This window comes from Taudactylus pleione, unplaced genomic scaffold (genome assembly GCF_031769625.1).
Source record: "Taudactylus pleione unplaced genomic scaffold, aTauple2 ptg000366l, whole genome shotgun sequence".
In the NCBI taxonomy this organism is placed as follows: Eukaryota; Metazoa; Chordata; class Amphibia; order Anura; family Myobatrachidae; genus Taudactylus; species Taudactylus pleione.
Window position 1 is genome coordinate 10,583,192 of NW_028284767.1, and position 72,089 is coordinate 10,655,280.

At 44.1% G+C, this 72,089-nt stretch overlaps 2 protein-coding genes across 2 annotated transcripts in view; one reads left to right on the top strand and one right to left on the bottom strand.

The window, feature by feature from the left end:
• Positions 1 to 926: 926 nt before the first annotated feature.
• Positions 927 to 57,185, bottom strand: C2CD2L (C2CD2 like). Its single transcript, XM_088444584.1, has 14 exons — positions 56,708 to 57,185; positions 50,968 to 51,063; positions 50,458 to 50,577; positions 43,045 to 43,152; positions 42,820 to 42,927; positions 42,604 to 42,703; positions 37,903 to 38,023; positions 37,642 to 37,706; positions 37,430 to 37,557; positions 37,075 to 37,246; positions 17,173 to 17,271; positions 5,702 to 5,835; positions 5,320 to 5,590; positions 927 to 2,292 (listed from the first exon to the last, which is right to left on the bottom strand). Exons 1-14 carry the CDS (start codon positions 56,954 to 56,956, stop codon positions 2,084 to 2,086), a joined length of 1,980 nt encoding a protein of 659 aa, XP_088300710.1. The 5' UTR covers positions 56,957 to 57,185; the 3' UTR covers positions 927 to 2,083.
• A 5,228-nt stretch (positions 57,186 to 62,413) lies between these two features.
• DPAGT1 (dolichyl-phosphate N-acetylglucosaminephosphotransferase 1) overlaps positions 62,414 to 72,089 on the top strand; it is a 13,497-nt gene continuing 3,821 nt past the window's right edge. Inside the window, exons 1-8 of the mRNA XM_088444493.1 lie at positions 62,414 to 62,606; positions 65,886 to 66,006; positions 66,250 to 66,463; positions 68,159 to 68,305; positions 68,589 to 68,673; positions 70,530 to 70,718; positions 71,603 to 71,690; positions 71,820 to 71,975. Coding sequence (XP_088300619.1) covers positions 62,461 to 62,606; positions 65,886 to 66,006; positions 66,250 to 66,463; positions 68,159 to 68,305; positions 68,589 to 68,673; positions 70,530 to 70,718; positions 71,603 to 71,690; positions 71,820 to 71,975 — 1,146 coding nt within the window. The 5' untranslated portion in view covers positions 62,414 to 62,460. The remainder of the gene's footprint in view (positions 62,607 to 65,885; positions 66,007 to 66,249; positions 66,464 to 68,158; positions 68,306 to 68,588; positions 68,674 to 70,529; positions 70,719 to 71,602; positions 71,691 to 71,819; positions 71,976 to 72,089) is intronic.

The following is a 72,089-nucleotide window of genomic DNA, read 5'->3' on the forward strand; positions in this document are numbered from 1 at the left end:
GTGTCTATTACCCCTTTTACACCAGAGCTAAAACCCGGGTTATTGCACGTTTAACCCGGGTAGCTCTTTGGTGTAAAACAGGCTAGCGTTGGATTCCCGGGTCAAGTGACCTGGCAATCCAACCCAGGTAACTTGCAGGGTTTTACACGGGAACAACCTGTGAAACCCTGCAGTGTAAACGGGTACCCCAGGTCATTCGACCTGGGTCCCATTTACAACATGGAGGACTTCTGGGTTTCTCGGCGCTTGGAGATGTCATCTTCAAGCGCCAGGAGAAGTGTTCCATTGCATCCGTGTGCAGTGTGAACGGCGCCTATCAAAATTACTCCCAGTAAAGATTATTCGCAGTAGAAAAGGTCTGTCCTGGGTCTGACCCATTTTGGAACGGTGTTCAAAATCACGGGTCAGACCCAGGATTTAGGTGTAAAAGCAGTATAAGAGTGAGGAGGCAGGGTGAGAGCAGTGATGTCCACATACAGAGGCCAAATCAGCAAAAACAAAACATCCCTCAGGCTTAATGACCTCTGTCATGAAGTAGGTGGTGTGGCGGGTTATTCCAGCTGCCCCTGAGGAGGTGACATTCAGCAATTTGAGGGAACCAAAATTAAATATCCCCCCCAACCTGAAAATGTTGTGGTGCCCCTGATCACACACGGCCCTGATCACACACGGACATGCATGCACAGAACCCAAAACATCCTAATCTCACGCATTTACAGAAGGTCTCCATATTTGTTTACTCTGCATTAGTGGGTACAATGGCACAGCCTAAGCAATGGCATGTCCAAAAAGAATTTAACATTTTCAGCTTCAATACTTCCACTTTAGGATCAGTATGAATTTTACCTGAACTTTATTAACTTTGAAAACTGATTGGAGCTGAACTGGAGAGAAACAAAAAAAAACAAGATTCAATAGTCGTCCATTTATTTTAATAATTTAAGACATTAACCATCATATAATCTGACCATTTGTTTACCCACTTTATTAAAAATTATTTCACAATTTAAATAAAAATTTCACTCGCAGAAAAGAATTAAGAGTTTGTTAAAGTTCTTGGAAAAGATCACATATATATCAGAAACCAGCTCTAACATTTGTTCAGCAGATAACAGAAGTATCATACTCAGTAAGTAATGTCAATAAGAAGGACCGATGGTTCCATAAATAACAATTTACATATTTACAAGGTTGGGACGCAATACAAACTTACACTTACTAAAAACTACCTTAGAATCATAGCAGCAGCTTAAAACAACTTTCTTTTACATGGCAAAATGGTATCACCTGTTCTTCAATAATGGCACACCCTTGTTGTCAGTGTATTGCCTAAAAGCAAATACCAGAAATAAGGGAGGTTTGCATATTCTTTCCCTATTAAATATAAATATTTCACCTTAAGCGCCGTACACGTAGCCTACCCTTAGGCGCCGCTGAGTGCCCTGGCCAGCAGAGCAAAGGCATCTAGTTACACAGGTGAGGTTTGTTTGATGCTCTTAATAGTTTACCTTGGGGGGAAAAAAAAACAAAAAACACTTGCCACAAGTCCATGTGCTGCCATAGAGTATTTTTTCTTTCCCATGAAGACATAGCATTCAATATAATTAACAATATTCTCTGGCATAAAAGAGCATTTTGAAGAATCTTGAACTGTGAATATTACAGATCCAGTTCAGGATATTTATGAAAATGCGTCCAATAGATTATGAGCATAAAGATAAGTGTAAATAGGGGGCCGGTATTAAATAATAAGAGGGCAGTTTACAGTTAACACAAAACTGACTGCAGCTCTATTGAAGGTTTTCATTTCATTCCAGTACATGGTCATTCAGGATAAGGTTTCTGGCTAAGAAGCATTACTTTCTCCCCATTACCCCTACGCTTTCACTTTCTGCCAACACACTGTACCCCACTCCAGCACTCACACTTCATTAGAGCACATGCTGTAGTACATGCTTGCCTTTTATAAAGCTACACTGTTATGGGTTGGCAAATGCCCTTGGTCAAGTATAGGCTAAGCAGGGGCATGCAGTATCAGGACAGAGGTAGATAAGTGGTTGCTTGAAATCCACTTTTAGCCGGATTATTTGTCCCCTGCCTTAGCACCCCCATTAACACTAGGCTTGGACCTGCTCTTTAGAGAAAAGCGTTTCAGCAGACGCCGTGAAAAACTGCCGCTTTTCTTCCTCGCAGAAGTGGAAGAATTTGTCAGGTCATCATGGGACTGACTGAGGCCTGCAGATCGATGATGCCAGCGGAAGAGAAGTTTCGTGCCGCTACGGAGGAATCCAACTGCAAAGAAGTAAAAATAAAAAGTTAGGTATGAAGGAAATCATACGGAGAATAAAATCCCTTTTCTGAAGGCTAGATCCATTTTTTTTTTTTTACATACATCTATACAGGATGTACCACACAAGATCTGAATTCTGGAACCCCTCCCGAATATTGTCTAATCAGTTGTATGAAAACATGTTGTAGCAACAGTGTGGGATACTTAGGAGGATGTGCACCTCAAATCACATATAGGGCCGTATTCAATTTGAGGCGTTAAGTCCGGATCCGCGGTAGTTTACCGCCGATGACGTCATTATCGCCTGTTTTGGTTTTACCCCGTATTCAATTTGAAAGACTTTCCGCCTGGAAATGCAATGTAATAGGCGGTAAAGTATCGCCTATGAATGTGAGATGGTAAAGAGTGCAGAATTGGGGTTTTGGGGTGCAACGTTGCGGGAACCCCCGTGCAGCCTTCAGACAGTCCCCCAAAGGTAAACTGTGTCATAAATTTTTGAAAAAACACTTAAGGGCACACCAAAAATTTACTTTGAATTTGGGGTAAAAAAAAAAAAAAATTCGGGGGACAAAGTTAAAAACTAGCGAACTTGACTCTGGGAGGGGGGGTCCCCAAGTATGCCCCAGGTGTTTTTTTTCATTGCAGGTGCTTGCGGAAGGTAGGTTTTTCACGATTTTTTTAAGTCACTTTAGGAACTTTAAAATATACTGAACCCCATTTTCAAGTACCCCAAATTTGATGGGCATAGTTGTTTTGCCCTAAAAAAACTTCTAAATGCTCTTCTGCATCACCTTATTCAAAGCCACATTTATGCATCTGCCGTGGCTATGAGAAACCCCGACGTCCTTCAGGAGTTAAAAATGGGGGTACCCATAGTGATCCCCTAAGTCTACACATCTTTAGGGGGATCCCTTCAATATTTCCCGTAAATTCCCGGTTTGTTTAACCTGTAAAAAAAACAGGGTAAAAATGACATAAGGACACCCCCCCCCCCCCCCCCCAAAAAGCCTTGCCAGCCAGTGGTGGTTTCTAAAAATATGGGGAACAAAATGTGTAGGGTCCCACTGTATTTTAGAAGCCAACCCAAGGCTGCAGGGACCAGTTCTGTTTTTAAATACAGGTGGGAAAAAAACGTGGGGATCCCCCTATATTTAAGACCAGCACAGAGACCCAATCACCGGGGCTCCAGGTCCAAAGCATTAGCACCCCAAATCGGTCAGCGCAAGCATGTGATCTCGGGGTAGTTGGGGACACCCCAAAGAAGGGTCCCCCCCCCCCCCTCCCGAGCACCACAGGCTTACGCTGAAGCCCAGGGTTCTTCCCCATACCCCTGGTTCGGTGGGTATGGGGGGGCCAAATAATGTAAAACTATTGTGTTTTACAGTGGAACTACAAGTGCCAGCATGCCTGACATTTTGCACTTGTGGAACAACAAGTGCCAGCAGACATGCGGCACCTGTAACTTCACTGTAAAATAAATAGTTAAAAAAAGACAAAAACACACACACCGTGACAGTATAACTTTATTACACATAGCTACACATTCATACATACTTACCTATACCAGATGTGTCTGTCCCCGTGTCCAGTAGAATATCCTTAATGAATGGCTCTGCAAAAAAAAAAATCATACTCACCTATATCCTGGCGCTGGTCTCCGCAGTAATCCAGGAACTTGGCAAAACAAAAAAACGATTTTACACAAACCACACAACCGCTATCAGTATGTGTGTTGCCACACATACTGATAGCTCCCGAATGCCATCTGACGGGACTGAACGGGGCTTTGCAGTCCCGTGAGCCAATCAGCGACCGCACTAACTGTAGAGCGCCCACTGATTGGCTCCTGCTACTGACAGTTCCCACGTGGGCAAGTCACACCACGTGGAAACTGTCAGTAGCCGGAGCCAATCAGCGGCCGCTCTACAGTCAGCGCGGCCGCTGATTGGCTCACGGGAGGTGCCAGCTCCGTGCATGTCCCGTCAGCTGGCATTCGGGAGCATTCGGGTGATCCATCTACTATTGGGAGTGTAAATGAGAAAACCACCAGCAGACTATACGTAGTGTGTAATGAATACTCCCCTTATTAACTAAAGTGCTGAAGCAGACCACACTGGTCTTGCTGGGTATGACAAATATGAGAGCGTGTGCACAGATGAGTAAACAATGGGAAAAGACTCCAGAGTCACAGTGTAATCTCAAGTCAGCTATGAAAATACCATGTTGTTGATTCAAAACCTTTATAATACATGTTTGTAGGATGGGGCCAAGCTACACAAAAAAAACACCCCCCTTCTTGTAGAATCTAGCTACGCCATGGTCAATGTCTGAAAAAATAGATCTTTCAAAAAAATAGAGTACTTCTATCAAATATGATTGAACCTAAGATAATGAAGGGGCCTCTGATCAGGTACACTTCCTAAGAAGGACCCTCTTAGCCATGGTTAGAGCAATGGTGAGAAAAGGAAATAAGTCATGGCCAGGTTGTCCCTGAAGAAGAGGGACCCATAAATTGAAATTGCAAAAAAGCAGGGGAATTATATGAAATGACAGCCATAAACCATTAACTGCATTAATAAACAATAAGATCTTATGCCTGCCCCCCCCCCCCGAGTTTGCCCAAGCGGTTTGCATTTTAAAATTCAAGTTCCTGTGTCACAAAGTGTTTCCGCTGTATGGGGAAGATATGTGCCCGATTAATGAACTTTAAAGTATTCACTTTTCACCACCCTGTAAGAAACACATATAAAGTGTTGGGGTAATATTTAAGCATAAACTCAGAGGGATGTTGACCAGAAATGAAGGCATCCCAAGCCCTGTATGTAGAAGACCAGGGTTAAGGGGTGTTAATATCAACCAGTTCTGAGCAGAGGTGTTTAACAGAAAGTGGATCCTTTAATTAGTTGCAACAAGGTTGCAGATTTCTGCAAACCAGTAATCTAAAATGCTGCATTTCAACCACTAATCAGTGTAAATAGCATTGCAGGCAAATCTTTATCAGCTGGAGAAAATTTATTTAGGCCAATTACCTTTGTGGTCTTTAAGGCTTCGAGTCTCCAATGCCCCAGTGGAGCCCATATCAGAGTCCAGTTCATCTAGAGATGGTCGATCGGAAATGTCTGATCTTGTGGTATCATCAGCATCTTGGCTAAGAGCAGTTGTAACATCAGTAGGGAAATAAGAAGAAGAAGAAGCGTCCAGTATTGACTCCTGAAAACAGGTGGATGTACCCTGCAATGTGGCATCCATAGAGGCTGCATATCCAAGTGAAAGTGCCATCTCATCCTCTCCAACTGGTACCTGTGGAGAAAGTTGGAACAGGTGTACATTTTCAAAAATCACATTCTCCAATATTAATAACGACCACAACAGAAAACCTCATCTCAACCTAGAGTGGAAGGGCAGACATACCTTTGATACTCCTGAAATGATCAGAGTGCTACGTTTGGTGGGAGTCCTCTTGGCAGACTTGTTGCTGGGCTCAGTTAACTGTCTAATAGCAGTCTCTGCCACTGGGTCCAGCTTTATTGAGGTTGGAGAGCCCCCTATTAATAAAGAAAAAGTTAAAGCAGTTTCTTAGAAAAACATTTTCCTCCTGATATCAATCTTTATAATAGAATGAACAAGGCTATAGTTAGAGGTGTATCCGGATGGTAGATAGACAGTCAAAAGGTTGATAGTTTTATGATTTTTAGGGTTAGGATTAGGGTTAGGCTGCGGAAGGAGACAGTTAGGGTTAGGGGGTTTGGTATAAAAGAACTACATGAAAAAGATAGACCTAGATCAGTGATTCCCAACCTCGGTCCTCAAGGCACACCAACAGTCCAGGTTTTAGTGATATCAATGAATCAGCACAGATGGTTAAATCAAAATAACTGAGGTACTAATTAAGACACCTGTGCTCAACTATGGCTATTCTTGAAACCTGGACTGTTAGTGTACCTTGAGGACCGTGGTTGGGAACCCCTGGTCTAGAAAGACCCCACATGGTAGACAGTCATTAGGTCGACAGGGACAAAAGGTTGGACACACAAAAAGGTCTACATGTGGTGTCTATCTAGACATTGTCAACCTTTTTAATGTAGATCTATTGACTGGAACCCACAGTTAGGCACTGTGGGGCAGTGGCGGGGGGGGGGGGGGTTAGGGTAAGGCACCAGGGGGAGGATTAGGGTTAGACTTAAAACAACAACAATAAAAATAATGTGACCTTCTCTGTGACGACCATTTGCATGTACACCTACTGACCATGTTGACCTAATGTCTGTCTACCTTGTGGTGTATACCTATTGACTGTATCTAGATGCTGTCTCTCTCTCCTTCCATACCCAGCTAGAGGTAATAAATAGGGAGAGAGAAGTTTACCATTAACTCACAAATCACTGCATTTGCTTTCTGTATAGCACTTCAAAAAAGAGCTCATCGAGAAAAGGAGAGTTATGGTAAAACTTACCTTGGTTAACTCTTTCTTCAAAGTCCATAGGGTCCACAGGGAGACATTGGGGTGTAAGTGGGACCTGGAGGACCGGACACCAACAGCAAAGCTTTCCAATCCCAAGATGCTCCTGTCCTTTCCCCTATACCCCGTCCACAGCCTGAGGGCACTTCATTTTTGTTATCAAGCCCAAGGCAGGAGCAGGATAGGAGAGGATGACTGGTACACTGAGGAATCGCATTCTCACACAGAAAAGGAATCAAGTGACCAGGAGAAGAAGCCCATGGAAGCTAGGAGCATCAGGGCGGGTGCCGTGTGGACCCTATGGACTTCGAAGAGTTAACCAAGGTAATTTTTGCCATAACTCTCCTTTTCTTCTTCAGGATCTATAGGGCTCCACAGGGAGACATTGGTAATGTCCCAAAGCAGTTGTTCAAGAGCGGGAACATTCCTGAGCTGATAGGAGAACCCTACGACCGAAGGAAGCACCCTGAGAGGCAAGTGTATCAAAGACATAAAACCTAAGAAAGGTGTGGACAGAAGGCCAGGTGGCAGCCTTGCATACAGTGCATCCGGAAAGTATTCACAGCGTTTCACTTTTTCCACATTTTGTTATGTTACAGCATTATTCCAAAATGGAATAAATTAATTTTTGTCCACAAAATTCTACACACAATATCCCATAACGACAACATGTAAAAAGTTTTTTTGAGATACTGAAGTCGGCACAGGAAGGCCAGTCTGCGTGTAAGCCTGTGAGATAGTCATGCAAATCCATCTGGCCAGAGTCTGGGCCTGATTCAGACCCGCTCGCAAGCGGGTCGATGGTGGCCCAGTGCGTATGCGCACGATAGAGCCGGCTCCTTCGTGCGCATGCGCGAGACCCAGATAGCGGCAGGCAAATCGTCGCTCCGGGTCTCGTATCAAAGGGGGCGTGCTGTCGATGTTGAGTGACAGCACGCCCCCTTTGGTGGGCGGGCCAGGGGCGTGGCTGCCCAGACGGAGGCTTTCCCATGGGAATGCCTACCGTCTGGGGCCGAAAGCACTCTAGGGCTTGCGGCAACGAGACCCTACCACAAGGGTCTAAAGCCCGATGGTCGCGACGGTCTTGACCATCGCAACCATCTTCCAGGCCGCTCGCTATAACTGTGGGTGGCCACCCACAGCTATGCGAGCGGCCAGGAGGCCGCTCTAAAAAAACAGAAGGCCGGCCCTGATTCAGAGCGAGCGCTCTGTCAGAGCGTCCGGCTCTGAATCAGGCCCTCTGTTTGTTAGCTGTCCATCCCTTCTTGAGGAATCCACATAGGACAAAGAGGGAGTCCGATTTCCTGATGGAAGTAGTGCGGTCCACATAGATCTTCGGAGCACGACCACATCCGAGGCCTCACCTGCCGAGAGGTCTGGTGAATGAAATGCTGGAACCACAATTTCTTCATTCAGCTCGGAAAAGAGAAACCACTTTGGGAAGGAAACCTGGGAGTGTACGAAGAACAGCCCTGTACTGAGGAAATATTAAAAAGGGGCAGCGACATGAAAGCGCCCCTAAATCAGATACCCTACGGGCAGATGCTATAGCCAGAAGAAAGTCTTCGCAGTGAGCCACTTGACATCCACTGATTCCAGGGATTCGAATGGGGAGGTTCCTGAAGTGGAGCACCACTGACAAATCCCATGGAGCTACAGGAGGGACAAGAGGAGGCTGTATATATGAACACCTTGCATGAAGGTGTGAACATCCGGTATAGCAGCAATTCTACGCTGAAACCAGATAGACAAAGCAGAGACCTGCACTTTCAGAGATGCTAGGCGGAGGCCTAGATCCAGACCAGCCTGAAGGAAAAAAAATTGAGAAACCTTAAAGACTTGCGGGTCATAGTTTCTTGGAGCACACCACTGGAAATATGTATGCCATATTCTGTGGTAAATCCTGGCTGAGGCCGGTTTACATGCTCTGAGCATGGTCTGGATCACAGAGCTGGAGAAACACTTAGCCGTTAGGAGGGATGTCTCAAGAGCCACACCGTTAAAGACAGACAGGCTAGGTCCAGATGTAGACATGGATCCTGAGACAACAGGTCTACTCATAGAGGAAGTTGAAGAGGAACATTTAAGGAGAGCCTTTGTAAATCAGAGTACCAATGACGTCTAGGGCCAAGCCGAAGCTATGAACAGAACTGTGCCCCCCTCCTGTCTGAGCGTCAAAGCACGCGAATAAGTAGGGATATTGGAGGGAAGAGATATGCCAAATGGAAGTTCCATTTCACTGACAATGCGTCTATGAAGGCCGCGTCGGGGTCCTGTGTTCTGGCTCCATAAATTGGAAGTTTGTTGTTGTGTCTTGAGACCATGAGATCCACTTCCAGAAGACCCCATTTGTCCACTAGAAGCTGAAAGACTTCTGGATGTAGAGACCATTCTCCTGCATGCACGCCGTGACAGCTGAGGAAATCCGGATCGCAATTGAGAATCCCTGCGGTGAACACTACGAAGATGGCTGGGAGACTGCGTTCGGCCCATGTCAGAATGCGGGACACTTCTGTCATTGCTGACTGACTTAGAGTGCCCCCATGGTGACTGAGGTAAGCCACAGCCGTGGCGCTGTCGGACTGTACTTGTTCTGGCCTGTTTTTCAGAATATTCTGAGCCAGAGTGAGAGCTCTGTAGATTGCTCAAAGTTCCAGGATATTAATTGGTAACACTGCCTCGACTGGGGACCATCTGGCCGGTTACTGCACCCCACCCTCTGAGGCTTGCGTCCATGGTAAGGAGAGCCCAGTCCGGGATCCGAAAGGGACGACCCTTGTTCAAATGGGAAGTCTGTAGCCACCAGGCTAGGGACAGGCGAACCTCTGGGGGGAGGCTCATCATCTGGAATTTGAGCAGATGGGGTAGCCCCTTCCACCTGGAGAGGATCAGGTGCTGTAGGGGCCTGGAGGGTAACTGGGCGAACTCCAACATGTCAAACGTGGACTCTATTTATTCCAAGGCCTGCATTGCAGAGTGAATTGACACTCGGTGATTGTGGAGCAGTCTGCGTGGTCTGCTGGATTGCTGAAACTTGTCCGGAGGGCTCCCAAATGTACCATCCTTTGAGAGGGTGTAAAGCGGTGTTCCCGCATAAATGAGAATGATATCTATGATAGTCCGTACATGCAGGCCAACTTGCACAATATTGTCAACTTTGCCTGTGCAGAGATGTGGCAGGATGACTTCACTGAGAGATATCTTTGAAAGATATCTTAGATATGTAGAAATCGTTGGTGGTACAGATCGTACCATGTGCTTTAGGGAAGAGTTTTTCCAGTTGATCAGCCAACCGTGCATTTGAAGAAAGGCAATAGTTACCTGTAGATGCCGGTGAAGAGTCTCTGGGGAGCTGGCCAACAGCAAGCGTTTGTCCAAGTATGGGAGCAGTCTGATCCCTTGACGACAAAGAGAGGCCGCCATAACTGCCATGATCTTGGTAAAGACCCGGAGGCCGTTGTAAGGCCGAACAGCAGAGCCTGAAATTGGTAATGTTGCTGTAGTATAGCAAACTGTAGATATTGAGAAGGCGCTATTGGAAAACAGGTAGTTAAGCGTCCTGAATGTCTAGTGATACCATAAAATCCCCAGGCTCCAAAGCTAGGATAATGGAACGGAGGGTTTCCATAGGAAACCTGGGCACCCTGATAAACTTGTTCAGAGATTTGAGGTTGAGAACAAGCCAATGAGACCCATTGAGCTTCTGAACTAAGAAAATGGAAAAATAATAGTCCTTGCCTCGTTGTGAGGAGGGGACCCGAATAACTACTCTTGAATTCAGTAAAGCCTGAATGGATTTTTGGAGCTGCAGGGCCTTGGTTGGGTCTGATGGAGCTCCTGTGTAAAAGAACGGATGTGGAGGTTGCCTCAGGAATGAGAGAGCGTATCCATGGGAAACCATTTCTCTCATCCACACATTTGACGTGGTTTGATGCCAAACCTGGGCGAATTGAAGTCGGCCTCCCACCCTGGGAGCCCCCCAGGGAGAGGCCCGCTCAGTCAGGTTGTATGCTTGTCCTCAGGCTTGGCAGGTGGACGTCTAGTAGCCCAGGCCAATTTGGCCCTAGACTTGGAGGCCTTGGTTGAGGTCTGCTGTTGTGGAAAAGACTGACCCTTGGCTTTTCCTTGAGGGCGAAAGGACAGAAAGGATGATGTCCAAGGCCTTGTATTATATGCAGATGGCAGGAATGCCGTCTTGTTAGATGCCAAAGTAGTCACAATTTTATCCAGTTCTGGGCCAAATAGGATGTCTCCTGTATAAGGCAGAGACTCTAGAGCCAGTTTGGATTCTGAATCTGCTTTCCAGGTATGTAGCCAAAGAATACGGCGGGCCACTACCGAAGTGGCAGATATCCTGGAGGCCAGGAGAGCTGTATCCATAGCTGCTTCACCTAAGTAGGAGGCTGCATCTCTAATGCGAGATATGTAGGACAGCTGTTCCCTCGAAGCATCAAGGGAAAAAGTCTCTTCTAGGGCCTCTGCCAAACTCTCAATGGCTTTGCCACCCAGGCCGTATCTCTAGCAGGACGAGTAATGGCTCCTGTAAGAGTATTTTGATATATGGCAAGTTTCTATACGTCTTTCTGTAGTCTATTTCAAGGAGGTTGCAGTATGAATGGGAAAGGTGGCATTTTTAACCAGATGTGTTACAGGAGAATCCACTGCTGGGGAAACTTCCCATTTAGTACAATCAGTAGCTGGAAGAGGGTAAAAGGAACTGAATAGTTTTGGAATTTGAAACCTTTTACCAGGCATATTCCAAGCTTCACTCATGTGATCAGATAGCTGGTCAGAGTGAAGAAACAACCTTTGGTCGCTTAAAAAGTGCGTGTTTTTTTTTTAATGTTTTTTTTAGGAGCGGGTTCATCTTCTATTTGTAAAATAGTTTTAACAGCTCTCACAAAGAGCAGGTATATTTAGTTTAGTTTAGAGGGTGGCTCCTCTTCTCCTGAGATGGAGTCAGAGTGAGAGAGATCTGCGTCTTTTGCCTTCCCAGATGATATCTCAGAATCAGATAACTGTGGATTGGGAAGATATCATACTATGTTTAGTAGATAAAGCCTTTTCCTTTTGCAGCATTTGCTGAAAAACCGTAGAGGTATTAGCCAAACTCTGCACAGAGGTAGACAGTACGTCTAGCCATGGCAGAGGCAAAGGATTTGCAGGGAGTACCTGCTGTAGCCATCCCATAGGGGTAGCTACCACAGGGACTGTTATTTGGTCCGCAAGTTTTGCCAGCATTTGTGAAAAGGCAGCCCAGAGTGAATCCTGAGGGAGAGACACCGTGGCAGATGGGCCTGGGACTGTGTAACAAGGAATACAGAGACCATCCTGAATGAGGTCCTCTGTGGCTAAGCACGCAGAACAGAACATACAAGACAGGAGAGTAGGAGAAGCAGCATCAGGATGCTTGTTATTCTTTCCTCTGCCAGCCATAGCCACAAGAATAACAAAATACACAGTATGATACAGTGTAGTGAACAGCCTGGATAATATGGCACAGTGTAGCGTGCAACCGCATTATAAAGTATGTGACAGCACTCACAAGTATCTGGGAAATGTGAAGTACAATGAACCCCTTATACCTTAGTATGTCAGGGTATAGTAGAAAAAAGGGAAAGGTATAAGCTGTACAGTATAGAGAGATTACCGCTAGCACAAGTCACATAGAAACGCAGAAAAACATTACATTACATGTTTACAATGGGTAACTAAAATCAATTACACAGACCACAGTGGCCGGTAGGTATACAGGGAGACTAGACCGAGCGTTTCCGGAGACCTGCTTGCAGAAAATGTCTGCCGCACATCTCTGGGGGGGATATTACGGCGGAGGGTGAGGGAGAAGCAGCCCAGGGACACCAAGACAGCAGTGGAATGGCGCCCTGAACTGGGGGAGGGGCTGCAGGGAGAGCTCCTTCTCCCCTTGCTGACATTAACCACTAGGCCCCCTGGCCTCCTTACATATGCCCTGCGCCAGTATGTTATATGCCCCAGTGGTCTAGTGCAGTCGTGGCTGCCAGTGTATCCACAATTTTGTCCAAATCCAGGCCGAACAGGACCTTATCATTATAAGGTAAACACTCCAAGCCCTTCTTGGAGTCCACATCTGCCCTCTGCCCTCCGAGAACAAAGCCACAGGGAGCGGCAAGCCGCAATAGCCGCCGTGGAGATCCTGGCATTCAATGAGCTGACATCCAAGGCCGCATCATTTATATAAGTAGCCGAATTTCGCAGGTTGCCCACAGGATTCAACTGTTCCCTTGTCTCATCTGAAGATAAGGACCCCTCCAGGGTGTTTGCCCAACATTCCATAGCCCGAGCAACCCAGCAGATAGCCATAGCTGGTCTGCACGCGGCACCTGATACGGAATGAATGGACTTCAGGCAAACCTCCACCTTCCTATCAGTAGTATCGTTCAGGGACGATGTGGAAGGCATAGGGAGAGACGCGCTTTTAACCAAGCGTGTAACGTGGGAATCCATCGCTGGTGAAGTTTCCCATTTAGAGAAAAAGTTCTCAGCAAATGGATAAGCATGAGCCAGGCGCTTCTGCGGCTGGTAACGCTTCCCAGGATTTTTCCATGTCACCTCCAGATGGTCCACCAGCTGGTCGGACAAAGGAAAACAGCTGCGGCTGCCTTTACAGGCTTAAAAAGAGCATGTCTGGACTTAGGTGCTGTAGGATAGTCCTCCTCTATGACCAATGCCGCATGGACAGCTTGCATCAGATCCGGGATATATATCTTAGACTTGGACTCCCTCTCACGTAAGGAAGGGTCGGAGTCCGAGTCATCCGGGATCTCCCCATCCTCAGAAGACACCTCGTCATCATCACACAGAGTAGATTGGGACAACGACAAAAATCTTTTAGCTGATCTGCCCTGAAGGGCCTCCTCCTGTCGCACTTCTGCGACATTTTACAATGCAGTGGGAACTGTATTAACCCACTGGGGATATAGCACCTGTAAGGGTGCAGCTGCCTGAAGCAGGCTCTGAGAGGGCATAAGCTGCTGTGGTGCGAACCCCAGAGAGGAAAACACAGGAGGAGTAGCTAAATGTCCCGCAATGGCCATAAGTGCTTGTGCAAAGCACGCCCACGAAGGCTCCTGCGGAGTGACAGGGACCGTAGAGGGACCTGGAGGAGCATAGCACCTCAAACATAATCCCTCCAGTACCATGTCTCCCACCCTAAAGTCGCTGTACATTGTTTTTACAGGACAGCTGGGCGGAGTCACATAAGGCATATCACTCCAACTGCCAGACATAGTGAAGAGGATAGAAATATAATGTATGTGACCCCCTGCACAGAATTAACAGACTGAGGGTGTACCCTGACAACACCTGTGTTAGGGCACAGAGATAGAGAACAGGTACAGGAAAAGTAAAATGGCTGTCATTAAGAAAATGAAACTCAGACAGACAGCGCTAGCATACAGTCACATACAATGCAGAATAATAAAAAATACCTGCACTAAAACACACTTTACTGGTCAACTACGCAGACTAGCGTCTGGTAGGACAAAAGTGCTACATACACGGACCACCGTCCAGGAGTAGAGGTATGTAGGGGGACCCGTACTCAGCACCACCTGTCTGCTTTCTGCGACACTCAGCCAGGAAGATGGCCACTGGAGACCACTGAGGAGCGGAGCTGGAGGAGGGAAGCTGACACAGCCCAGCCAGACTGCGGTGGAAAGGCGCGCCGTGCAGCGGGGAGGAGCCGGCTGTTATGAAGGCTGCCTCCCCTGGCCAGCATTTAATCCCTAGGACACTGGAGCGTTCCGCAGAACTCCAGCCCAAAGTCCCAAGTGGCTTAATGGGGACGCACGACTCAGTGCCTGGCCCCACTTGCTGTCATCCCCAGGGAATACCCCGCCCTGAGGGAAAAGACTGCGACTCGGCACGGACCACCACGGGAACACGCCACTTACCTGCGTTCCCATAGTGACCGGCCGCAGTCAAGGGATCCTGCGTGGTCCCTGCTAACCAAGACCTCAGAGGCCCACAGAGATCCCCGGATCAGTACCGGCGCCGGCGGGATAACGGAGCGACAGCGCGGACGTCCCCTGAACTGTCCTTACTGTCGCTATGCAGAAGCAAGCTTCTTTTAAATAAAAAAATCTTCGGGGGCTGTGTCAACAGCCCTCCTGCGCGTCAGTGACCAGACTCCAGCCGGGCACTCAACGAAACAGAGGTGCCTCTGGCCCGGGGGCGGGTTATAGAGGGAGACCCAAGTGCATCCTGGGAAGAAAAAATTACTGCGTAAAGTGCCCGACTCACTCAGCATCACCTATAACCAAGGTCACCTTGTGGACCCCCTATGGACCCTGAAGTACAAATTCTTCTATTTCTGTCAACAGTTTACACTTATATCATCCCATATTATTCTGCTAGCTGTTACAATATGAAGCCATCTATAGTTTCTTGTGATATCTATGACATAATAAATAGAATTTATACCATTGCTCCCATCAGTGCAGACAGTAAGCATGTGGGTACAATATTCATGTGGCATCCGTGCGGACAGATAAAAATAGGCTTTGTATTTGAAACTAATTAGTCACCTTCAGTGCTTGTATACCCTTCTCCCTTAACAAAGCAAGCAGTTCCATTTAAATTTGCAGTTTGGCCACCGGTTTAGCTCAGAGACTATAAGATGTATTAAGTATATCTGACCCTGTTGATTGTGCAATTAATCAGCATACTATCTTGGAGGAGTGGTGAAGTACAACAAACACACACACACACTCTATACACACACATACACTACTGCTGGTGAAAAGTACATATGCAGTACTGTGCTATTAGCGTAACCCAGTCCAGGTGTCACTGAAAAAGTTATCCAATACCTATATCAAAAATTACTTGCCCCCTAAACTTAATAAGTGGTTGAAGCATTTGGTGGTAGTTGCTGCTAAAGGTGGCACAGACAACCAAAGATTAGTCTTTCACATCGCTGTAGAGGAATTTTGGCCCAGTCTTCTTTGCAGAATTGCTTTAATAAATCCACATTGGAGGGTTTTCGTTCAAGAACTGCCCATTTAAGGTCTTGCTACAGCATCCCTACTCAATTCAAGTCAGGACTTTGACTAGGCCACACCAAAACCTTAATATTGTTTCTTTTAAACCAGAGATGGACTCGCTCTTGTGCTTTGCATCGTTTTCTTGCTGCATAACCAAATTACACTTAAACTCAGATCACGGACTGATGACCGGACATTCTCCCTCAGAATTTTCTGGTAGTGAGCAGGAGTCATTCTGTCAATTATGGCAAGTTGCCCAGGCCCTAAAGCAGCAAAGCATTCCCACAACATCACACTGCCACCACCATGTTTGTCTGTTGGTATGATGTTCTTATCGTGGAATGATTTGTTAGGTTTATGCCAGATGTAACGGGACCCATGTTTTTTTTTTTTTAAAGATTTCCATTTTTGACTCATCAGGTGACAGATCATTAGCCCAAAAGGCTTCGGGGCTATCAATGTGCTTTTTGGCAAATCTGAGACAAGCCTTTATGTTCCTCTTAGTTAGCAATGGTTTTTGCCTAGAAACACTCCCATTGGATACTATTTTGTCCAGTCTCTTTCTTAGTGGAATCATGAACTCAAACATTGACAGAGGCGAGCAAGGCTTTCACTTTCTTATAGGTCCATCTAGGTTCTTTTGTGACTTCCTGAATGTATTGTTGATGTGTTTTGGGGGAATTTTGGTTGGTCAGCCACTCTTGGGAATATTCACCACTGTTCTAAGTTTTCTCCATTTGAAGTTAAAATGCCTTATAAATGATTTTGTAACTCTTTAAAAGGAGTCAAGGCTAATATTTCAATAACTTGGTCTACTGGAATTTCTTTTGATCGTGGCATACTGTGCTGCTTGTTGAGATCTTTTAGCCAACTTCACATTGCTGGAAAGGTTCTATTCAAGTGATGTTTAGATTCAACAGGGCTATCAGGAATCAAGCCTGATTGAGTCTAGTCTAAAATGTTCAATGAACCAAATTGAACTGATAATTGGTACACCTTAGGGGGCAATCACTATTTGACACAGAGCCATTTGGTGTTGAATCACTTTTTTCCCTTCAATAAATGAAATGATCATTTAAAAACTGTATTTTGTGTTCACGCAGTGAAGGGAAAGAAGATCAATTCTGAAAGACTTAATTGAGATCATCTATGGATGGGAAATGTGCAGTGTACTCGACTGGACAGGAGTCACACAGTCATCCAATGTGGCCCTCATTTCATTTCAGAGGAGAATAAGTAGGACAGCTGTTGTCCTCATGTCCAGAAAATGGCTTCTCTCTGTTCTGAAAGTCATGCCCAGCAGCTCCAATCAAGAAATAGTTGATGTTCCAAAGAGCCAAGCATAAACCTTATTGTACAGTTAAAAAAGAAACAAAAAACTAAAATTCAAATTTTACCACTGCCACTTGGAGAAGAGCCAGGAGAGCAGCTTCGGGGTAAGATGACTGGCTTGTTCTCCGTAACTTCTACTTTTGAGGGCGAACTCGCAGGAGAATCTAAAACAAAAAAAGTCACACAGGAAGGACTTGGACTTTATTATACACATTCAATGTTTTTTTTTAAATTAATACAACCACATTGCTATCTAAACTATACATCTAAAAAACAGATAAAACTAGCTAAATATGAACAAAGCCATCTAAGATTAACAAAATGGTAAAAAAAAAAAAAACTTACCCTTGTTAACTGTCTTTCTTCGAAGCCCATAGGGTCCACAGGGAGACAATGGGGTGTAGGTGGTACTTTTTCTATCCCAGGATGCTCAGGTCCTTCTCCCTATACCCCACCCACAGCCTGAAGGCTGAACTCAGTATTGTTAACAAGCCCAAGGCAGGAGCAGGAGCAGGATAGGAGAGAAGGAAGACAGATACACTGAATAATAACACTAACACAGAGAAGGAAACAAATGACCAAGAGAAGAAACCTATAGAAGCCAGGTGCGTCAGGGCGGGTGCCCTGTGGACCCTATGGACTTCGAAGAAAGAGTTACCAAGGGAGTTTTACCTTAATTCTCCTTTTCTTCTTCTTCAAGGTCCATAGGGCTCAACAGGGAGACAATAGGGATGTCCCAAATCAGTTGTTCAAGGGCAGGTACGCTGCCCTTGAACAATTAGGCAAACTGAAGAATTCGGCCTCCCACCCTGGTGGCCCCCAGGGAGAGGCCAACCCCATCAGGATGAAGGCTTGTCCTCAGATTTCGTAGGTGGACATCTAGTAGCCCAGGTCTGTTTGGTCCTAGGTTTGGAGGCCTTAGTGGATGCCGACCGCAGTAGAAAGGACTGACCTGTAGCTTTTCCTTGGGAACGAAAGGCTTCTGAGGCTTCGTAGTAGATGCAGAGGACAAGAACGAAGTCTCGGGAGCTGCCAAAGTAGTCACAATCTTGTCCAATTCTTGGCCAAACAGGACCTCCCCAGAATTCCAAAGCCTTTTTAGAGTCCGAATCTGCCTTCCATGAGCAAAGCCAAACAATACGGCGGGCTACCACGAAAAGTAGCAGATACCTTGGAAGCTAGGAGACCAATATCCAAAGCCGCCTCTCCTAAATAGGAGGCTGCATCTCTAATGTGAGATATGTAGGACAGCTGTTCCCTCAAAGCATCAGAAGGAAATGTATCTTCTAGGCCCTCTGCCCAACTCTCAATGGCTTTTGCCACCCAGGACGTAGCCCTGGCAGGACGAGTCATAGCTCCTGTAAGAGAGTATATAGATTTTAGGCAAACTTCAATCCTTTTATCCATAGTCTCCTTTAAGGAGGTTGCAGTATGGATAGGTAAGATAGAGTTCTTAACTAGGCGTGTCACGTGGGAATCCACTGCAGGGAGAACGTCCCATTTAATCCAATCAGTAGCTGGAAGAGGGTAAAAGGAAATCAAGCGTTTAGGCAGCTGAAACCTTTTACTTGGCTTAGTCCATGCTTCACACATGATCAGATAGCTGATCAGAGTGGAGGAAACTCTGGCAATACTACCTTCTGTTGCTTAAATAGTGTCTCTTTTGCCTTAGGAGTGGGTTCTGTTTCTTTTATTTGAAGCAGATTTTACTCACACAAGTGCAGGTATACTCAATTTAGAGGGGGGCTCCTCCTCTCCCGAGTGGGAGTCAGAGTGAGAGAGGTCTGTGTCTTCTGCCTCCCCAGATAACTCAGAATCTGGTGGACTGGGAAGATAACACAGCACGTTTAGTATGTTAACTTGGTAAGGGTTTATCCTTTTGCAGCATTTGTTGAAAGGCTTTAAAAAGGTAGCTACCAGACTCTGTAGAACGTACGTCTACCCATGGGGGAGGCAAAGGATTTGCAGGGAGTACCTGCTGTGGCTATCCCATGGGGGAGCTACCACAGGGACTGCTAGGTGGTCCGCAATTTTTGTCAACACCTGTGAAAAAGAAGCCCAGGGCGGGCCCTGAGGAGAGGATGCAGGGGCTGATGAGCCAGGTGACGCATAACAAGATGGTCTATGTGCATCTTGAGTGAGATCCTCTGAAGCGAAGCCTGCTAAACAGGACTTGCAAGACACCAGAGTGGGAGTAGCAGACTGCTTGTTATTCTTGTCTTTGTTAAACATAGCTGCAAGGATAATGTAGCACACTATCTGGACAGTACAGTGAGCAACCCAGATATATGTACAATATGTTACAGTGTAGCGCGCAAGACAGATATACAGTATGGGATAGCCCTCACAAATATAGGTAGATTTGAGGTACAATGAACCCCCTATACCTCGGTATTCCAGGGTTATAATGAAAGAAAGGGAAAGGTATAAACTGACAGTTGAGAAAAGATGAGAGATATGGTAAGAACTTACCTCTCCTTCTTCGAAGTTCATAGGGTCCACAGGGTTGACCTTGGGGTATAAGCTGGATCTGGATCCACAAGCACCACGCAGTTAAAGCTTTAGCTCCCAGGATGCACTAGGACCATCCTCCTCCATACCCCGTCCCCGATCCACAGGCACCTCAGTTGGTAAGTAGCCAAGGCCGGAGGAGGAAAAACTGAGAGAAGGAAGCCTGGAACTCACAAGAACCATACTCACAGAAAGGGAGACGGAAAACAGATGACCAATAACACAGCCCGTATGAAGCCAGGTGCGTCAGGGCAGGCGCCCTGTGGACCCTATGGACTTCGAAGAAAGAGATAACAAGGGCAAGTTCTTACCATATATCTCATTTTCTTCTTCAGGGTCCATAGGGGGTCCACAGGGTTGACCTTGGGGATGTCCCAAAGCAATCCAATTAAGGGCGGGGACGCTCCTGTGCTGAGAGGAGAATCAGGCACCCAAAAGGAAGCATCCTGAGAGGCGAAGGTGTCAAAAGCATAGAACCTCAGAAAGGTCTGGATGGAGGACCATGTGGCCGCCTTACACAGCTGAACAGCCGAAACACCACGGCAAGCTGCCCATGAGGGGCCCACAGACATAGTAGAATGAGCCTCAACAGAGGCTGGAACAGGCAAGCCCTCCTGTGTATAAGCCTCAGAAATGGCCAAACAAAGCCATCTAGCCAAAGTTTGTTTCTTGGCTGGCCATCCCCTCTTGTGAAATCCAAAAGAGGATGAATAAGGAGTCAGACTTCCGAATGGAACTAGTCCGGTCCACATAGATCTTAAGAGCCCGGACCACATCCAAGAAGGCCTCACCAGCCGAGAGGTCAGGTGACTGAAAGGCTGGCACAACAATTTCCTGATTAATGTGGAATTTAGAAACCAACTTAGGTAGAAATCCTGGATGAATGCGAAGCACCGCCCAGTCCTGGTGAAATATCAAAAATGGGGGACGACAGGAAAGCGCCCCCAATTCTGACACTCTCCTGGCTGAAGCAATCACCAGAAGAAAAAAGAAAAAAAAAAAAAGAGTCTTAGCAGTCAACCACTTGAGGTCCACTGACTCTAGTGGTTGGAATGGAGGCCCCTGGAGGGGCCGAAGAACCACCGCCAAATCCCAAGGAGCCACTGGGGGAACAAAGGGAGGCTGAATCCTTAGAGCACCCTGGAAAAAGGTGCGGATATCTGGCAGTGGAGCTATCCTTTGCTGGAACCACACAGATAGTGCGGATACATAAACCTTTAAAGAAGCCAGGCGTAAGCAGAGGTCCAAAACAGACTGAAGGAATGCCAAAATCCTAGAAACACGAAACACTTGAGGATCGTAATTTCTCGTGTCACACCACTGAAAATAGGTATGCCACACTCTGTGGTAGATCCTGGCTAATGCAGGCTTGCGTGCCCGCAGCATCGTGCTGATGACTGAGCTAGAAAAACCCATAGACATTAAGACAGATGTCTCAAAAGGCATGCCATCAAAGACAGACGACGCAGGTCCGGGTAAAGGCAGGAACCCTGAGACAACAGGTCCGGACATTGAGGCAGAAGGAACAAGTGTCGATGGAGAGACTCCGAAGATCTGATTACCAAGGACGTCTGTGCCAAGCCAGAGCCACCAGAAAAAGCGTGCCACCGTCCTGCTTGAATTTCCGAAGAAGCCGAGGAAGCAGGGATATCGCAGCGAACAGGTATGCAAACTGGAAGGTCCATCTCACCGACAGAGCGTCCACCAAGCTTGCTTTGGCATCTTTTGTTCTGGACCAGTACACGAGTAACTTGTGATTGTGACGGGAGGCCATGAGGTCCACCTCCGGCAGGCCCCATTTGTCCACAAATAGTTGAAAAACCTCTTGGTGGAACGACCATTCCCCGGGATGCATGTCGTGACGGCTGAGGAAGTCCGCCTCCCAATTGAGGACTCCTGGAATGAACAGTGCCGAGATGGCTGGAAGGTGGCCCAAGTCCTCCCAAGACAGGGTGCGTGACACCTCTGTCATCGCAGCTCGACTGCGAGTGCCCCCTCGATGGTTGATGTACGCCACCGTGGTGGCGTTGTCGGACTGAACCTGCACAACTTTTCCTTGAAGAACGTGACCTGACAACTGGAAGGCCCTGTACATGGCACTAAGTTCCAGAATGTTGATCGGGATAATTGCTTCTTCCGCTGTCCAACAGCCCTGAAGTGAAAGTGTTATATATATATATATATATATATAGAGAGATAGACCAATAAAATTTTGCAAATCAATAGATGTTTTTAGCATAGTCATGGCCAAGGTTATGGGCCTACCCATCATATCCAGGTAACCTCTTTCGGGTAGGTCCCTAACATACTAGGGTTCAAATCCAGAGAGCAGAACCCCCCAAAACTGGCCCAGCCAAGCTGCCCCACGGCACCACCATAGTAAGAAAAGTGCAGTGTAAAGAGATAGTTAGGAGCAGCTGCAGCTGCATATAAAGAATGAAAATAAAAAAGTGAAGTACATATAGTCAGGTGCATAAATATTGGGACATTGACAGAATTTTCATATTTTGGCCTCTATTCACCACCACAATGGCTTTGAAATGAAACAAACAAGATGTGCTTTAACTGCAGACTTTCAGATTTAATTTTAGGGTAATTACATCCAAATCAGGTGAACGGTGTAGGAATTACAACGGTTTCTATATGTGCCTCCCACTTTTTAAGGGGCCAAAAGTAATGGGACTATCAACTCAAAAGCTATTTCATGGACAGGTGTGGGCTATTCCCTCATTATTTCATTATCAATTAAGCAGGTATAAGGTCTGGAGTTGATTCTCGGTGTGACATTTGCATTTGGAATCAGTTGCTGTCGACTCTCAATATGAGATCCAAAGAGCTGTCACTATCAGTGAAGCAAGCCATCATTAGGCTGAAAAATCAAAACAAACCCATCAGAGAGATAGCAAAAACATTAGGTGTGGCCAAATCAACTGGATGGAACATTCTTAAAAAGAAAGAACGCACCGGAGAGCTAAGCAACACCAAAAGACCCGGAAGACCACGGAAAACAACTGTGGTGGATGACAGAAGAATTATTTCCCTGGTGAAGAAAAACAGCTTCACAACAGTTGGCCAAATCAAGAACACTCTCCAGGAGGTAGGTATATATGTGTCAAAGTCAACAATCAAGAGAAGACTTCACAAGAGTGAATATAGAGGGTTCACCACAAGATGTAAACTATTGGTGAGCCTCAAAAACAGGAAGACCAGATTAGAGTGTGCCAAACAACATCTAAAAAAGCCATTATAGTTCTGGAACAACATCCTATGGACAGATGAGACAAAGATCAACTTGTACCAGAGTGATGGGAAGAGAAAAGTATGGAGAAGAAAAGGAACTTCTCATGATCCAAAACATACCACCTCATCAGTGAAGCACGGTGGTGGTAGTGTCATGGCGTGGGCATGTATGGCTGCCAATGGAACTGATTCCCTTGTATTTATTGATGTGACTGCTGACAAAAGCAGCAGAATGAATTTGGGCAATATTATATGCTCATATTTAGTCAAATGCTTCAGAACTCATTGGACGGCGCTTCACAGTGCAGATGGACAATGACCTGAAGCATACTGCAAAAGCAACCAAAGAGTTTAAGGCTAAAAAGTGGAATGTTATGCAATGGCCAAGTCAATCCACTGACCTGAATCCGATTGAGCATGCATTTCACTTGATGAAGACAAAACTGAAGGGAAAATGCCCCAAGAACAAGCAGGAACTGAAGACATTTGCAGTAGAGGCCTGGCAGAGCATCACCAGGGATGAAACCCAGCGTCTGGTGATCTCTATGCGTTCCAGACTTCAGGCTGTAATTGCCTGCAAAGGATTTGCAACAAAGTATTAAAAAGTGAAAGTTTGATTTAGGATTGTTTAGTTTGTCCCATTACTTTTGGCCCCTTAAAAAGTGGGAGGCACATATAGAAACCGTTGTAATTCCTACACCGTTCACCTGATTTGGATGTAATTACCCTCAAATTAAATCTGAAAGTCTGCAGTTAAAGCACATCTTGTTTGTTTCATTTCAAAGCCATTGTCGTGGTGAATAGAGGCCAAAATATGAAAGTTCTGTCAATGTCCCAATATTTATGCACCTGACTGTATATATTAAACACACAGTGAAGGGTTAAAATGTGTTATAAAGGAAAATGTGTTATAATGCAGTGCCCTGAGACAGATCAACCAATACAATCCAGGGGGACTCACGCCCCAAAAATGAACCAAAGTTGCACTACAGTATATGACTTGAAGGACTTACCTAGAATTGTGCCTAATACCAGTGTGCATATACATTACCATACTCCATGCTTTGAAACCAATAAGAAAGGGTGCTAATCCAGAATGACGGCGTCTCCTTTCCCTCAGAAGTGCAATAAAGCACATTAAATGTTGTGAGAAGAACCCAGTCCGGGATCCAAAAGGGGCAACCCCTGGTGAGATGAGATGCCTGAAGCCACCAAAATAGAGACAGGTGCACCTCCGGAGAAAACATAATTTAGATAGAACAGCCCCTGCAGGGGCCTGGAATGGAACTGGGCATATTCCACCATGTCGAACACTGACACCATGGACCCTAGAACACGCATTGCCGAGTGAACAGACACCCGGCAACTGTTCAGGCAACTGCGCACCCGCAGTTCCACGGAGGAGATCTTTTCTGGGGTTAGAAATATCCTCTGCTGATGAGAATCCAGAAGGGCTCCCGAATGAACCATCCTTTGCGAGGGAATTAGGGAGGACTTTTAACAATTTATTAGCCCCCCGTGCGCTTGCAGACAAGCTATCGTCAGTTGTAGAAGCACCTCCGGAGAACTCGCCAGCAATAGGTGGTCATCAAGATACGGCAGAAGTCGTATACCTTGGCTCCGTAGATGGGTAGCCATGACAGCCATAATTTTGGTGAATACCCTTGGAGCCGTGGAGAGGCCAAACAATATCTCTCCATTGAATGGTAATGCCTCCAGGCCCTTCTTGGAATCAGCATCCGCCCTCCAAGAGCATAACCACAAAGAGCGACGAGCAGACACAGCTGCGGCCGAGACTCTGGAGGTCAGTAGACTGGCATCCAAAGCGGCCTCACCAATATAGGCAGCGGCATCTCTCACCTGTCCCACTAAAGCTCTCTGGACCTCAGGAGCTTCCTCAGGAAAGGTATCCTCCAGGACATTGGCCCAGCTCTCAATGGCCTTAGCCACCCAGGAGATAGCCATAGATGCACGGGCCACAGCCCCCGAGAGAGAATAGATGGATTTCAAGCAAGTCTCCACTGTCCGGTCCGTGGAATCCTTTAGGGAGGAAATGGAAGGCATAGGCAGTGTAGCACTTTTGATTAAGTGAGTAACATGAGAATCCACCACAGGCGGAGATTCACACTTTTTGCAATGACCTGCAGGTAACGGATAACTAGAAGCTACACATTTCTGCGGCTGGAACCTCTTACTAGGCAATTGCCAGGCCTACGCCACATGGTCTGTCAGCTGGTCAGAGAGAGGAAAAACTGCTGAAGTCACTTTTGCCTGTTTGAAATTCGGGCATTTGGATTTAGGGGCCGGGGCATCATCCTCTATATCAAGAATGAATCGAACCGCCCTCAACAATGCTGGCACATTAACAGAAGACTAAAGTTTCCACCTCCTGGACAGGGGAATCCGAGTCAGAGTCCTCAGGCAATCCCAATCATCCGAGGACGCATCAGAGTCCGATAGTTGCGTAGACTGGGATGACATAACAGGGCGTTTAGACGCCTTCTGAGGCTTGTCACTCCTTAGCATAGTTTGAAAAGATGAAGATGAAGCCGCCAAACTCTGGACTTAACTAGAGAACACATCCACCCAAGGTGGTTGACCAGCCTGTGGAAGTCCCTGGAAGGGAATGACAGACTGCTGAGTTACCAGAGGAGACTGCATATGTAGCGGTAACCCCGGATAGGTATTAACAGGCTGAGGCCCAGGGGTAGACAATAATTACCCTGCGATGGGAGGATGGCAGTATGTGGTAACCCTTTATGGGGGAGAACAGCTGGGACCGCCAGGTGATCCGCGATGGAGGCCAGCACCTGAGAAAACACCGCCCAAGGAGGGTCCTGTCCCATAGTTGAGGGACCAGGCAACTGATAGCACCTCACACACAGCCAATCCTGTGATAAATCCTCCTTATCAACCCCTGCAGCGCAGCGCCTACAGGAGAGCAGAGTGCTCAACTTCCTTGTCAGACATGGCTGACTAAAATAAAATTGTATTTTATTGTATTTATATTCACATATATTATATATATATATATATATATATATATATATATATATATATATATATATATATTATATATATATATATATATAAAAAAAAGTGTAGTACACGGCGCTAAGTCCTGTAAAATCAGATGCAGTTTTAATGAATGTTCATCAACTGACGCACTCCCCAGATGTATCGGGTGGCAGCTCCTACTCTCATGTACTACTGTTCAAACAGCGTAAAATCCTGGAAAACAAAGGTGACCGTCGCCAGAAGTAATCACCCTCTGTGCAGATGGGGGTGTACCTTGTACAGTGGAATACACCACTTATGAATCAGCAAGAACAACCACAGAGAATCTTCCAATCTCTGGAGACCACAAAGTATCTCACTCCATTAGAACATGGTATATAAGCATAAGGAGAAAAACAGAAAGACCATAGTGTAATACTGTACACACAAGTTTATTACACACTAAAAAGCATATCAAATGCCCGTACATGAAAGATAGAATATCAAAGCTTATCTGTAGATAATTAATTGACATTAAAAAAGGAGCAATCCTTTTTTAATGTGAATTCACTGAGATTGTTTTAGTGCCCTATTGCAATGATTTTACTACTAGGATCTATATTTTTTTATTAATTTTTTTTATATAATTTTTGTAATTATTATTAATACTATTGCTTATGATAAATATTGCCATTCATTTTTATATCTGTATAGTTCATATAATCCTCTAATATGGATTATATTGCAAATATATATGTAGTGACACATTGATTTTATTCATGGTGTTTGTAATTTTTTAATTGTCTTAGGTATTTTATTGTTTTAATCATTTATGTATTTCATGTATGCACTTTAAACTGTACTGGCTATATATATTTCCCTGCCACCTATCATGTACTGTATAAATTATTCTCTGTAAGCACTGACATAAGCGAAAGTATAAGGCAAAATGGCCGCCGGCTGAACACTAGAGGTAAAAAACTTGACAAAATGGCCGCCGCATACTAAGCGTGTATTCCAGAGAGGGTTGTAGCGGCGCCTGGAGCTGATTACATTGTGACCGATGCGGCTTATCCAGTGCGCCGGTACATCCTTACCACGGGGGACACATAGGTTAGAACTCCAGGTTGCAGTAGGAGCTGTAAGAGGTGACGGGGTTTCCACTTCCGCGAGTTGAAACGCATGCCCAGGTTACTTCCTGGATGGTGGAACGCATGGTATGGAACACGTTTTTGGCGGTACACACGCCCACTAATAAGGCTGATAGGTTGGGGTATATATAGACCATAAGTAGCACCCTCTGTTATCCTCCTGATGAAGTCCAGAACTAATGTAACGGACGAAACGCGTTGAGGTGGTGTGTGGCATGACAGGTGATCCACTACCAGCGACACATATCTACAGATAAGCTTTGATATTCTGTCTTTCATGTACGGACATTTGATATGCTTATTAGTGTGTAATAAACTTGTGTGTGTAGTATTACACTATGGTCTTTCTGTTTTTCTCCTTATGCTTATATACCATGTTCTAATGGAGTGAGATACTTTGTGGTCTCCAGAGATAGGAAATTGGAAGATTCTCTGTGGTTGTTCTTGCCGATTCATAAGTGGTGTATTCCACTATACAAGGTACACCCCCATCTGCACAGAGGGTGATTACTTCTGGTGTAGGTCACAGAAATATTATTGTATTGCACTAGGAGGCGCTCTCTCTCTCCACCTTTGTTTTCATAATATATATTACATATACATACACACACACACACACACACACACACACACACACACACATATACACTGGGAAGTACGTAGCACACAACTTGGGAACCCACCAGCATGCAACACCCAGGTCAGCAGATATGGTACCGTGTAGCACACAACTGTACGTGACAGACCTCACAAATACTTGAATTTATATAAGTGAGATCAAAGGAAAGCCCTTCCCTCACACACCTGTTAGGGCTGTAGGAGAAGGAAAGGGATAGGCATAGACGGACAGATAATTAGAAAAGAACACAGACAGTCAGCGCTTGTAAAAGTCACATACCATGCAGAAGTAATACTCACTGCACCTTGACACTACAATCAACCTGCCCAGATTCAGCTTCTGGGAGGGCTATAGTGCTGCATACACTGTCCCTGCAGGGGAGAGGTATACAGGGGGACCGCTCCGCACGCTGCCCAAGAGATCTGCGATGCAACCAGGAGAAGATGACCACCGGAGAACTCAGAGGGGGTGTGGTCGTAGGAGGAGAGCAGCTCAGCGACGCCAGACCCGAGCGGAAAGGCGCACTTAGCTGAGGAGCCGCTCAACAGAGAAGGCTGCCTCCCCTGGCCGGCTATTAACCCCCAGGATGCCGGCTCCCGCTTGGCGCATTAAATCCCTGGTGGTCCAGTGGACGCGCGGGGTATGGGTGGCCCACCGCCACTGCCAGCGCCTCTGGTCTGTCCCCAGAGACCGGAGGCAAAAGGACTGCATGCACAGGTGGGTCACCACAAGCGGTGACCCGCGAGTTCTTACCAGTGCCCGTCGATCCGGCAGCAGTCCTGAGAGTCCGGCTAGCACAGACCATGGGGTCCCGCAGTGATCCCCAGATCTGTACTGGCGTCGCATCGCCGGCGGGGTGTAGGAGTGGCAGCTTGGACGTCCGCTGGACAGTCCGACGCTGCCGCTCTGAAGAGTCCAAAAGTAAAATAAAAACTAAGAACTTAAAAAAAAAAAATCAAAAAGGTATGGGGCTGCTAATCAGCCCCCCTGTGCAAACGGTGACCCGACTCCGACCGGCAACCAACTTAAACTGAGGTGCCTGTGGCTCGGGGGCGGGGTATAGAGGAGGATGGACAGAGTGCATCCTGGAAGCTAAAGCTTTAACTGCGTGGTGCCCGTGGATTCAGATCCAGCTATACCCCAGGGTCAACCCTGTGGACCCCCTATGGACCCTGAAGAAGAAATAAGCAGACAGCAGCGCTAACACAAGTCACATACAATGCAGAGCATACAATATATCTGCAGTGGACACTAAATTCAACTACACAGACCACATTGGCTGGTAGGAAATAGCGCTGTATAACCTGGCTCCTGGGAGAGGTATACAGGGAGACCAGACCCAGCGTTCCCGGAGACCCGATGCAGAAAATGGCTGCAGTGAGTCTCTGAAGGGACGGAGGGTGAGAGGAGCAGCTTAGCGGCGGCAAGACCACAGTGGAATAGCGCCCTGAGCTGGGGGCGGGGCCGCAGGGAGAGGGCCTTCTCCCCTATGCTGACATCAACCATCGTATCCCTGGCCTTAGCGGTTCCCTGCGCCAGTATAGGTTATACCATGGTGGTCTAGTGGAGTCCCAGACGAATAGGTGTCCACATCACCGCCTATAGTCTGTCTCCTGAGACCGGAGGTAAGGCTGCGCATAGACGCGGGGACCAGTCTTACCTGTCCCCTTGAGTCCCAGCTGCAGTCTGGGGTCCATGGAGTCCTGCTAGCTAGGTCCCCCCGAAGCCCTGACGAGAGTACCTAGCCAGGGCTGGAGTTGCGGAAGGGTGAAGGAGCAGCAGTGCAGACGTCCAGAGTACTGTCTAGCGCTGCTTGCTCTGTATTAAAAATTCTAATAAATCAAGAAAGATAAAGCTTGGGCTGCTTAATAGCAGCCCCACTGTTCTAACAGTCATCCAGCTCCTGCTGACACCAGGCTGTGGGCAGGGTATAGGGGGAAGGACCGGAACATCCTGGGATTAAAAATATCCTTGCTGTTGGTGTCCGGTCCTCCAAGTACCACCTACACCCCATTGTCCCCCTGTGGAGCCCTATGGACCCTGAAGAAGAAAAGAGATTGGTTAGTATTCCAAATTGGAATATGCAAATAAACATCCCAGACATACAACAATACAGTGAACTCATCAGGTTTCATGCTGCTGTTAACAAGTTGCAACTACTCCATCTTGAACCTGTCCACATGAACCTAGGTGCTGAGGGTATTGAAGTTCAAAACGGTACGAAAGTATCAGTTTGTTTCATTGGACCATAATAGAAGGCCTTTTGCCTCTGTTCTATAGGCAGCGATACAAGTTACCTTCATGATTAATAAAGTGTGAATGGCTTTTCCCATGGTCTGGAACTTTGTATGGTCCACAGAAAGGGCAGTAGCGATGAAACATGTACTATACTATATACTATATGAGTGGCAGTCATTGGCTTCTTTGAAGACTAAGCATGTTTCCATGCATGCTGTACTCCAAAAGGAGAAGTGTCTTTTTTTTTTTTTTTTTTTTATAAACTCAAAATTCTTTTATTACATTTTCCCATATAAAAAAAACAACAGATATTAGCTCAGACAACATACACATCTTAGGTGTTAACTATATACAGTACATAAACACAAAACAAGAGAGAAAAAACAAAAAAAAGATTATATATAAAATAAAATAATATTTTCTCTCCTCTCGCCCTGCAACCCCCGTCTAAAACAAAAAAAAATCTGCTAAATGGACACATTAGATGAATCTAACTCTGAGAAATGTGTAAAATATTTTGAACTGAGCCACTTAACCCAAACTGTAAATGCATACCAAACTTTATCAAACTTGGATTCAACTTGTCTGACCAAATATGAGTACTTCTCGTGGGCCAGTGTGGTATTAACGAACGATATCTATTGTTTAACCACTGGACCTTCCTGGGTCATCCCAGCTATACATACTTTAGCCAGGCTGCATAATTACACAATATATTGTTTAGTGTCCTCAGAACTGCAGTATCTGATACAACTCCTATTACTGGAGTCCAAAAATGTAGAACCCGTGGACAATCCCATACCATATGTAAGAAAGTACAGTCATTGGCTATGCATTTACAGTTTGTCCTACCACCAAATTTATGTAAATGTATTGGAGTAATATATACAGTACCCTATGCAATATAAACAAACAGTTGCTTTTGTTAAAAACTAATGGAAACCGTAGATACCGGTGGGCATTTCGATGCCATTTTACACTCATCCTCGCATATGGCCCCCGAATCATTCTCCCATTTAGTTCTAAGATCCAATAACTCCTCTGCATGATAAGCATCCAGCAAAAAAGAATAAAATTTGGATAAAGATCTATGCGAGTCAGTAGACATTATACGCTTTTTTACAGAAGAGTCAATATCTGGGGGACCCCCGAAAATTGAGCAGACAACACATGCCTTAACTGAAGAAATCATAAATAATAAGCAGTGGGAATGCTAAACTCTCGTAACTGGGAGAAGGATTTAAAAACACCCCTGAGGACTATAGTTGACCCACTGAAAACACTCCCCACTCACTCCAAACCTCACGGACCTGAATTCCCTCTAATTCGGGCAACATATTAGAGTGTAAAGAGGTATATCCGGATCGAAGCTCCCCTTCACCCAACGGCTTCATAGCAAATTCCCAAACGCGAGTCGCTTGGGTAATAAGAGAAATGTTATTACAAAACTCCTTAACACTCAACATCTGTAACGATGTTGTTGAAACCATTAATTTAGGCAATGCTAACGAATTCAGATCTCTAATCCACAACCATAGGTGAGTCAACTGGGCAGCATAATATAAAACGAAAATGGTGTAGCGCAAGTCCACCCCTTTTTCTAGGCCTTGTCAGTACATTAAGCTTTATTCAGGCCCACTTTTCAGCTGAAATCAAAGACTAAACCAAACTGTCTAAAATTGCTATTGGGAGATATAAAAGGAGAATTACAATAATTTCAGGAGTATGTTTTCTGTATCACCATCTTGATTAAATTAACTCGACCAGTTACAGATAAGGGTAGTTTTATCCAGCTTCTCAACTTTGTTTTAAATGTTCCAATTGAGAATTAATGTTATACTGAATGTAATCTTGAGATGTATTTGAAACCCATGTGGCCAAATATTTCAAATTTGTCTACCCACTGTACTGGGAAGGTAAGTAAGGGATTAGCCGGACATGAACCCCTTTAGTGGAAGGATACAAGATAGTCCAATTTATATACAGACCTGAGAAACTACCATATTGATTAAGAAGATCAAGGACTATGGGCATAGAAAACTGAATCCTTAATAAACAATAAATAATCTGCATATTATGTCAATGCATCTGTCCTTGAGCCCATATCAAATCCCTGCATACCCTGATGCGATCATAATAAGCAAGCTAGGGGCTTGATTGTAATGGCAAACAGTGCCGATGAAAGAGGACAACCTTGTCTAGTTCCGCGTGCTAGTGGAAAAGAAGATGATTTAAAGCCATTCAGCGTCTACTTGACATTGGGTATATTTCCTTTACTGGCATGGCGGAAGACCAAAAACAGTTAATTTGGGTAAAATTCCTGCTTAAGGTCTGCTAATGATCACATCTAGGTCCAGGACAAATAAGACATCACCAGAAAAAGTAAATTACTCCAGTCTAATCTGAATCCAGACAGCGGATGCCAAAAAGCTGAAGTCCTGGTAATAATCGGATGCTTTCCGAATATATTAGCAGGTTAGCGTATACAGACCCAAGCACTCTGACTGCCAAGTTTCTAAGGGTTGCCCTAACTAGTGCTTCCGAAACTCCTCAGGGACACTAATACCCCTTTACACCGGAGCTAAAACCCGGGTTATTGCAGGGTTAACCCGGGCAGCTCCTTGGTGTAAAAGGGGTGAGGGTTGGATCGCCGGGTCGAGTGACCCAACAATCCAACCCAGGTAAATAGCAGGGTTTAACACGGGCATAGCCCGTGAAACCCTGCTGCGTGTACGGCGCACTCCGGGTCTTGATGACCTGCAGTGCGCCGCAAGCAGGCCGATTGGTCCGGCTTCAGTGGCGCTTGGAGATGACGTCATCTCTAAGCGTCCACTTTCACGCCGGAAAGGCCGGATCTATGCAGACCTGACCGCAGTGTGAGCGGCGCCGACTAGGGAATATCCCAATTTGGCGCCGGTTAAATTCCGGGTCTGATCCGGATAGGAACCCTGTTCCAACTCCGGGTCAGACTCGGAATTTTGGTGGAAAAGGGGTATTACAGTGCATCCTGTTGTAGCACAGGTGTATTACTGGCTGACACATTTAAAATCATCCACAGGTGGAGCTAATTATTTCACTTGTGATTCTGTGAGGAGACCTGAAAAACATGCACTGTTAGTGCTCCCTGAGGTAACACTGCTCTAACCATTTTCCACAGCCTTGCAGACGCAAGCGGAGTCTGACCTAGGTCTCGCTTTTATTTCCAGACCAGCACTTTTCATTTAAGAAAAAAATAAAACCCATACCATCTTAAATAAAGTGGCATCAGAATTGCAGTGGCTTATTAATCGCTCGCACTCAACATGTAACACATGCTGTTTAGCAGAAGCACTGTGAAAACAAACAAGAGATTCTCAGTATCAAATTCCTCCACTAACTCACCTTCTACCCGTGAAGGCCACTCCAAGTTAGACCCTCCCCAGGTCAAGACCAAGACAGGACTGTGCAGTATTAGGGCTATATTTAGTAAACACAACTGGATTTGCTTTCAACACCATTGCCATCTTAAATCCGGCAAGCAAATCTGCCGACAATCAAAAAAAATATATATTTTTTTTTTAAATATAGCGTAAATCTATGAACAAAGAACTTTACGAGACTTTGTGCCAACTTAGCCAAGCATTGGTGTTGCCAAGAGGTCTGCTGACCAAATGTACTGGTATGCAATGGATCATTTGCTAGAGCATTAGGTGAAGGAGGTAAAAGGGCAGACAACATGCCTAAACCCAGAGGCCAAGTAGCAAGCTGCATAAGCCCAGCAATGTACTGCACCAGGGGTTTAGCCCAGGCTAGCTCAGCCAGACAGGTGACCACTCCCTCGGATGTGCACAACATCTAGGCCACCTACTGTAGAATAACATTATGCACAGATGTAAAAAGTTACCAATGAAGCACCTCCACATTTGGGCTTGCATAATACTCCATTTATCAGACATGACAGGTAAAGTGACAAAATACACACGGCGTACACAATCACAAAAATAAAAGTGAACAGTGCACCAACACATACAGCGACCCAGCAAGAAAGAGTTGCAGTAATCGCACCAATCCGCAAACCAATTAACGGCAACTTTAAGCACTGCAGCTGAGGTATAAAGAAGGCGCAGAGTCATCTGGCCAGGTGTCCGCTTTGACTGGGTTACAACAATGCAAAGTAGTAAAGTACATGCATTATAGCTCAGCCAAAGCAGACATCTGGCCAGCTGAAGGAGGAGCTATGCTGTTTGGGTACTGCATGAATCGGAGTACCAGCAGCCAGCTACTAGCGGACTAACCCATAGTGCCATATTGTATCTAGAATGAGGCAGAGATATTAGAGCATATTTTGTTAAGAAAACATAAGAATGCTATAATATAGGAGACATTAAAATCTATTGGACGATTGTATTGTTGTAGATTTAGAAGGAATATTTCAGTTATATGTTGATCTACGTTACATTAAATACACAATGTATGAAGGCAGATAGCCATCTTTATTCTATGCATGGTGGTTTAGGTCCTAAAGTGAAGGTGTCGTATCAAACATAACAACGTTTTACATGTTTAAATGAAGAATCCTCTCCTGCTTAAGCAGAAACTACACTGTAACCATTAGAGCAGAATATAACAGTGTCACATATTAAACCAATTGGGAGCATTTTCCCACAAATGTGAATAAAAAGTGGAGATATTAACGATAGGGTTATAATAATCCATGACTACATCAAGGCTATTCGTTGAAATTATATACGTTTATGTGCAGTGTACAGTTAATCATTGTCCATTTTTTTGCACATCTATTTTTCCATTAATATTTTGCTGTAAAAAGAGGCTCTTATAAATACAATATAAATAGAGTCAGGTGCATAAATATTGGGACATTGACAGAATTTTCATATTTTGGCCTCTATTCACCACCACAATGGCTTTGAAATGAAACAAACAAGATGTGCTTTAACTGCAGACTTTCAGATTTAATTTGAGGGTAATTACATCCAAATCAGGTGAACGGTGTAGGAATTACAACGGTTTCTATATGTGCCTCCCACTTTTTAAGGGGCCAAAAGTAATGGGACAAACTAAACAATCCTAAATCAAACTTTCACTTTTTAATACTTTGTTGCAAATCCTTTGCAGGCAATTACAGCCTGAAGTCTGGAACGCATAGACATCACCAGACGCTGGGTTTCATCCCTGGTGATGCTCTGCCAGGCCTCTACTGCAAATGTCTTCAGTTCCTGCTTGTTCTTGGGGCATTTTCCCTTCAGTTTTGTCTTCATCAAGTGAAATGCATGCTCAATCGGATTCAGGTCAGGGGACTGACTTGGCCATTGCATAACATTCCACTTTTTAGCCTTAAATAACGCTTTGGTTGCTTTTGCAGTATGCTTCGGGTCATTGTCCATCTGCACTGTGAAACGCCGTCCAATGAGTTCTGAAGCATTTGACTGAATATGAGCATATAATATTGCCCGAAACACTTCAGAATTCATTCTGCTGCTTTTGTCAGCAGTCACATCACCAATAAATACAAGGGAACCAGTTCCATTGGCAGCCATACTTGCCCACACCATGACACTACCACCACCATGCTTCACTAATGAGGTGGTATGTTTTGGATCATGAGCAGTTCCTTTCCTTCTCCATACTCTTCTCTTCCCATAACTCTGGTACAAGTTGATCTTTGTCTCATCTGTCCATAGGATGTTGTTTGGCAAACTCTAATCTGGTCTTCCTATTTTTGTGGCTCACCAATGGTTTACATCTTGTGGTGAATCCTCTATATTCACTCTTGTGAAGTCTTCTCTTGATTGTTGACTTTGACACATATACACCTACCTCCTGGAGAGTGTTCTTGATTTGGCCAACTGTTGTGAAGGGGTTTTCCTTCACCAGAGAAATAATTCTTCTGTCATCCACCACAGTTGTTTTCCGTGGTCTTTTGGTGTTGCTGAGCTCTCCGATGCGTTCTATCTTTTTAAGAATGTTCCAAACAGTTGATTTGGCCACACCTAATGTTTTTGCTATCTCTCTGATGGGTTTGTTTTGATTTTTCAGCCTAATTATGGCTTGCTTCACTGATAGTGACAGCTCTTTGGATCTCATATTGAGAGTCGACAGCAATTGATTCCAAATGCAAATGTCACACCTAGAATCAACTCCAGACCTTTTAACTGCTTAATTGATAATGAAATAACAAGGGAATAGCCCACACCTGTCCATGAAATAGCTTTTGAGTTGATAGTCCCATTACTTTTGGCCCCTTAAAAAGTGGGAGGCACATATAGAAACCGTTGTAATTCCTACACTGTTCACCTGATTTGGATGTAATTACCCTCAAATTAAATCTGAAAGTCTGCAGTTAAAGCACATCTTGTTTGTTTCATTTCAAAGCCATTGTGGTGGTGAATAGAGGCCAAAATATGAAAATTCTGTCACTGTCCCAATATTTATGCACCTGACTGTATATGGCAGGTTTCTACATGTATATTCATAAAGATTGATAATTTTGTAAATAAAATAGGATTGCTGTAGTGCTGCTAACGCAGCTTATATTTATTATCAGGGTCACAAATCAAACACCCCATCCTGTAGGGTCTGGAGCAAGGAAACAAAACACACAAAAAATAAAATAAATAAAAATGGAAGAAAAGCAGATTGAATATTTTAAAGTGCCAAAGTCCACAAGGAACCTCTATGGTTATCTGGATGGATGGTCTACACTAAAAAGGTAGGCAGTCAATAGATCGATAGGGTTAAAAGGTTGACAAAAAAAGGTTGGCACCTGGTGTTTCATGATGGTTAGGTTTAGGCTAAAATTACAAAGGAAAAATGTTTCTACCTTTTTTTGTGCTGACCATGTGAATGTCGACCTACTTAATGTAGACCTATCAATCCATACATCCTTAGAGAGTAAGTAGGGCAGAACAGGTTTTGCACCTATACTTCAACAATACTTATGAGAACATAAGCAGGAATTCCTGGCAGGGGGAAACCCCTATTAGATCTATACACCGAAAAAATTAGATTTAAGAACGAGCTATCCAAAAGTAAACAGACAGACACTTTGAAAATAAAAAGGTACTGAAATGTAATCAAAAATAAGAAGCAATGATTAAAACTAATAAAATGTTTTAAAAAAATAAATAAATAAATAAATAAAAAATGTGACCTGTAAGCAAACTAAACAGTTACTTAAAAAGACATTATGCGAGGGGGCGGGAGTGACTTACCGATCCGGCCATCGAGCTTCAGCCGGGATTGAATGGTAGTCACAGTAGTTACAATAGTGCCATCAGGCATCACTGTGCGATCCATCTCAACTTTCTTCGTAGGAGTTATATTAAATCTCTGAGCTGAAGTGTCTAAAGTAGCACGCGTTAGGCTTACGTCTGGGAAATGGAACTAGGATTTAAGACAAAACTGCAAGTTATCCAAAACTTGTATCATCAAGAGACAAAGTTGTCTGTTTTAATTTCAAGTGACAAGCAAGAGTTGCATAGGACTGGCTTCTGTGCATAAAAACATTTAAAGAGATGTATGTTTCTTATCCAGGTATTAGAGTTTGTACTGATTATTGTTGCTCACCTCCACAGATATGGCTGGTGCTGTGACTTTAGACAACAGAGAGCTTGGGATTAGTGGGTACAGATGCCTTCCGCATAGCTCTTTATTAGATGACCCCACAGCCACCACGGCATGTCCCAGGAGGACATCTGCACAGAAAAGGGACAGAGGTATGAACAAGAGTCGAAGAACCTGCAACATTCCACAGAGAGGTCAATGTTGTAATCACTTACTGTCTGCACTTCTGAGTATCTGCCACACTTTCAAAGACAGCTCAGTGCTCTGAGGGGTGAGGTCACTGTATGAGCAGAACAACACTTAGCTCCATTCATTGAATCAAACATTTTTTTAAATAATTAAAACACAGATCAGATTCAAAGCAGATAATTTAAAACTCAGTCACACAATTACAAAACAGCTTTGCTCAAGCAAACACATATGATACCCATTTTGTAGCCCAATCCCAGTTACCCCTTACACCTGCAGCTGCTCACAATGTCATCTCCTCACTCCATGAGACGTTATGGATCTGCCCTTTTTTCTGTACCCGGACGCTGCGTGTATTTTTCCTCTGGCCGGGGTTATCCAACTCTGCTTCACACATCAACTCAACATCTGAGGGAGGTCCACCGTAAACGAAGGAAAAGTACAAAGGAGAAAAGAAAAAAAAAAGTTTAAAAAAGGAACATTTAAATCAGTAAAACGACCATTACAGTCAGACAAAATGCCAACAGCGCATTCAGTAAAAACCTTAACCATGTTAAACGATTTATAATACTTTGCCTTTTAAATCCAAATCAATAAAACTTAGTTGCTGTACTTCTTTATGTACTGTATACATAATTATATACTGATGCAAACTCAAGGATATCGCTAAATATTACTTCGATTTTTTAAAATTAAATATAAAAAATAAGGTTTTAGATTATAGCACCCAGTAAAAGTGGCACCAGAGTTTACCAATGTAACTTGAAGAGGGCATACTTTACACACACATTAGCTTGGCGAGCTCGATGTTACAGAAAGGCCAGAAGGAAATTGTGTGGATTTTTCAACAAATAAAGGTGGATGAATAATGTATTTTGTTCAAGTAAGTTTTAGTAGGTGCAAATGTTTATATTTTAAATTTTTTAAGTAAAATGCTTAGGGTCTTATGGATCTGTTGTACAGGATGCATGGACCACAGACACAGCAAAAAGTATCCACACCATGCTTCTATTACCAAGACTTGGGCTTGGGTAGGGGGGGGGGGGGGGTTAAAGAACCACAAAGCTTAAGAGGACCAGAGGGTATGAGAACCTGAAAATCAAAATCTGCAATAAGGAGCGAAGAAATTCTCCCGTAGTAGTGTTAGGGGGATACAGATTCACCAACGTATATTTTGTATCTTTAATATCTGCATCTATAATAATGTAACAACTCTTCCAGGTCTATTACGGTATTGGTGAAGAAGTGGGACTTGAGTTCCTGTTGAAAGTTTCGTACAGAGGTGGAGAGTCGGATAGGGAGATGGAGAGAGTGTGAAGGGAGATCAGTTCAGAGATCTAAATGGGAGATATAAGGTGAGTGCTGTGTAAGAAGCTTGAGGTTATGCGGGAGGGTGGGAAGATGATAAGCTCAGTCTTTGAGTTTCAGAAAGCAGACATGGATCTGTGGCTACAATTTGCAGGTATCATAGAACACAAAACAATGGCCTCAAATGTTTTATCTGTTAACAGCCATTCCTAAGTATTATGCCTGCAGAGTTCTTAAAACGGTGCCAGGCGAGTTCCATAAAAGTATAATATTCTATGTATAAATGTTTATTGATTTTTAGGCCATATTCAATTAGAGGCGAAAAGTCAGTTATCGGCGATAATTTATCGCCAATGACATCATTTTCGCCAGTTACACTTATTCCCATATTCAATTTCAAAGTCTTTGTTAAAAAAACGGGGATAAATTTTCATCACTGTTTAGGTGGCGAAAAAAAAATGCAGATTTGGGGTTTTGGGGTGCAGAATAAAAAAGAAATAATCTGCAGCCTTGGGAATGTCCCCTTAATGTAATCTGTGTATAAAAAAAAAAAAAAAAAATCCTCATGACAACCCAAATTTTGTTGAGCGAACAAAAAATGTTGGGGAACAAACTTAAAAACTAATGAAATAGCCTCAGGGGGGGGTTCCCATGTATGCGGCAGGTGTTTTCTAGAATGCTGGTGGTTGCGACAGGTGCATTGTTGAAGAATTGTAAAAAATAAATTTTAGGGACTTAAAAATATGCTTGCACCCATTGTCATGTACCCCAAATTTGATGGGCATAGTTATTTCCCCCCCCCAAAAAAAAATTAAAATATATAAATACTATTCTTCACAGGTGAATTTATGCACCTGCCGTGGCTATTTCAAATCCCCGATTACCTTCAGCAGGCCAAATCGGGGGTACCCATAGTGATCCCCAATGTCAGACCATCTTTTGGGGGCGGGGGGGGGGGGTGATAGGCTGCTTTCCCCTATAGTTACGATACTTACCTTTCCGCCGGGTCCCATTTTCGCCGGATCCTAATTGAATACAGGGGTAAGCAGGCACGCACCCGATACATTATCCCAGGAAAAAACGGCGATGATGGCGAATAGTCCGACTTCTGACTTTTCGCCTCAAATTGAATATGCCCCATAGTGTAGAATGCCAAAGCTGTTTGTAAAGACATTATACTGTAGGGCATTTGAACAGGATGCATCTGTATTCAGCCAGTCAGTGTGCACTACTGACAAGGATCACAGGAGAAAGTGTGCCCTTTGAAACAGCTCTATGCGAATTACCAATACTTTATATTTGTTATATTTTAGTGTTATATTGGTTTTGAATCCCAATTTCAGACAGCATACTCATAGATAACCCCCCCTGATGCTGAACAATTAATATGCAACATCCATGTTATGCAAGTTATACATATTTGTAAGGGAGAGATCTGTTCCATCCAGGGAAGAAGTAAGCTGCACATGCTCATAGGAACTTTGCCCATTGGCCCAGTCAATCTCATCCATCTTGCTGGGTTCAGTGCAGTCTACATCCTTTGAGATTGGCTATCTGGCTTAAACTTTTCTAACCAAGGGGGAGATGTATTAACGGCAAAATGCGGTAAAACCCCCGAAAATGCCGTTTTCGGGGGTTTTACCGCATTCCCCGTATGTATTAAGCAGCAGAATGCTTAATACATACTGCATTCTGCTGCTTCGCGTCGCTAGGTAACGCCACCTTCAGGAGGCGTTACCCAATAGAAGCCTCTGGTCTTCTTAGCGCGACGCTCGGGGCCGGGGGGGATCCAATCGGATCCCTCCCATGAGCCCCCGCGGCCTTCTGCGCATGCGGTAATGAACCGCGGTATGTACTCGAAGTCGGGGGGGATGTACCGCAACGGCGATGTCGCCGTTAATACATCTCCCCCTTAGACTGGAATATCTATGTACTAACACTCTTCTGACCGCGGCATGAATACTGCCCCTGCTTCACCTGCTATTGGTGAGAAGCAGGAGGAGGCTACCATGCGGTTTACTAAAAATAGACCCGCCAAGGAGAGTGAATGCCAAGTCACCCCTCGGAGGTGTCGGACAGCTGAGCAAAGACTGTAGAATCTCACCTCTCTCCCACTGAGCTGCATCAGTTACTTTTTTTTTTTTTTTTTTTTATTAATACAAACTTTATTGATTCTGGCTAAAGTTACTTCCTGCTTCTACAATGAAAATAATGAGATATTGGCAGCTGGAGGTGACAAAGCTGGCGCTGGAGATGACAATCAACGGTAAGTGACATTTCTGTTTCGTAACAGATAGGCACCTATGATAAGTGTCCTATAGCAGAGCGATATTGGAACCTGCTGTTAGTACTAGCAGGCAGAAGGCAGAGAAATCCCCTTAGTACATTTTGATACGCATTATGTACAGGGATTTTCTTTGTCTTTTTGGTTTTGGTCCCTTATCTCCCTTTAGTATATGGACCCGTAAGTGCTTATTTGAACTTATGAATGAAGTGGAGATTTGGGTGGCATATAAAACAACACACCAAACTTGCCCACTTTTAAAATGTACTGTGGAGTCCAGGAGTATGCTAAAATGGGAATCCAGTAGGGAAGTAACTGGGCGTGGTACCGAAATCACGTCACAGTATATGGTGGAGCAGCGCCACGTTTACTCAATTCTAGCGAGACGCATCATTTAGCCCACGGATTACCTACTTCACTTAGAAAGTGAGAGGTATCTGGGAGGTTGTCTACTCCCTCTGGGATGAGGAGGAACAGTCCGGTATTCGGTAGTCTCTTAGATAGTCTTTTGCTCTCTGCAACCTGGAAGAACAGAATGTCAGGACTAGAGTGGGCTACAGGCTCCAGCTGGACTGACTGAAGACTGAAGCATCACTGAAGAACGAAGACTACTAGTGAACACTTGCTCTTTATCTCAGCAGTCTTTTCCCTGTACGCGAGATGTACTTACCACTCTGTTGACCCCAAGTCTTGTTTACAAATCAGATATATTTATATTTGAGGACAATAGGAAACCAGACAACTTGATTAAGGAAGAACTTAGGCTGTAATGGACTTACTGATTCAGCTCTCTGTTCTGAGAGCATGTCAAAGTATACATATAGATCACGTGATGTGGTGGAGATTGTGTATACATAATTATTACATTACAGTTACTAAATATGTGCTGCTCAGAAGCTCAAGGAGAGTGTTTATGTATTTATCCGTTACTTAGGGTCTATTTTATTTCAGGTTCTAAATAGCCTATATTAGAAACATTAGATTTTTCGCGGACACGCAGATACCATATGGAAACAGTTTGTGCACAGTCACACACCAAGAGAAAACAGACCATGACAAAATATTTGTGCATTTGCCATTGCCTGCAACTTGCATCCATTTCTACTTCCCCGCACATGCCCAATTCTTTGATAGGACATGCAGATTGTAATGTTTACACCATAACCCAGATCAGAGAAGTTGATAACTCTAAACATCAGTTATGTTATTGTGATGAATGAGAAAAAACTTCCAAACAATCCAATGTCATGTGAAAATGCCTCTAGTACCATTCAATGGTGGCAATTTTATCTCCGTTCGACTTACATCCCAGCAAGAGGGCAGTGTGCCGTAAGACTATTGTACCAGATTCAATAGTGCGAGAATGACAAAGTCATAAGAAGTAATAAAGACCTACCCGTGTCTGGCAGAAACACATCTTGAAGTCGCAGCTGGCGAATGAGAAGTTTGCAGCCCTCTGTTCTAGATGGGGATGCCGATAGCCTGTTGCAGGCACCCTGTGCAGGACATATATTTTTACTTATTTTTACCCCTTTATACTATTATAAGAAAGGTGAAATATATATATATATATATATATATATATATATATATTTATTAGCAAATGGCTCACCGTATCACCATCGTGAGTTTTTAAGTTGAACATCATAGCAGGCTCTGCAGTGAGCAGCGTATTCTGTATTAAATCTTGGACTGTGCAGAGCTCTGCACCTCCATCATTCTGTGTGCAAAGAGACAGCTACCTTAGATAGATAGAGACCTTCAACGTTCTTTCTATGTGGAAATGGCAATCAAACACCAAATTCTGTTACATATAGGGGCATTTCTGTACACTCACCTGGTGTAAATACTTGGGTTCAATCTGAAGCAAAAGATCAGGGCGCTCCTTAAAACTCCATGACACGAGAAGCCCTTCCTGTGGAAGCTCCTGCAACTGCACTTCTATCTGCATACAGAGAACACAAAAAGAGAGGTAGTATAAGCATTGATGTTGCTCTACATGGTTTGTGTTTTAGATGACAGCATAAAAAGAAAACCACAAAATACATTTCCTCTTCAGTCTCATCTGGGGGACACTGCAGACTGTGGGCTTAGAGGTAAGCTGAGGAGTAGGCACTAAATAGTTAAATTATTGGAGAGGAAACCCCCCCTCCTTCCTCCACCCCCTCCCCAGTAAGGTGTTGCTGGCCTGGGTGAAGGTCATGGCTCGGGCCAATGAAGTACGTGACATCCGCAACCATATGCAGGGGAGTGCTTCTAATCTATTGTTCTGCAGCCGACTCTCCCCCACAGTATCCACCCTCTCCAATAGCCAAAGCCTCTGTAGATCCTATGTTAGTCCAATAGATGATTAGACTTTCCAAAGTCTGTTCCACTTTGGAATAATTCCTGGGTTCCGCCACCCCCTGTTCCTGAAAACATCAGGCTCCTCCTGGTGTACATTTTCTGGGTGAGGGGGATTCTGATGGTTCTTCTGATGAGGAAAGAGAGGTGTTGGATCAAGACTTTGTTGATCATTACAGCTGGAATGACAGTTCGACCGACAGCCTGGGAGTTAGCAACCTCATTCTGGCCATCCGCCAAACCTTACACATAGCAGAGGATGAGCCCCCTACCTCCGTGGCTCATTATGATTTATTTTAATTTTTTTAAAGATGAAGCAGGTTATTACATTCCAATCCTTTGCTCACTTTGCAGACGTGTTGGGTCAAATATACAGAAAAAAATATATTGTATTCACACACAATTCTATGCTCTCTTTCTAAATGGGAACAGAGCTGTGTCACTCCAGGGGGGGTATATTTACTAAAATGCAGGTTTTTAGAAGTGGGGATGTTGTTCACAGCAACCAAATTCTACCACTTATCTTCTAGAAGGTGCTAGACAAATAAGTAGAATCTGATTGGTTGCTATGGGTAACATCTCCACTTCTAAAAACCCGCACTTTAGTAAATATACTCCCAAGTGTCTTATATAGACCATTCCCAATTGAGTGGGTTATGTCCAGGCAATAACAGGCGCCAATAAGTAAAGCACTTCAGAGTGTATGAAACATTTGTCTCTCAATGCCGTTCCTGGAAACAAGGTTTGCGGTGGTGGTCAGGTACAGCTGCTGGGAGGTTTGTGATTTTCATATGCCATCATGTAAGTTTGATCTATAGATAGGAAATTCAGCAGTTGGAGCGTGCCACGGAAACGAATCTGGTCAGAGTTTCCAAAGCAGCAGTTTCAGAGGAAGATGCAGTGTACCTCAGTATTTGGTAACAGACACAGGACAGTGAGCCCTGACACATTTCTCTGCTGTAGAGAACTGGCAGTTTCCTCAGATGGATGTAGCGATTGCTGATAAAGCCACGACAAGGTGGGAGGTTCCTCCTTCAGTGGATACCTCTATTACCTGCTTAGCAAAAGCCACAGTTCTTCCCACGACCAGTATGGCTACCTTGAAGGATCCCATTAACCATAGGTTTGAAGCTTTAATTAAGGTTCTATTTTCTCTTGCAAGAACAACTCTTCGGTCAGTCTTGGCGGGGGCCTAGGCTACCGAGGGAGCATATTCCTGGTCCGACCAATTGGCCATCCAAACAGAAGCAGATCATTTAGACCAGAGGTTCTCAAACTCAGTCCTCAGGACCCCACACAGCTCACCGAGCATGTGCACAAGTGTAGTCATTAATCTGATACATTTTAAAAGATCCACAGGTGGAGCTAATTATTTCACTTTTGATTCTGTGAGGAGACCTGTAAAACATGCACTGATGGGGGTCCTGAGGACAGAGGGCCTGATACAGACCCAGTCACAAGCGCTGAGTGCTCGCAACCGGGTCGATGGTGGCCCAGAACGCATGCGCACGACGCCGTCGCTCCGGGTCTCGTACTAAAGGGGGCATGCTGTCGATGTTGAGTGACAACACGCCCCCTTTGGTGGGCGGGCCGGGGGAGTGGCTGCCCAAACGGAGGCGTTCCCATGTGAACGCCTCCGTTTGGGGCCGGCCCCACTGACATCACGAGTGATGTCAGTGGGAGAGATTTCGGCTCCGTTAGAGCAGAAATCTCTCTGGGGCTTGCGGCAACGAGACCCTACCACAAGGGTCTCGTCGCAAGCCCGATGGTCGTGATGGTCTTGACCATCGCGACCATCTTCCTGGCCGCTCGCTATAGCTGTGGGTGGTCACCCACAGCTATGCGAGCAGCCAGGAGGCCGTTCTTACAAAAAAAAAAAAACGGCCCTGATTCAGAGTGAGCGCTCGGCTCTGAATCAGGGCCAGAGTTTGATAACATGTGATTTAGACCATTTAGCCCTCATAGACAACTTGAAGTAGACCTCTATCTATGTTTGTCATGCTTCTTTGGATCTAATTTCCCTTCTTTCAGCTGCATCCACGCTGTGCATTTCGGCCAGGAGGTTGCTATGGTTGCGGTCCTGGCAGGCGGATACAGAGTCCAAGAAGAAACTGTAGGTCTTTCAGTTTGTGTGTGTGTGTGGGGGGGGAGTTCCTGTATGGTCCAGAACTTGACCGAACTATCGCTCAGACAACAAGAGGTAAGAGTCCATATCTCCCGGTTATTCCTTCCTGTGCCAAGGTTTTGGGCCTTTCATTTCCATTGTCGGGTCCAGCCTCTACCCACCAGGGGATCCTTGGAGGGGCCATAAGGCCAGTCACTTCTGCACTCATATGGCCATGGAATCCTGATAACCCTGCCCTCAGCAGGGCGACAAGCAGCTGGCATGACCTTTTCCAGGTCCAACCTGGAACACAGAGTAGGTCCCTGCATGCTCCTGTTTCGGGACATCTGGTTCAGGTCAGTCACGGAGCTCTGGGTTTGGGGCATTCTGTCTGAAGGGTACAGAGCGGCCACTTGGTCCTCGGTGCAAACCTTTACTAAATATTAACACTTCCACACAATCATGGCCAAAGATACAAGTTTTGGTTGAAAAGCTTTGCGCACGGCTCAGCCAGTCCATGACCCCCGCCTTCTCCTCTTCAGGTTTGCTCTGGGAAGTCATACAGTCTGCAGTGTCACCCAGATGAAATGAAAAAAAAAAAAAGTCCATCTGAAGAACACTGTGTCCCTCCCTGGTTGCCTTAATTATGCCTGTGACATTACGTTTGTGGCGTTGATTATCCCTGTTGTGCTCTCCTCTGATTTTGTTAGTTAAATAACTGGATAGTTGGCAGCAGTTGGGAGAGGAGTTTCAGCTCCAATAGTTAGATAACTTTTTAGTGCCTTCTCCTCAGCCTCCCTCTAAACCCAGTCTGCAGTGTCCCCCAGATGGACTCAGAGGAATTGATTTTATGTTGAGTACAAAAAAAACCTTTTTTTTTTTTTTTTTTTATATATACTGTAATTCTTTTTTTCAAATAAAGAAAAATCTACATCACTATCAAAATTTGATCGTGACCCACAAGACAAACACAAATCTGCAGTAAGAGGAGAGCAAAGAAAACTAAATTGACACAATATTACATGAGTACATTAATGCCAGTAGACCTATGTTTTCACAGTTATTTACACATGTACCTTTCCTTTCTCTATTTGAATCTACAGTGTCTGCCAATACCAGTTCATCTTCCAGTGCATTCTGTAAACAACTTGTTTAAAAGCTTTACATTATATATTTTTACTCCCAAATAAAAAGGGCATGCCCCTGTGCAAACAGTCTACACAAACATTTGTGAGACTGTGAACCCCAAATGGGAAGGAACGTGCCCAAATATGTATAAATGTCAGTGCGAAGTCCTGCCTAACCAAACAGGATCAAAAAGGCAACTGGAGTAGCCAATTTGAGTTGTAGTACTGTTAATTACAACAGTGACTTGTGTGTTGCTTTGGCATTTTAGAAGGAATGGATAAATTTGTCCTGGTGTTGAATTTTTTCTTTTTTTAATTTGCCCTGGAACATTGGGCATGTATTTTGTATTCCTAGGGATGTAGTTAGCAGAGCGGCGGACGGGATGCTGCTGGTCTGAATCCCGATGCTGGAAGTTCGACACGGGACTTAAGATAGGCGTTGAAATACCAACGCCTATCTTAATCCCGACGCCGGAATATAGATATGCCAGCCCGAACCAGGTAAGTCCGGGGCATCTTAGCTGTTAGCCACCTGGGGAGTAGGGGTTGGGTAGCATATCGGGGTCAGCGTTAGTTTTGGGGGGAGGGGGGCGGAGTTTTAGCACTAGGGCACCATTGAGGGGGGGGGGGGGGGTTAGGTTTAGGCTTCAAAAAGGGGATACCAATCATCGGGATGCCGCTGTCTGTATTTTTACAGGTATCTAGACAGCCAGCATTGAATACAGCTTTCGTATTAGGAATACTCCATTTACATTTCTCAATTTTTCTTCTAAAATTGGATCTGTATTATTTTGTGTGTCACATTTTTAGTATTTCATGGTTTTAGATCATTGGCAGAACTCCATTGTGAAGTGCATTTTCCTATATAACATAGAAGCCAAATGTCCTTTTCCCAGCACCTCTGCAAGTAGATTCACAAGGAATGTGCCAATCTGCCCAGACCCTCTCATCTGAAGCTGCAGTCATGCTAAGGATATAAGGCTGACTTTAACCACTTAACTGGCAATTGTATTTACAAAAAGCACTCAAAATTTTTCTTTTTTATGATTGAATTAGGTCAACAACATAGATTTGAAACTTATCCCTAAACAATCTTAGGAAAAAAAATGTTTTTTTAAATAAATAACATTAACATCAATTTTTATTATAATCGGTTATTAACATATTGGACAATTGATGAACGGAACATCGAGAGCATTGCAATTTTGATTTGCCTAAGCAATCACCAAGTACACACTGGGGGCTTAATTCACATTTCCCCGGCAGCGTCCAGGTGAGGGTTCCTGCCTTGCTGCCTGATCAGCAGTGATCATCAGCATGGCAGACACTGGGTGAGGGTGCAGGGATGCAGAGGGGCCAGGAGGTCCCTCTGCCATTGGCAGCCAGCCACTGTGCATTTCTGACTGGTCACATAGTTTGCAACAGTCAGTTAACGCACAGCCTGACGTGGTCACAAATTATGCAACCAAGGCAAGTGGTTAAGGGTGCAAAATGAAATTAAAGAACAGTGCTGTGAATGGCAAATCAATTAAAATGTACCCTTCAATTAAAACATTAAATATGATTTATTAAACACATATAGTAATCTTTTAAAAATCTAAAGAAGACAATGGATGCATATAAGACACAGCACTTAGAATTATATCAAATTATGCAACCACGCCAGGCAAGTGGTTAAGGGTGCAGACAGACATCAAAGTTGATTTACTAACCTGCAGGATTTCAAAGCAGCTTTGACTAATGTATTTCAAAGGTCTTCAAACAAGTCTAATTTAGCATTAATTACTATTGGCGTTTGAAAAACATCAGTCAAGATGTCAATCACCAGCGCTATGAGAAACCGCAGCATAGTAAATCTAGCAAATGGGATAGAGAGGGCCTTGCTCGAGAGGGCTTACAATCTGGTATGTAGTATTGGTACCAGGGTTTCAAACTATTGCAGTTGTTTGTAACGGGATGCGGTTAGGATCCCAACAAGCGGGATGCAGTCTGCCGGAACCCCAGCATCGGAATCCCGATCGCAGAGACAACACCGGCGCTGAAATCCCGACATGACTCGGGATGCTGACGTCGGGATCCCGGCAGACAGCAACCCAATCGTAAAGACACCGGGGAAAGATAAGTATCAGCCGCAGGGGGGGAGGGGGTGGACTTAGGTTTAGGCGCCCCAGGAGGAGTTAGCTTTAGGCTGCAGGAGGGGGGGGGGGGGGGGGGGGAGGTTAGGGTTAGGCTCCGGGCAGGGGGGGGGGGGTTAGATTCAGGCACTACCGGGGGGGAGGGGGTTAGGGACTTACCGGAAGGGTTAGGGTGCGGGGTGGGGAGGGTTAAGTATAAGGGAGCAGGATAGGAGGGTTACGGTTGGGGGTAAATAGGACGAGGGAACATTACTTACCTTCCCGTGTTAGGATTTTAACCACCGGGATGCCGATTTCAGTGTACTGACAGCCGGCATTCTGTCCATAGGTATTTCATACCGATTCAGTTTGTAACCATTATGTGGAAGCCAGCATTGCTTAGTTGTTTCCAATTTACTTTTCTGTTCTAAAATGTTTCAGCATGACCACACTTCCCATTAAGAACTAGATAGAATAAAAAGCCTGTCTAGTATTGCCCAACCATGACTCCACAAAGCTAACCAAACGAGTGTTCCTCAATATCAACAACTGAAGCTCTCCCAAACAGCGTGCCAGATTTGCAATTACTTTCTTCTAATCTGCTTTTTATTTTAATATTTTCTCTGATGGTTTATATATTTAAAGGGCATCTCTTGTTTAGCAGTCAAATCACTACCTCTTCCCCTCCAACTAAATCTCTGTAACCCCATTTCCTGGTCTAAGATATTAAATCTTGAGTCAACAGCGCAAACACCCACTTCACAGGGAGAAGAGGGCTCCAAAATACCCGGGTGATTCTACTGCCAACACAGATGGGCAATTATTGTGCTGTTACTTTAAAAAAGGTAAAAACTTAAAGCTGGTAAATTATTTTTATCACTGAGAGAATTTTAGACACTTTTTTATACTTAGTATACAGTACGAGGACCATTTATTGCCCAATATAATTTATTGATTTCTTTATCATACTTAAAGTTGTATCAAACCATTGTTGAAAAATTGTGTTGATCCTCAGCAGATTTATATATGTGTATGGGTGTATCTAGAATGGGTGCAGTGCACACAGGGCCTCTCGATCCAGGGTGCCTACACCCTGCACCCATACACTACACTTACCTCTCTGCTGGTGGGTACAGTAACCGGGAAAAGATGTCAGCTCCATTTTGCTGTAGAGTAATGTAGGGTAATCACCAGGAAAATGGTGCCAGCAAAAATCAAAGTGCCAGAGTCTACCCGCACATGCTCCCACAAGAGAGGGGGGAGTGACCGCAGTATGAAAACTGCATATAGATACAAGTCTCGGGAATGAAAGACTGAATCATGAGCAAGGCTGAAAGCAAAGTGAACTAAAGCAGCATGACACAGAGCTGATGATCACAGCAACGGTCAGACATGGAAGTACACATACATGCAGAGCACCTTATCAGCAGCTAAGATTTAAAAAGTATCTTCAATAATAAATGATTTATGAAACATTCCTAAGGTGTGTGGCAAAGGTCCAACATCTATGAATAGTTACAGCATGGTGGGTTTATTTAAGTACCAATATGTATGCAGCTGACCTGTGCCTGCTGTATAGTCAGGGAAACCTGATAGGTATCACAGGAAACAGCAGCTGGAGACTCCTGTGTGACAGAGACGGGAAACCTGACTGTGTCTGCAGAGAGACAGCACAACAGCACCTGTGGGGGGAAAAGGATAGACTTCATATTATAGTAGCACATAATAACCATAGCCATGCACGTACTTTATACCGGCATCTAAATAGGAGGTGATGTAGACCAATCAATGGTGTTAATTCAATTACAAACTCCTAAATTGCATATTATAATAACCCCTAGCAGTGTGGCTGCGAACTAAAATGTGCAATGATGTTGCAACACTGGTAAAGGGCAATGATGAGTGCTGTTGCCAGCATTCCAACATCATTCCAGCAGCAAATTGTGGCCATCGCCTTGTGAATCGACCCCCTATAGTTTCTTCTGCATGCAATAGATCTGACTTAAAGATACAGTGTCATTTATATGTTATCTACCATATTATTGCACAACCATTACCAATAATAATCTCACCATGCTGCTCTCAGAATGTTCTGTACAGGTCACGTGACTGATGTGCACATTTGGCTGGAGTGGGAGATTTTCCTCAAATAGCATCTGCAAAGAACTCTGACACATAAAAAATAAATTATGACCAGAATCTGTACAATACTATGAACATGTTACTGTAAATAATCTTTTCAGTGAATACCACCAGCACTCCATACCATCACCACTCATATGTATATTTGATGTGTTCATTGATACACCATTGACTCCTGCTTAATGCATGAAATATGGATCTGTGCTTGGTTCCTCTCCATACCCATTTTAAGCATACATAAGACACTTTCAGTTGGCTTTTAGTAGGTAAAGAAATGTTTTAACAATCTCATTTGTGCTTCCAATTATCCCAGGCACTAGATTTTTTACGTGATGAAGTCACAAATGACACTTTTGCAAAATAGTGTAGTCCATATGTACATGAAACAATAACACAAAATATATACAATAGTGTAATTTTTCACCCCACGTGCAAATTTTTTTCAGATACAGGTGAAATAGTCCTCATCCAAAGGAGTCAGGTATCCCGAACTTCAGAATAGAACACGCACACGCATGTAGAGTAATTCACACTTTGTGCAGACTCTTAATGAAACCAAAAAAAAAAAAAAAAATGGACTAATTTGTAATGGTAAAAAAAAACAAAAAACACATGGATTTTATATATATTTATATTGATAAAAGTAGAGTATAGGCATTTATACTTAATGATGGAATACATGCACTGAAGAAGATGGAACCCAGGTAAATTCATTCATCTAGCATGAGGATATGGACTTAGAGATGCCGTGCCAAACATGAACTTAGGGTTAGGCACCACCCCCGGAGTCTTAGGGTTAGGCACCCTCAAGGGAGGGTTAAGGTTACAGTGAGGAGAGAGGAGGGTTAACTATACTTACCAGCCGGCGTCGAGATTTTATGCTGTCGGGCAACCAGTGTCGGGATTTGAACCGGCGGCTTTTAAGCCGTCGGTATTTCATACCCAACCCCATACGACTATGTGGATGAATTGAAGAATTACACAAAGAAACCATTCTGTGTTTAACACCAGCTCTTAACAAGTAAGCATACATGTAAGAGTCTGCAAAAAGTGTGAATTACTCTACACGCGTGTAAGTGTTCTATTCTGAAGTTCGGGATACCTGATTCCTTTGGATGAGGACTATTTCATCCGTGAGATCGTTTAACATACCTTTATTTTCAGTTCATCTTTATATAAGTTGGTGACTTATTATTTGTTGACGGTACTTGCTGCTTCTGGCAGCGCCACAGGTCGGATTAATATATATTTTATATTTGGCTTTTAGTAGGAATTTCCCCTGCCTCATATACAGGACTCCACTATTTGGCTTCACATGTGCAATTTGCATTCAATAACAAACTGCATGTACATGTTACACTGCAACGCTCACATCCAGATCCTAGATCACACACCCTGATGCTCATCTTTATGACAATTTGTTTTGTTTGCAATATACACATTTGCTGGTAGGCATCAATAAAATGTCACATACTTCAGTTGGCATGTGTTACAGGCCTAATACTGCCACTGAATTAGGTCCTTTAGGTTTTCCTTGCAGCCCAACTAAGTACCACAGCCAAGTTTCTGAAGACTCATAACTCATTATACTTACAGATTATAATTCATTGCTTTGCTGGTTGAACAAATTATGGTAGGTAAAGTGCCTATGACACCAGAGACATACTGTAGTCAAAGCAAAAACAAAACCCCAGTCATGAAAGCCTTTCATTTGTTTAATGCAAACAAATTCATCCAGGTACACAGAGACAAGATCCAGAGAACAGTGTGTGGCCATGTATCATGACGTTTATGCTTAGATACATTATATACCAATTTTAAGGACATAGTCATACACCTGTATGTGTGTGTGTTTATTGTAGGACTACTTAAATGGGAACTGCACCTATCACAGAAAAGCAGATTGAGCATCAGCATGGGCATAAATGCACATGATATTGTGTCAGCATAAACTTGTAAATTTCCTTTGTAAATAGGTATGTAACGACATCTGTGTGTGGAAGATGACAGGCCTTTGAAGATGGGCAGCAAAGGTTGTAAGAGAGGTTATAGGACGTTCTGTTTTCCTGCCCAGCCCTAAATGTCCAATTGTTATGGCACATAAGAAAGATGTCCCTGGAAATTACAAGACATCTGGCCATGCTCTTGCTAAAATAGTCATTAAGAGCTCTGTGTTCTGTTTAGGAACAGAGGCCCTGATTCAGAGCCAGACGCCCTGACACAGAGCTCGTTCTGAATCAGGGCCGTCCCTTTGAATTTTTAGAGCGCCTCCTGCCCGCTCGTATAGCTGTGGGTGAACACCCACAGCTAGAGCGAGCGGGCAGGAAGATGGTCGCAATGGTCAAGACCATCGCGACCATCGGGCTTGCGACGAGACCCTTGTGGTAGGGTCTCGTTGCCGCAAGCCCTGGAGTGCTTTTGGCTCTACCAGAGCCGAAAGCACTCCCACTGACATCACTTGTGATGTCAGTGGGGCCGGCCCCAGATGGTAGGCGTTCCCATGGGAACGCCTCCATCTGGCCAGCCACGCCCCCGGCACGCCCACCAAAGGGGGCGTGCTGTCACTCACCATCGACAGCACGCCCCCTTTGTAGCGAGACCCATAGCGACGGCTTGCCAGTCGCTATACGGGTCTCGCGCATGCGCACTACGGAGTCGCCTGCGTCGTGCACATGCGCACTGGGCTAACATCGACCCGCTTGCGAGCGGGTCTGAATTAGGCCCAGAGATCATAGAGTGGTTGTTTATACCAACATACACTTAAGGCCCCCATACATCAGAGATCGATTGTGTATAAAAATCTTTTCCTTTTTCAATCGATTGTGGCAATTCTGCAATCGATTGAAAAAGGGAAAGATTTTTATACACAATCGATTGCAAATTGCACGATTGCTGCAATCAATCTCTGATGTATAGGGGCCTTCAGTCTACAGATGTGTGTATTCCCTCACCTGATCAGTGGGTATGTTTATTGACATAAGCCTATGATCCCAAATTTCTCAACTTCTAAAAGAGCTGAATGTATAATTAAAAGAACCCCTTCACATATGACCGAGAAACCCTGATGCTTCAGCCAGCTGGACAATACACTCTGAGCTGACAAGGGTTAAACTCACCCCAGAGAGGGGGGTGCCTGGAAAAGGAGGCATAAAAATGTGACACACTTGTAGTTCAGGGTTCATTCTGCTTGAGGCTATCAAAAGGTACAGTTGATCCAGAATTGCCTCATCCCAGAACCACACAAGTTGACGTGGTCCAAGTGGTTTGTTTTGCCAATTTGTTATTTTTATTTCATTTCTGGAAACTGAGTAATTGTGCGATTCCTATTTAACATTATTATAACTTTTTTTAACTAAGCTTTGAAGACATTCTTGAATTAAACATTAATTCTAGTTCTGGAGCTGTGTTTTTATGACCCAAGGCCTCATATGACTCATGTTACCTATTTTTCTAAGTATTGATAAGTGTGTGTGCGCAGGTGGGAGCAGAAGCCCACCTTATGCTTTAGCATTACAGTTTCGTCTGCTGGTGGCAGTTACATGGTTTATTTCACCACACGTGCTGAGGTAACCTGTAAAAAAAAAAAAAGTCACGGGCGGTGATTCTCAGATTGGTGTATCTGGAGGGTCGGTTCCGCAGGACCGTGACAGCACCTATTAATGTAATGAAGAGGGGAAACATTTTCCACATAAACAAACAGTTTATCTGGTGCTACTTGCAGATAGCTGCCCTTTCCTTGTATTACAAGAAGCTGCTTGTGTGTTACTAGGACAGCTATCTATTCCACATTATGGTTATTTTGAATCCTGAGGAGATCCCAAAGAAAGGCAGAATTACATGGGAAACTGCAGCACTGAAGTGAATGTTTTGGTACAATATAGAAATGATGCTTCTTGCAGGTAGTAAAAGGAAGAAAGGCTTCAGCTACGTAGCGCCAAATGTCCTGATTTTTCCTAGACAGTGCCCTGAACAGTCCCAGGTCTCGCAGTTAAAAAAACAAAAAAGAAAAGTATAGTCTTCTGTAAAGTGGCCTCACCCCACATGTATATAGGAGATTGGGGTGTCATTAGGAGAGAGAAGGCATTGTTGGCTAATGTGCTCTGACTGTGCTGAGGAGTTTGGAAGGTATGGAATCAAATGGCGCTGATCATTAAGGTAAAAAGTGGAAAAAAAAAGAAAAAAGGAAAAAAATTGTTGAATCTAAGACAAAAATAACTATTTAAAAAGGGTATGAACATAGAACATAATGCTGTCAAATTCACATGCAGAGGTTTGTGTACTTCCTTATAGAATCTATCAGTGGGGTGAACTGGGGGCGCTTCAAGGTGGCATAAAGTAAACTGGGGGGAGACTGCAGCGTGGCATAAGGTAAACTGAGGGGGGGGGAGGGCTCTACAGTGTGGCATAAGGTAAACTGAGGGAGGCAGCTGTAATGATGAAACCTATGTTTAGAAATCTGTGCTCTGTCCCCTCACACTGCTGTGCCACTCCCCTGACCCTGTTTCACTATCAGTCTATACAACACTCTATGAGCTGTTTCACTCTTCTTTACACTTGCAGCTATTGTTTATTTCCTTACAATATGTGGCTAAATAAATTACTATACCTTTATTGAGGAAATCAATCTCAATAACAAAAGTATATATTCCTGTACTCACCTTGTTCCTAATAAGTATATCATATATTCAGTAACAAATATTTGCTTTTATAAATTACACTATATTCCTCAATGATAATATATATTTCTAAATATTACTTTATATTTCCCAATGGGGCATAGACTATTACAAACAAATAATACATATAAGCTTTCACATCTCTACCTACGAGTATTTCTTTCCTTAAAATCGGTCCTCTTCTTACAATTCGCTAACTATTACCTGTATAAAAACACAATCATACCATAGGTATAGTGCCAATCTACAATTCCTGCTTTAAGTGGCCAAACAATATTTCATATTCCACCAGTTTCTTTTATTAGGCTGTTCCCTAATACTGTGGGGTCTGTCAAGGTTTAAAAGATATATGGAGATGTACTAAGCTCTGGAAAGTGATAAATTGGAAAGTGATAAATTGGAAAGTGATAAACTACCAGCCACTCAGCTCCTAACTGTCATGTTACAGGCTGTGTTGAAAAATGACAGTTAGGAGCTGATTGGTTGGTAGTTTATCACTCTTCAGAGCTTAGTACATCTGCGCCTGTGACAGTATCTCATTTTTCTAGGGCACTACATACTTCTGCAAGGAAGATATACCCCTTACATAACATACTGTCAAGATGCAAAGATTCATAGGAAATATGAGTACATTATACACAGACCTGTAGTTTTTATGTAATGCTAAACACCTTGTAAAAGGTATGAAATAAAATATTTGCCAAATACAGTTTTTTTACTACCATGTGTACACAGTATGTGGTCATTACACCAAGTGGGGTTCCATATTATATATACTTAAAGACTGAGCACCAAAATCCCAGCAATACACTATCTTTCCCATCTATTATATACTATATACAGTTTCCCAGCAATGCACTATACAATGTATATGTAATGACTGAAAGCCCACCCATGTACTGTAATAATGTATCACTGGGTATTGTATGCAATGTTTAAGCCCAATGTTTGTGGCCCAGGTAGCGGAACACACACATACAGCAGCGCCGCTTACCTGGCTTCTCGCCGCCTCCCGGTTCAGGGCCTGAGCCCAGGCTTTGCTCCAGTTCTCCCGAATGGAGGGGAAGCCGCAGAGAGCACGGAGAAGGCTGCGGGCCCCCGGGGCCGGTGCAGGAGACCCCCGGGTGACTTGCAGTAACCAGGCCAGCACGATCACTAGCGATGCCGCAAATAGGAGCAACAGAGAAGCGAAGCCCAGCTCCTGTCCGAGTGGGGACGGAGCCCCGGCCGGGGAGTCATCCATCCTGCTCCCCTCAGTGACAGCCGGGCTCAGGGGGCGGGGGTCTGTAGGCCGGATATCAGACAAAGATCAGCACTAGTGACCCGGGGACCATGACATGCCCCTGGAAACCGTATGGTGATTTTGTGCAACCCCTGGGTACCCTCCTCCGGCTGCTGCCTGCCGGCCCTAACCCTGTATTATGTAACATGCACCTGTCAGTCCTTTCCCTGGATGATATCCTGCTGCTTTGCTTATTATGTACAGCTGCTTATTTCTACAGTGTCCTAATATGGGCCACACCCCTGGAACATAGCCCTGCCCATTATGGGTTATCCTGGGTGTTCTAGTTACATGTACTCTACAAATTTATGTTACACGGCACGCAGCAGTGCACACACAGCATTGAGCATTCCCAGCTACATTCAAAGAGCAGCATTTTTCTCTTACACATACCACACAACTTTCCCAAATGACTGCACAGCTTTCCCATTTACACACACTGCACAGTATTACCACACACTGCCCAGCATTCCTATTTACACACACTGCACAATATTACCACACACTGCCCAGCATTCCCAGTTACACACACTGCACAATATTACCACACACTGCCCAGCATTCTCAGTTACACGCACTGCACAATATTACCACACACTGCCCAGCATTCCCAGTTACACACACTGCACAATATTACCACACACTGCCCAGCATTCTCAGTTACACGCACTGCACAATATTACCACACACTGCCCAGCATTCCCAGTTATACGCACTGCACAATATTACCACACACTGCCCAGCATTCCCAGTTATACGCACTGCACAATATTACCACACACTGCCAAGCATTCCCAGTTACACACACTGCACAATATTACCACACACTGCCCAGCATTCCCAGTTACACACACGTCAGAGCATACCAGTTTCCACCACTGGGCCTGAATCAGAGTTTTACGCTTTAATGATGTTCATGCAGTTGAGCGATTATCGGGTAACTGCACATGCATATAGCTGCAATGTGTATGCACGGCAACTGAATTGCAAATGCGCTAGCACAGAGGATTTATTAGCAAGTGATTGACAGGCTGGGGCTACTATGTGGGAGGTAATGGGGAGTGGGGAGAAAGACATGGGTGTTGCGACCATTATCAGGGCGTATACCAGTCACCAACTGCAATCCTGTACGCAGGAAATATGGCTCCGGCGTCTCAGTTCTCAGAAACGGCACCCATTCCGAGACTCACTCAGGAATACGATGTCTGCATGATGCTGCATATGTGTATCCAGTTGTGGCAGTTGTGATGGCTCAAGTGGGCATCTCAGTGCCGCTGTTCCATTAGCATATATTCGCACATCTACAGCTGTGGCAGCATTAGTGTACAACTCTGAATCAGACCCACTGCACAGTAATCCTATTTACACACACGGCACATCATTTCCAGTTGCACAAACTGCATAGCATTTGTTGATATGTCTTTACTATTTGGCAGGGGGTAAGTAGAGTAAATAGTATACACCAGTGGATTCACCAAATGTCCAGTATGTTTGTACAGCTGTGCTCACAGTTACATACTCGGGCTATATTGCAGGGTGTCTCTGGATCTGTGTGTAATATGCCTGTGTTCCACTGTGGCGCCCCAGCACAGTGACAACATGACATCACGCATGTGCAGAAAACCAAACGTTGGCCATCTTTGCAAAGGAAAGATGCTTCCCTAAAGATCAAGCATGGAGGCAGCGCATTCCATATTTCACAGGGGCCTGGTTCGGGTCAGCTGCTAAGGGGAACATTATCCCTCTGTGCGCCCGCTGGCGCCCCCTGTACAGCGGCGATGAGGAGACATGAGGGTGAGGGGCATTTGCACTCTGGAGGAAGTCTCTCCCCATAAGGGCTAGGTGCTGTGGATGGTGGGCTATGTGATGGCAGGAAGCAGTAGTATGGAATATTCAAATTCTGCAATTATTTAAAAAATATATTCAATATCAAAATTACTCATAACCAAGAATCACTTCTGCTACCTAAACAAAAAAAATGTACATCTCTTTTATTACTCAATATAATCAGCAGTATAAACACACAGAAAAAAAAAATATTACAAAACATTGGCTTTAGCAACAAAGGATCTAAAACTAACTGGCTTTATTTTGGACAATCCAGAATTAATTTATTGGCGAGCGCCTGATAGGAATAATAGTCTTCTAAAGCAGTGGTTCCCAAACATTTTGGAGCCACGGCGCCTTAGAGTATCGGCATTGTTTTCACGGCAACCCTAGGCCAAAAGTTTATTCAGCAATTCAGAAGAAAATGTAGTAAAGTGAAGAAAATTTTGCTTACCTGTCATCCTGTCATTCTCAGTTTCAGTTATGTGGTGGTGGACAGGTTTGTGTTTCTGTTTGTCCACATATTTACAATACTTTGACCATAAATAATTTCATTTGGTGCTGGACCACCAACCTGAGGCACCCCTTGCATAACAGTGGGATTCGTTCTGATCGAAATGAAATAGTACACACATGTGACCAATATGAGTGAGTACGAATGAACACACTTTATTTACAAGTAACAAATAAACAACATACAAAGTATACAGTATACTCAATTTTTGTCTATGTAGTCAGATGACACCGGTAAATCATCATCTTCAGCATAAGATGTACTTCATCTTATCTTCTCTCTGGGGAGCCCATCGTTTCACAACGCCCAGATAATCAATTTACATTGGCAGCACCTTACTGCAGACTCAGGTCTACCACGAGCTAAAGGGTCCTTTGTGTACCTCTGGTTTACATACTGGGGTGTTGGCTTTCCGGATATTAAGCCCATATCCGTTACATACAGTGCTAGGTATCAAGCACTCATTGGTCCAGCATAGCATTGACCAAACTTATCTCTATTGCACATGCTCTGTAAGCACTAAGATGTTCGGACAAAGAGAATACAGTAATGACGTGTCCTAGTATTGCTGGAGATTAACTGTTTCAAAGCTCCTTTGTGTGTAGAGTCTGGACATCACTGCTAATAACCCATAATGCTTAGCATCTCTACACATCTTACAATGGAATGTAGAAGCTATGAATGGCTCATTATACTTCTAGTTGCAATAGAAATGACAGGTAGAGCTAGGCCTCAATTTATGTCTTCTTTGACCCCAAAAGGTAATTTGACCATTCTATGGAAGAACAGAAACTGTATTAAGACAATCTCATTTCAAACCTCAAGAGGCCTAGCAAGGCTATATATGTGTTTGTAAGTTATATGCCTATGTAGAAATTAACTATTTAACCCACTGATTACACCCCTGCAAGTGTCCTTAGGCACCCCATGGTGCCACGGCACACATTTTGGGAACCACTGTTCTAAAGCATACAGTAATAAAACCAAATTAATAAAAAAGCTGTAAAATCTATGGGCACCATTTATAAATGTACCTTATTATCAGCTACAGATTTCATTTAGTATTGTAGTGATACCAACGAATATGGCACTGGTATTCAGCATTAGTCACCTCTCTAATGAGGTCCAGCTACGTCCCCCACTCTGTTGCTGGCAGCCTGTCGCCGGTGAGGTCTCGGCCGGCAGTCCCTGAAAAGCTTCAATGAAGCCGGAAAGGCTGCTGTCAGGTCCCCATTGTCCGCAATGGGGACCGTATCGCTATTGCCATTTGAAGATGGCATAAGCAATACAGTGACAAACAGCAGTAATCTTAGATTACCGCTGTTTGTTAAACATTGAAAGGCTGATATAACCCCTTTAGCGAGTGCTAAAGGGGCTATCTATCAGTGATAAATGGAGCCCTATATGTTTTTACAGCAGTGAAAACGTAATTGTCTTGCTGCAGAAGAGGCACCTTACTTGTGCTACCCTGTTCTGGGTGCAAGAACAGACTAATGTCACTGGGGAATATGATCCAGGATGTTGGGTACGGAGCCCCAACAGTCACAATGCCGACAGTGGCATACCAATGGTCAATATTCCAATGGATTTTGTAAGTATTCTAACATCAATCCTAACCCTAGCCAAAACCCACCCCTCCCGCAGCCTAATCCTAACCATCCCCTCCCGCAGCCTCACCGCAACCATCCCCTACCACAACCTAATCCAGAACCTCCCCATAGTGCCTAACCCTGATACTCACCGTCTGAATCTTTTGGGATTGTGACCCCCAGGATGCCGCTGTCGGTATTGTGACCGTCTGCATTCTGGCCGTCAGGATCCTGACTACATCCCTGATCCAGGGGGTGGACCACATACAACATAAGTGGGCAGAGGTGCCCAAACTTGGTCCCCAAGGCACTGAAACAAAGACCAGGTTTTAAGGATAGCCATGCTTGACCACAGGTGACTTAATTAGTACCTCAGTCAATTTGATTTAACCACCTTTGCTCAACCATGGATAGCTCTAAAACCTAAGCTGTTGCGGTGCCTTGAGGACCGCGTTTGGGAACCTCTGGGTTAAGAGACCTACTTGTCTACTCTATTGGAATTTTCAGGAGAGTCCTGAAACTAGGCGAGTTGTCCGTGGAGAGTAGGCATTCCTCCCAGATCCCACCCTCTTCTCCATTATCCAAAAATGGATAATAGCATTAAGCTGGAAATTGTATGCGTATGCATTCACTACGTTGACATTCATAATGTCGACACCAGAATGATGGATGTTATGGTGTCGACATGGTTAACCAGTTAATATGGTCAAAATTTTGCCATTAGACATGGACGTATTGAAAATGTTGACAGCACTGTTAGGGTTGTTATTATTATTATCCTTTATTTACATGGCTCCACAAGTGTTCCGCAGCGCCTTACAAAGTACATAAATAGGTTTATATGCATTGCTGCATTAGCGAGCATATCACTCAAATAAGCAACAAGGCGTAAGCAACCAAGTGATAGGTGCCCTAATAGGTAGTAAGCAGTAGATGACAGTATAAGTAAGGAGAAGCACATGAGGGAAGAGAGCCCTGCTCGTGTGAGCATACATTCTAATGGGGAGGGGAAGGCAAATAGGCGTGACACAAATGGGGTAGACAGGGAGGAAGGAGCATGTAGCAACGGGTTAGAATGAGAGCTGTTAGGCATTGTCGACATTGTAAATATTTTCCAAGTTGACATTGTGCACGTCAAAATACACTACATGTCGACATTGTAACCTACATATGTATCCCAATTAGATGAACAAGAACGTGAAAGGTAAATAGATGGTAAAGATGACTCCTAGACACAAATATAATGTAGGTAAGAAATTACATGAAATGATTCTATACATAATGCAAATTAGATTTATTTTTTTCTGTTTGCTTTACAGCCCTGAGAAATGTCTTATCGTCTATGCACGCAGGAGGATGAAACAGTCATGCGTTCATTATTATTAGCGTTGCTACTGTCAGGTTCTGTAACTTTATACCAGGCCACGCCTCTTCATCTCCTCCGCCAATCAGGACCCGGAACACGTGTACACAGTGCTGTGGATGGAACGCTCGCTGACGGAAATAGGAAGAGTCTGTGACTGTGCTGGAGAAACATGCCGGCTATACCGCTTCTTGTAAACCTGGCTGGCTCAGTGCTGGGTGGTCTGGCTACAGCCTTGCTCATCCCGGCTTTCAAGGAACATTTCATTGCAGCCAGGCTTTATGGGATCGACATGAACAAGTCTAGCAAGGAGCCAGTGTAAGTGTTCCAGGAGCTGCATATCTTCTGTATTGACAGGCTACAGTGCACATCATATATTATAACACCTATTAATGTTATTATGGCATGGATTCTACATTTCTACAATCTGTACTCTTATGGTGCATACACACGATCAGATTTTTTCTTCAGATATGGACGATAACGATTTAAAAATCGTTCAGTCGTTCATATCTGAAGGAAAATCGTTCATATCTGACATGCCTGAACGATGGACGATCAACGATGCGCGTTCCCGTTTGTCAGATAACGATATCTGACATCTGATGGGTTTGCAGTCAGACTTGGACGATTCCATTCATTTTAATGCAGTCAAAAATCGTTCAATCGTTCAAATCGTTCAAAACTTTGGTCAAATCGTTCAAATCGTTCAGATCGTTTAATCGTTCAATCGTTCATCTGACAAGTCTGACAAATCTGACCGTGTGGAGCGTACACACGGTCAGATTTGTCAGACTTGTCAGATTTGTCAGATGAACGATTAAACGATCTGAACGATTTTACCAAAGTTTTGAACGATTTGAACGATTGAACGATTTTTGACTGCATTAAAATGAATGGAATCGTCCAAGTCTGACTGCAAACCCATCAGATGTCAGAAATCGTTATCTGACAAACGGGAACGCGCATCGTTGATCGTCCATCGTTCAGGCATGTCAGATATGAACGATTTTCCTTCAGATATGAATGACTGAACGATTTTAAAATCGTTATCGTTCATATCTGAAGGAAAAATCTGATCGTGTGTATGCACCATAAGTGTTTGAGTAATTTAGCTGCCAAAAGCTCATCATCTGGCCTTGGACTCACAGGGGGCGATTCAATTGTTTACAAGGCGGCTATTTTTTTTTAGAGTGCCCGATGGAGCAATTCAGTTGTTGCTCCATACAGGCGCAGTAGGCACCCGTGCTGGCAGTTCTGCTTGCACTCTCAGGAGGATGCTAGAAAAAAATGTGCATTAAACCCGTGTTTAGGGTGCCATAACTGCAGTTTGGGCACCCTAACCAGGACTTTAGACGGGTTTAGCCATTTTACACGGCTAAAGCTGCTCTAATAGGGCGTGCAGACCGTGATAATGAATGGGTGCCCAGAACAATTGAATTGCAACACTGGGCACCCAGGAATTATTGCCGCCCACACAACAATTGAATCGCCCCTACAGATTTTGGTACACAGCTCTACAGAGCTGCAAACATAAATCAGCAAGTCCAGAGCTACTGTAAGTACGCCTGTGAGGTGGCCCCTAATTGAATTACCACCTTTATGTCATGATGCCACACATAACACAACGGGCAGATTGAGAAGTAAAGTTGCCTTGGGTATGGGTGGTTATGGGGTAGGAATGGCTATCGATGGTTACAAACCATCAATGGTTTACACCCGATGGCATTGATTTTACCAGTACATGGATGAAGTTCCCATACTTTCTGCATTGCACATGTCTGGCCACAGATCCTTTCATCTACACAAGCACTGTCCTGTACCACATGAAAATATCATCAATAGTTCCACCCAATTGTAAGGAAACCATCTTCATCAATGGTTTCATCGTGAATGCACTTCCCTAGTATGGGGCTCAATACAAAAGAGTAGGGGTTAGCATCCCGTTGGCCCAAACTACATTGGTGGGAGGTGAGGTAATGCATTACACTGGTAGGTGGAGCACACATAAGGCTGAATGAGCACACCAGTGGGTGAAGTGCATGTATTGGCTACATGAATGGTGCAAATTAATTCAGCAGCAGAACGTTCCCAGGTTTAGCATTGAATGGATAGCCGTTGAATTTGGGTAGTCCTTAGTTCAGCAATTTATCATGGCGATAAATAGTTCCTTATCGCTGAAATAAGGAATCGGTCAGTTCAGCTCCCCCGGTGTTCCTGGCCTAGAGCTGTAAGGGTCGTTCATGCAAGGGTTTGCCATAGATGGTTCTATTGTTACTTGTCTTCACTCTGTTGGTCACCTGACCTGCTTGTCATCCCAAGGCAGCAAATCACAGGCTGTGACTAGGGGGGGTTGAGTATATATTGTCGACATGATTAGATTTATATAACAAGTATGTGCCTGCGCTCAGCTTGGTGGTGTGGCTCAGTACAAAACGTAATAAATGAGTAAGCGCAGGTTCTATACTATAATTTTTCAAGTTGGCATGATTAGATTGCTGACAAAATAGTCCTGGTGGTGCAGTGATCACTTATCTGCTGGCGGCTCTCCAATGGTCAGGTAATGATGACTTCTGGCATCCAGTGGTGAATTACGCTCCTAATCCTACACCTTGTATCTAACTGTAAACAGAACCCTAATCCCTACATTGTGCATAATGATGGCATTTTCAACATGTTGACATATTAACAATGTCGACATAACTGTTGACATTGTGGTGTCAACATTACGACTGCATCCTGACTAGGGATCCACTTCTAATGAATGCATGGTAATAGCAGTATGACATCTGTGCTACACTGATGAGAAATGTAGTCTCAGCCAGGAAACCCAGCAAAGTTTGGGGGTTTGCAAGGCTGAGGTTACCTAGAAACGAATGTGACTGCAAGGATTATAGTCCTCAGGGATGGGTAACAAGTTTTTTTTAATCTGCTGCTGTGTCTGCACTTCCTATAACCCTAAGCAAAATGTCTCTCTGCACGTTTAGTCCAACCACCTCCTCACCACCAGGGTGGGCAGTGCTGGGGCTTTGTTGGGCAGATAAGGAAGTTCAGAGGGGATGCCAAAACCCCTTATTCAACGGCGAGGCTGTGGCTGCAGGGAGGAGGCTCCAGGTACCTGACACACAGCACCTTGTAATGCCTGTCTGGAATATCTTATTATTAATGGTTGACAGGCTTGGAGGAGGGCAATACAATTGTGCAGAGGAATGGAGGCAGTCCCATTGTCTTTAGGCTAGGGCTGGACCAATCCAGGCTGCCTATTCCCCTGTGGTATAAAAAGAAAAAAAAAACAAATGTACAGAAAAATCAGACCAGACCGAAAACATAATAGAGAAAGTGCCTCAAGCCCCATGGAGCCCTGCCCTACCCGAAAAGGCCCAGTGAGGTCTGTGGCCAATCCACCCCTGCTACAGAAGCTTATATAATTAGTATTCATATTGTGATACACTACAGTATGGTTTCGCAGACATTGTTTATTTTGCATGTAATACAATGATATATGGTTTTTGTTTTTTTTGGACTGTAGTATAGAAGTACCAACACTGTGATAGTGTTTAGTTTAAAAGGATACCTTCCTTGTGTGTGTCTCTACAGCCCAGAATCTCAGGGAGTGATAAGCGGAGCAGTGTTTCTTCTCATCCTCTTCTTCTTCATTCCGGTCCCGTTCCTGAGTTGTTTCATGGAGGAGCAGTGTCAGGAGTTTCCACATCATGAGGTGATACAGTTGCTCTGTGTAATAATCCATCTCCTCTCTTAAACCTCCTTGACTATTAAATGTTGATATGCCCTGCAACTATATTTATATTTAATTGCATCTCACAGCTTGACTCCTTAGTTGTATTTTTCTTTCTTCATGTTCATTCCACATCTGTGTGAGCACGCATTCATATCCCAGTTCCTCGTCTCACTGTCCCATGCTGTTGTTGTGTTTTCATCCATATTAATGTGTCTTTTCCAGCTTGTCTCTCTCATTGGCTCATTACTTGCCATCTGCTGTATGATCTTTCTGGGTTTTGCCGATGATGTCCTGAACCTGCGCTGGCGACATAAGTTGCTGTTGCCCACTGCAGCTTCCCTTCCACTGCTCATGGTTTACTTCACAACGTTTGGCAACACGACCATTGTAGTGCCAAAGCCATTCCGGCCACTTCTGGGGCTACACGTGGACCTGGGTGAGTGAACTCCGCTGCGTAGAATGGTAACTCTAGTGTCCATTACGAAGTTCAGGGCATTTTGTTGTAATACTAACATACATATCTATATAGCGGTGATGTACCGCTGAACATTCTGCAATGTCTGGCTGCCAATTACATGTTCTCAGCATCGCTGCCTCTCCTGCACACCCCTATGGGGTGCGTGGAAAAATAAGCGATTTATCCGACCACGATGTGATGCTTTGGCCGAGTTGCTATTTAGTTGACCAGTAAGCATATTCTATACAATGCAGCTTAAGGCGCTTGTTGCCCTTTAGGTTATGTGCAGATACCAAAAGTAACTTACAAACTGTAGACATCTTCTAATCTGCAATGCGTTTTCTGTCGTCTTACTTTCAATATGCACCTGTGAATATCCACTCCACCCTGCTATTTAGTTTAAGTAAATCCCATCCTGCAAGTTGAAATCTTATTTCTGCACTAAAATACAAAACTTGGAGCACCATATGCCAAAATCCACGTATAAAAGGAAAGTCCTCAATCCATGCAACACCTTGTATTGACTGATACAAACATTTTCACTTCCATAGATGTTGCTATCTTGCCCCACACATGTTAAACGGGTTCTAGGTTCAGAGACGCACACAAGTGGCAGCATTGCGTACTTGAAAATGTCTGCGTATTTCTGCTTATACTCAGATGGCCGCACCACCATTACATACATACTTGTGGCAGCAGCCGTCATCATTACTAGCACGCATATTCACCGGTCATACCTTTGTGCAAAAGAGTCGTCTGAATTTAGCCACATAACTACGTACTAGTTTTCCCGATAGGCTGTTTTAGCTGGATGCTGCAAACTGCCCTTTTAGCAGCGCCCCACTAAAACAGCCTGCCATGTGGGCCGCAGTTTTGAGGTGACTGATCACTGCCGGGTGAATAGATGAGTGTTGATGCACACAACATCTATTAACTGTGAAGGGAGCGCTTGGGGGAAGTCCAGTACCTCCATAAGGGATGAGTACAGGATTGAAGCGATCAAGATTCTGTCGGTCAAAATCCCAACGCCTGCATCTCGACAGTGTTAGGATACCGACACCACCAGTCGGTAGGTCTCCGAACCCTCCCCCTCTCCTAACCCTCCTTCCCTGGTGCCTGAACCTAATCTCCCTGCCCTAGTGCCTAAACCTAACCCCCCTCCCAACCCTGCTACTTGCCTTCGGTATACCGGCGGTCGGGTTGCCAGCACTGGGATTTAGACAGATGTCAGGATTCCGGTGCCGGTATTGTAAGCTCCGGCATCCCGCATGCTGGGATACTCAACGTATCCTGTTGGGCAATACAATGACAAATGCGTGACAAATTGTCAGCCATGCTCCCTTTTCAGGAGTGCGAATAGACCCCCCTGCCCGCAGTCTAGGGGGAACGCTCCATATCCTCACCTCTTAGTAGCCCGTAATTCTGTCAACAGGAACAAGACACACTTATATTACCTACGAACGCCTTGTTGCTGCCTATTTACACCCATTTAGCCATAAGTGGAAATCTATGCAACTGAATAGCCCACAGAGATGCGTAGTTATGCATCCGGAGCCCTCACACGCATGCACAATGCAAAATGCTATAGATGAGTCCGCTTTGCATTCAACTCTTAATTGGGCCAACTGTGTCTATACACTTTTATTTATTTTGTGTATTTGTCTTTTCCCATAGGCATCCTGTACTATGTATACATGGGTATGCTGGCTGTCTTCTGTACCAATGCCATTAACATTCTAGCAGGAATCAATGGATTGGAGGCTGGCCAGTCTTTGATCATAGCTGGTTCTATAATAATCTTTAATATCTCAGAATTGAATGGTGAGTGGATTGCATATCTCCTGTGATATATTATATATATATATATATATATATATATATTACACACACTAGTTATTTGTGTTCCTTTTTTTTTGTATACATGCATTAACTGTAGAGATAAGAAACATGTTCTCATGTCTTTTATCCTCTGTGTTATAGTTGCTTAATTTTTTTTTTTTTCTGATTCTGTTTTGTAAAATGCATGAAATATTCTGAAATACATGTAATAATCCTAATCCCAGCGATTACACAATAGCTACACTTGTGACTTTCTGTTTGCTAGGTGACTGCAGAGATGATCATCTATTTTCCCTCTACTTTATTATTCCATTCTTCTTCACCACACTGGGATTGCTGTACCATAACTGGTAAGGCCAGAAGCTGGGTTTTCCATACCATGGGGAAGTGATACTTTTTGCATTGGATTAGTAGATTTCACACACCAATGAGCTAAGTGATATTTAATACACTGCTTCAAATTCTGTTCAAATAAAATACATGTGCACCCTTTTTATATTTATTTTCTTATGTAAATTATAAATGGCATATTCTAAAGCTGTGTACACACCTAAAATATATCTGCAGATGATGGTTGTTACACACTGAACAACCATCATCTGTCATATGTCCGCAGGTTCCACTGACCGAGGGTCGCGTCGTGTCCTCCCTGCCTGCGGCCTGTGTAGTAAGCGTACGGACAGTCGGTTGACCGCCCGTACACGCAGCACGACGAGCAGATATATCTGCCATTGTCTGTGCAGCACAGCGACGCGATATGTCTGTGAACGACATTGTTGTTGAGCAATTGATCGGCCAATATATAATCTACTAGGGTGTCCCCAGCATAAGTATATTAGAAGTCGATAGATCTCTGTTTGAACTCTGAGATGGCTTCCAATGTCCTTTTTATATATTACAGGAGGGGGTGCGTTTATACTATTTATTAGTGAAATAATATAAATTTTATAATAATCCGTTTGGACCTAAAAAGATACAGGTGGGCAGATTCCCTCTTGCCTACACTCATTAGTAAATCTCTGACTTTACATAAATAGCTACAACTTGGCTTCTCCTCCCTCCCAGCTTTTATATATATATATATATATATATATATATATATATATATATATATATATATATATATATATATATATTATACTTCTTAGTAACATAACAAATGCTCTGGTGCCATCTGAAGTTTGACAAATACTAGAGAAATAAAGCAGCAAAGGCAGCGGCACTCACAAGTCTTTTTAAAAAGATCCAGACCAACCAATGGAGCGTTCGTTCAACGTTTCAGTCCTTTCAGACTTTTATCAAGAACGTTCTTGATAACAGTCTGAAAGGACTGAAACGTTGAACGAACGCTCCATTGGTTGGCCTGGATCTTTTTTACAAGACTCGTGAGTGCCGCTGCTTCGGGGTATAGTCTCCTTTATCAAGCCAACACCACAAAGTATATATCTAACAATTTTCCACAAACCAGTTCCATTCGTGTAGTTTTCCTCTTACTCTGATTGCAAGTGTGGGATAACACTCTATTGAGGAAATACCTTCCAATCTAACAATGACAAACAAAGATTGGTGCTGGAGAGAGGGCACATCAGGGTACAGTATAATGATATACCTGCTCCTTGACTGGTTACTTACAGTATATAATTTAAACAGTACCATAAAAAAGAAAAAGAACAGTAGGAAACCCAAAAAAGTTAGTCTGTGTTGTTAGGTCTGGAAAATTGGCCACACACTGCAATTTCACATCAATATTGCCCAAATGAACTAAATCTGTATAACTATGCAATAGGAAATGATTGGACATGCTAACATGCTAGTTAATGCATTTAGTACATACCCACTATTGGCCTGTGTCTACAGTACTACAAAATACTAAGGCCCAAGTGAAGGCGATCTGTTTAGGCTGACCACCCGGGTCATCCCAACGTTAGCCAGCACTACAGAGACAAACTGTTCTGTACAACATAAAAAGTGACAGTTAGAAGTGACATTTGGGGGGAATTCAATTAGGTAAGGGGTTTATACCGCAGCTAATTGAATACGCTGCCGGATTGAGTCAACTCCTGGAGCTATTCCTCCTGCGGCAAGCCCGACGCCTAATTGAATTCCCCCCTTAGAATTTAACTATAGCTTACAAGAAACTGTTATTGTATTATAATCCATTTTCATCACTGCAATTGTATGTTTGTATGTGGCTTCTTTTTAACAGGTACCCGTCCAGTGTCTTTGTTGGCGATACATTTTGTTACTTTGCTGGTATGACGTTTGCTGTGGTTGGCATCATTGGACACTTCAGCAAAACCATGTTGCTGTTCTTTATCCCTCAAGTTTTGAACTTCCTATATTCTCTGCCACAGTTATTGCACATAATCCCCTGCCCACGCCATCGGCTACCAAGGTAATTACACAAACTGGGAGCAAAGCAGAAAAAAAAGCAAGTAACTATACACCCTGGGAAGCCATGTTGCACTGCAGGTGGGGCAGATTTATAATATGAGTTACATTTGGGAGGGTTGTGTCTTAACTGAAATCTATATTTTAGTGTAGAAATGAAGCCGTCCAGCATTTTTGGATTACATGCTGAAAGAATACCTGTATTTGCTCCCCTTGCAGTGCAACATGGTTTGTCCAGGTTTTGCTTTGCTTCCAACTCAGAATCAGTCCCATTGTGTCCCTCCACTTACCCACTGTTAAACACACAACTTGGGGATTGATGTACCAAACCTTCTAATGGGGACAAGTGGAGTATCATTTATTTAATTTATTGTATAAAATTGGATGTAGTTATAATACCAACAGTTGATATGCCAACGCCGGAATCCTCCCGACACCTGTCAGAATCCAGGTGTTGGCATCCTGACAGTAAGTAGTGGGGTTAGGGGGAAGGTTAGGCTTAGGCACTAAGGGGAGGGTTAGGCACTAGGGGGGAGGGTTAGGTTTAGGCACTAGGTGGGAGGGTTAGGTTTAGGCTGCGGGGGAGAGAGGTTAGGTTTAGGCACTAGGGGGAAGGGTTAGATTTAGGCAGCGGTAAGGGGCAGAGGGAGGATTAGGATACCTAACCCTGTTGGGATTCTAATCGCCGGGATCCCAAACACTGGCATCCCGTACCCAACCATATAAAATAATAGCTAGAATCTGGTTGTTATGGCAACTTCTTCACATGTCCTCTTTGAAAGGTTTGACTCTGAAGTCTGTGATGAAAAACATTTTTGAGACTTTATATCATACTGTAAAGCAAGTATTATAAGCTGTTTGGTAACATGTGACTGTACGTCCCTATAGGTTGGATCCTCATACTGGAAACCTGAACATGAGTTATAGCAAGTTCAAAACGAAAGATCTGTCGAAAACTGGAGCTCTTGTTATAAAGGTGCCTAGTAATTCCAATTTATTTTTAAATAAATATCACAACTTTGAGACCAATTGCACTGGAGCGACTTAAATACCAAAATACTACAAAGTTCTGCTTTGTCAATGTGTTTGACTCTCTGTTGTGTAGGTTACTGAAGCTCTTCACGTGGTTGATGTCAGACGACAGCAGGGTGAAGAAGGAGAATTCATGGAAATAAGTAACATGACCCTAATAAACTTTGTACTGAAGCTAATTGGACCAACTAACGAGAGACTCCTAACAATACTTTTACTTGCAATACAGGTACCACAGACCGGAATCAATAATGGTGTTTAATTAAATGACATTTATAATCATGTAGAAAAAAAGAAAGTTGCTATTTAGCGATTACTCAAAACCACAGTAAATGGAATAGGC

Coding starts and splice junctions, on each gene's coding strand:
- C2CD2L (XM_088444584.1), bottom strand. CDS start 56,956: ATGGATGACTCCCCGGCCGGGGCTCCGTCCCCACTCGGACAGGAGCTG. Junction 50,578..50,967: donor AACATTCTGAGAGCAGCATG/GTGAGATTATTA, acceptor TTCCCCCCACAG/GTGCTGTTGTGCTGTCTCTC. Junction 5,836..17,172: donor CTCTTCTCCAAGTGGCAGTG/GTAAAATTTGAA, acceptor CTTTATTAATAG/GGGGCTCTCCAACCTCAATA.